A 69729-nucleotide genomic window follows, 5' to 3' on the forward strand; every position below is an offset into this window, starting at 1 on the left:
CTACTGAAGCCCGCGTGCCTACAGCCCATGCTCTGCAACAAGAGAAGCCACCGCAATGAGAAGCCCACGCACCGCAACGAAGAGTAGCCCCCGCTCGCCGCAACCAGAGAAAGCCGGTGGGCAGCAATGAAGACCCAACGCGGCCAAAAAAAAAAAAAAAAAACTAGTTAGGGACTTCCCTGGTGGTCCAATGGTTAAGACTCCAGGCTTCCACTTCAGGGGGCACAAGTTCATTCCCTGGTTGGGAAACTAAGATCCCCCAAGCTGCAGGGCACAGCCAAAAAACAAAACAAAAAAAAACAAAAACAGAAACTGGAGCTATGTGTTATAGGAGTAGAGTCAGGACTATCCTCCAGCCCCCAAAATCTTCCCCTCTAATTTAAATATATATATGTCACCTACTTCCGAAAAGGACTTGAGGTATCTTAGCCAGAGAGAGAGAGAGAGAGGAGATTATACCTAAAAACCCTGGTGATGGAAGCACCATAACAGAGAGAGGGCTGAGCTTTAAGACCAAGAGGAAAGTGCTCTGGGTTCCCTTGGTCTAATTGCCTAATAACACCACTAAAAATTTCAGCAGGAGAGAATCCTGTCACTGTGTCTATGATGCACATTAGTGGTATTGGTGCACCTGAAGAGACTGTGATTACTTCTTTTTTTTAAGTTACTGTGATAGGCTCATAATGCCTCCCCTACCACACACAAATTATCAGGTCCTAATCTCTGGAAGCTGTAAATATTACCTTATCTGGGAAAAAGGGTCTTGGCAGATATGATTGAGTTACCGATTTTGAGATGAGATTATCCTGGATTACCTGGATGCCCTAAATGCAAGCACAGGTATTCTTACAAGAAGAAGGCCCAGGAGGTCCCCCCCCAACCCCCGGCACCACGGGGCATGCGGGATCTTAATTCCCCGACCAGGGATCGAACCCGTGTCCCCTGCAGTGGAAGCAAGGAGTCTTAACCACTGGACTGCCAGGGAAGTCCGGAAAGAAGTTTAATGGTATTGACCTTGGAGACTAGAGTGACGCGGCCACAAGCCTAGGGATGCCAGCAGCCACCAGAAGCTAGCTGGTAGGGACGGTTTCTCTCTTAGAGTCTCTGGAGGGCACAAGGCCCTGCTGACATGTTGATTTCAGCCCAGTGCTACTAATTTGGACTTCCAGCCTCCGGAACTGTGAGAGAATAACTTTCTGTTGTTTTAAGCCACCCAGTTTTTTGGTGATCTGTCACAGCAGCCACAGGAAACTGATACAGTTACTCTTCAATTGTATTAAAGTAACATACTTAAAGCCTAGCTTTCCTTAAGGCTTTAACTTTACAACGTTTATTGTTCTATCTATAAATCTAGTAAAATAAGAGTTATTATCTTTACCTTTTCTTTGATAAACTCTGGTTGGCTACACTGGACTCCTTTAAATAATCATACCCATCTGCAACTTAAATTCCTTCAAACTTTAAAGAATTGTATTTGTGTATTTAATATGTTTAATTTTCTTAAATACCACAGATTCCTAGCCTAAATGTAAACTTCTCAACATACTTCCTAAGTCTTTTTTTTTTTTAAAGGTATTCTATTATGTGGGTCCCTATCCTTTTTTAAAAAAAATAAATTTCTTTACTTATTGATTTTTGGCTGCTTTGGGTCTTCATTGCTGCACACAGGCTTTCTCTAGTTGTGGCAAGCGGGAGCTACCCTTCGCTGCAGTGCACAGGTTTCCCATTGCAGTGGCTTCTCTCTTGTTGCTGAGCATGGGCTCTAGGTACACGGGCTTCAGTAGTTGCGGCTCGCGGGCTTAGTTGCTCCGCGGCATGTGGGATCTTCCCGGACCAGGGCTCGAACCTGTGTCCCCTGCATTGACAGGCAGATTCTTAACCATTGTACCACCAGGGAAGTCCCCCTGTTAAGTCTTACAAATACATTGAAACTATTCTACAACTGTTTACAAACTTTAAAAAAAAATTACACATTTTAGCTAAAAATCGTGACCCTAAAGTCAATTTTTGAAAGTGCTGTATTTTGTAATTATTTTAGATTAACAAAACAAGGTGCGATGTGGATAAATCTTGAAAACATTAAGCTAAATGAAAGAAGCCAGACATGTGAGCCATATATTTGTATTGTTCCATTTGTATAAAATGTCTTGAATAGGGAAATCCAGAGCCAGAAAAATTAGTGGTCACCAGGGCATTGATGAAGGGGAGAATGGGGAGTGACAGCTAATAAGTATAGGGTTTCTTTTTGGGGGTGATTAATTAAAGTGTTCTGGAATTAGATAGTGTGGTGATGGTTGCACCATCCTGTGAATATTCTAAAACCACTGAGTTATACACTCAAGGGGTGACTTTTATGTTGTATGAATTATATCTCTTTTTTTTGGGCTGCACTGCACGGCTTGTGGGATGTTAGTTCACTGAGCAGGGATTGAACCCTGGCCCTCAGCAGTGAAAGCGTGGAGCCCTAACCACTGGACCGCCAGAGAATTCCCTATATCTCAATATTAAAAAACCATTTACATTAAAAAAGCAGTAGAGGGCTTCCCTGGTGGTGCAGTGGTTAAGAATCTGCCTGCCAATGCAGGGGCCACGGGTTCGAGCCCTGGTCCGGGAAGATCCCACATGCCACAGAGCAACTAAGCCCGTGTGCCACAACTACTTAGCCTGCGCTCTAGAGCCCACGTGCCACAGCTACTGAGCCCATGTGCCATAGCTACTGAAGCCCGCACCTAGAGCCCGTGCTCCACAGCAAGAGAAGCCACCGCAATGAGAAGCCCGCGCACCGCAACAAAGAGTAGCCCCTGCTCGCCCCAACTAGAGAAAGCCCGCGCACAGCAACGAAGACCCAACGCAAAAAAAATACTTTGAAAATTAATAAATTTTTATTTATTTTTTAAAATTAATTAATTTATGTATTTATTTTTGGTTGCGTTGGGTCTTCGTTGCTTCACGCGGGCTTTCTCTAGTTGGGGCGAGCGGGGGCTACTCTTCGTTGCGGTGCTGGGGCTTCTCATTGCGGTGGCTTCTCTTGTTGTGGAGCACGGGCTCTAGGCGTGTGGGCTTCAGTAGTTGTGGCATGTGGGCTCAGTAGCTGTGGCTCGCGGGCTCTACAGCACAGGCTAAGTAGCTGTGGCGCATGGGCGCAGTTGCTCCGTGGCATGTGGGATCTTCCCAGACCAAGGCTTGAACCCGTGGCCCCTGCATTGGCAGGAGGATTCTTAACCTCTGCGTCACTAGGGAAGTCCTAAATTTTGATTTTTATCTAAGTAACATAGGTACACAACTTAAAAAGTCAAATAGTACTACTATGCTTATAATGAAAAAGAGCAATTTCTGTCCCATCTCTTCCCAAATCCACTTTCTAGAGGTAACAGATTTCAACTCCTTTGGCCATTTCTCCTAGAATTTACCTCCATATTTTTAGACAACATGACTGTATTGCTTTTTTAAAAAAAATTTTATGGCTGCATTGGGTCTTCGTTGCTGCACGTGAGCTCTCTCTAGTTGCGGTGAGCGGGGGCTACTCTTCGTTGCGGTGCACGGGCTTCTCGTCGCGGTGGCTTCTCTTGTTGAAGAGCATGATGGGCTCTTGGTGTGCTGGCTCAGTAGTTGTGGCATGTGGGCTCAGTAGCTGTGGTGCACAGGCTTAGTTGCTCCACGGCATGTGGGATCTTCCCAGACCAGGGCTCGAACCCGTGTCACCTGCATTGGCAGGCTGATTCTTTCTTTCTTTCTTTCTTTATTTATTTATTTATTTATTTATTTATTTATTTATTTATTTATTTATTTATTTATTTATTTATTTATTTATTTATTTATTTATTTATTTATTTATTTATGGCTGTGTTGGGTCTTAGTTTCTGTGCGAGGGCTTTCTCTAGTTGTGGCAAGCGGGGGCCACTCTTCATCGCGGTGCGCGGGCCTCTCACTATCGTGGCCTCTCTTGTTGCGGAGCACAGGCTCCAGATGCGCAGGCTCAGTAATTGTGGCTCACGGGCCTAGTTGCTCCGCGGCATGTGGGATCTTCCCAGACCAGGGCTCGAACCCATGTCCCCTGCATTGGCAGGCGGATTCTCAACCACTGCGCCACCAGGGAAGCCCGGCAGGCTGATTCTTAACCCTGCGCCACCAGGGAAGTCCCCCTGGTCTTTTTTTTTTTTTTTTTTAATAAATTTATTTATTTATTCATTTATGTTTGGCTGTGTTGGGTCTTCGTTTCTGTGCGAGGGCTTTCTCTAGTTGTGGCAGGTGGGGGCCACTCTTCATCGCGGTGCATGGCCTCTCGCTATCGCGGCCTCTCTTGTTGCGGAGCACAGGCTCCAGACGCGCAGGCTCAGTAGTTGTGGCTCACGGGCCCAGTTGCTCCGCGTCATGTGGGATCCTCCCAGACCAGGGCTCGAACCCGTGTCCCCTGAATTGGCAGGCAGATTCTCAACCACTGCGCCACCAGGGAAGCCCCAGGTCTTTTTTTTTAATATAAATAATTTTTAAAATTTATTTTTATACAGTTTTTAAAGGTTATACTCTGTTGACTGAAAAAATAAAATAAAAACGCGCAACTTGAAAGTTGAGAGTTATGTTTTTCCTTTTTTTGGCCGCACCACGAGGCTTGTGGGATCTTAGTTCCCCGACCAAGGGATCAAAACCACGCCCTCAGCAATGAAAGCATGGAGTCTTAACCACTGGATCGCCAGGAATTCCTGAGAGTTATATTTTATTCGGCAGACATTCTTAGGACTTCAAGCCCATGAGATAGCATCTCAAATAACTCTGAGAGACAGCTCCAAAGAGAAAGGGGGAAGAGCCAGGATACATAGGAGTTTTTGCAACAGAACCAATGTAGTCAGAACCTCAAAAGATTACTTGATAATAAAAGAAAACCAGATATCTCAAGTTAAGGAATTTACCACTTTTCTATATATGGGAAGATGCAAGTGTCTGGGCTCACTGAAACGGGGGTAATGTGATGGCTGATGGCTGTGAAATCCTTTGTTTACTGATATGGCAGGCAATAATTTAGTTCTCAACTCCATTTAAAGTTATTACAAAATATTGGCTATATTCCCTGTGTTATACACTACATCCTTGTAGCCTGTCTTACGCCCAATAGTTTGTACCTCCCACTTCCCCAGCCCTGTACTGCCCCTCCCCCCTCCCCACTGGTAACCACTAGCTTGTTCTCTGTATCTGTGAGTCTGCTTCTTTTTTGTTATATTCACTAGTTTGTTGTATTTTTTAGATTCCACATATAAGCATACAGTATTCATCTTTCTCTGACTTATTTCTTAGTATAATGCCCTCCAAGTCCATCCATGTTGCTGCAAATGGCAGAATTTTGTTCTTTTTTATGGCTGAGTAGTATCCCATTGTACATATATATCATATCTTCTTTATCCATTCATCTGTTGAGGGACATGTAGGTTGCTTCCATATCTTGGCAATAGTAAATAATGTTGCTGTGAACATTGGGGTGCATGTATCTTTTCCAAGTAGTGTTTTTGTTTTTTTCCAATATATACCCAGGAGTGGAATTGCTAGGTCATGAGGTAGTTCTACTTTTAATTTTTTGAGAAACCTCCATACTGTTCTTTACAGTGGCTGCACCAATTTACATTCCCACCACCCGTCTGGACCTCCAGGGAATTCCCTGTGTTCTTTCTGATGATATCCATTCTGACAGGTGTGAGGTGATAAGGTGATTTGCATTTCCCTGATGATTAGCAAAGCAATTTATCGCTAATCACCAGGGAAATGTATTGCTTTTTCTTACTTGCAGTTTTGATACTGTCTGTTGAATTCTATGTTAGGATGAATTCTGCTGCAAGTAGCAACAGTCCTAATGGGGGTCAAAGCAATTAAGACATTTAATTATCTCATAAGATAAGCAGTCTAGAGGTTTGAGGATTCAGAGCCGGTCCAGTGGCTCGGTGGTGTCAGGACACTGTGTCACCCTGACCAGTATGTTTCTCTTAGCACCCCCCTCCCATTTTGGTTGCAGGGTGACTGCTACCACAGCCCCAAGCCTCCGCTTTTCACACCCTTACATAGGACAGGGTGGAGAGCAGGAAGGAAGGGGATCGAAAGGGGAAAAGTTCGGAACAAGATACTATGAGTCCATGCTGTGAAAATATCTTCATTTGTGTTGTTAAAAAAACAATTTAGGGCTTCCCTGGTGGCGCAGTGGTTGAGAAGCTGCCTGCCAATGCAGGGGACACGGGTTCGAGCCCTGGTCTGGGAAGATCCCACATGCCACGGAGCAACTGGGCCCGTGAGCCACAATTACTGAGCCTGCGCGTCTGGAGCCTGTGCTCTGCAACAAGAGAGGCCGCGATAGTGAGAGGCCCGCGCACCGCGATGAAGAGTGGCCCCCGCTTGCCACAACTAGAGAAAGCCGTCGCACAGAAACGAAGACCCAACACAGCCATAAATAAAAATAAATTAAAAAAAAAAAAGGGACTTCCCTGGTGGCACAGTGGTTAAGAATCCGCCTGCCAATGCAGGGGACACGGGTTCGAGCCCTGGTCCGGGAAGATCCCACACGCTACGGAGCAGCTAAGCCTGTGCGTCACAACTACTGAGCCTGCGCTCTAGAGCCCGCGAGCCACAACTACTGAGCCCGCGTGCCACAACTACTGAAGCCCACACGCCTAGAGCCCGTGCTCTGCAACAAGAGAAGCCACTGCAATGAGAAGCTCACGCACCGCGACGAAGGGTAGCTCCCGCTCGCCACAACTAGAGAGAAAGCCCGTGCATAGCAACGAAGACACAACACAGCCTAAATAAATAAATAAATAAATAAATAAAAACAATACTGCCATTAAAAAAAAAAAAATCCCCTTCTAATGAATTAAATTAGGGGAATTTCAAAAATTTACAACTCTATTTGTTTCCCGTATCTGCTGTAACAAATTACCAAAAACTGGGTGGCTTAAAAGAGATCATTATTCTCTTACAGTTCTGGAAGCCAGAAGTTGAAAATTAGTACTACTGGGCTGAAATCAAGGTGTCAGCAGGGCCACAGTTTCTCTGGAGGCTCTAGGGAAAAATCCTTGCCATTCCTTGCCTCTTCCAGCTTCTGATGACTGCTGGCATTCCTTGGCTTGCGGCCAATCGCTCCGATTTTCAAGGCCAGCATCTTTAAAACTCTCCCCGCTCTGTCTTCCCATCACCTTCTCCTTCTGTGTATTTGTGCCAAGTCTCCCTCTGTCTCCCTCTTATGAGGATACAGGTACTTGCATTTAGGGCCTAATCAAGTAATCGAGGATAATCTCCCCATCTCAAGATCCTTAAATTCATCACATCTGCAAAGACCCTTTTTCTAAATATGGTAATACTTACAGGTTCTAGGGATTAGGAACTGATATCTTTGGCCCACTACAGTCACCAACTAAACCAAGAAATTTTTGGTTTGTTAATATAATTAACTGAGATGTCCTTGTAGGTGAAAAATGTGTTTATAATCAGAACCTAATTTGTTTTATCTATTTATTATTTTATTTATAAACAACGAAGTATTTTTTTTAAATGTTTCTTTTTTTTTTAATTAGAGACTGCATTATTATTATTATTTTTTTAATTTTTATTTATTTATTTATTTATTTATGGCTGTGTTGGGTCTTCGTTTCTGTGCGAGGGCTTTCTCTAGTTGCGGCAAGTGGGGGCCACTCTTCATCGCGGTGCGCGGGCCTCTCACTATTGTGGCCTATCTTGTTGCGGAGCACAGGCTCCAGACGCGCAGGCTCAGTAATTGTGGCTCACGGGCCCAGCTGCTCCGCGGCATGTGGGATCTTCCCAGACCAGGGCTCGAACCCGTGTCCCCTGCATTGGCAGGCAGATTCTCAACCGCTGCGCCACCAGGGAAGCCCCAATGAAGTATTTTTGATGCAGCCTTAATGGATACTCTGAGTCTCTGACCTTTAAAGGGTTTGGGTCAGCCTGGACTGGCCTGGCTCATCCTGAGGAATCCTCGGCAGCTCTGAGACTATTTGTTGATGGATATTTCTGAGCTTGATCTTCCTGCTAATCCTCATTCCTCACACTTGGCTCTGAAAAATATAGGGCTATTTTAAAAAATCACATGTATCCCCAACGTTGAAGTTTTGCTTTTCCAAAGGATGTCTCTTCAGGATCTAAAGGCCATTTCAAGAAGAGGGCTAAACCTGCACTAGCTAAGATGGCAGCCACTGGCCACATGTGGCTACATACTGAACACTTGAAATGTGGCCCGTCCAAATTGAGATATGCTGTAAGTGTACAATACACAATGTATTTCAAAGACTTAGTTGAAGGAAAAGAATGTAAAATATCTTATCAAGAATTTTTATATTGATAACATGAAGAAAGAATATTTTTTTAGAAATATTGGGTTAAATAAGATATATTGTTAAAGTTAATTTTACCTGTTTCTTTTTATATTTTAAAGTGGATACCAGAAAAACTAAAAGCACATATGGGTTTCACATTATATTTCTATTGCAGTGTTCTGACTCTAAACCCAGGATTTTTTGGAACAAACATGGAACTGCCACCACGAATCCTTTTAAAAGACTATGTGCCCTGGGTGTCCAGAGGCCTGCTGATACCCTGCTCTGAGAACAGTGCCAGCAGTTTGGATTTGTGAATATATCAGAGTGGTATCAAAATGGTGCCCCTCTTTTCCTCCTTATAGTGTACTTTTTTAAATTATAAAAGAATTAGATGCTCATTGTTGAAAGTCTAATGATACAGAAAAGCATAAAAAAATTAACCCCCATCTCATCCCATTGAGGTAACCGATATTATTTTTCTTTGCTGAAAAAATGTATGTGTATTATATTGAGGGTTTTTTCACCTACAGCTTAGAAAGATGTAATGTTATATAATTACATTTTTTCCCTCTTAAATTATGGTCATCCTTCCATGCCAATAGATTCTGACCTATTTTTATTTTTAGAGGTTTTTTTTTTTTTTTTTTTTTTGGCCTTGGGGCATGTGGGATCTTAGTTCCCTGACCAGGGATGGAACCTGTGCCCCCTGCAGTGGAAGTGCAGAGTCTTAACCACTGGACTGCCAGGGAAGTCCCCTGACCTATTTTTAATAGCAACATAATATTCCATCATAAGTCAATATTTCCTTATTTATGGACATTCAGGTTGCTTCCACTGCTTGCTACTACAAACAATGCTACAATAAATAAATTTATACCAATATCCTTATTGATGAGTTTTCTGTAGGCTAGATTTCCAAAGCAGGATTACTATGTTAAAGGCTCACTAAATTTATTTATTTATTTATTATTTTTTGGCTGCGTTGGGTCTTCATTGCTGCGTGCGGGCTTTCTCTAGTTATGGCAAGAGGGGCCTACTCTTTGTTGTGGTGCAGGGGCTTCTCATTGTGCTGGCTTCTCTTGCTGTGGCTCACGGGCTTAGTTGCTCCATGGCATGTGGGATCTTCTCAGACCAGGGATCAAACCCATCTCCCCTGCATTGGCAGGTGGATTCTTAACCACTGCGCCACCAGGGAAATCACAGCTCACTACATTTAAAGTTTTGATATTGGCAGAATACTTACCAAGAAGGATGTAGAGTTCACACTACATATGTAGTTCATAGATACAATCTGTGAGTGTAATTTCCTCACACCCTTACCACCAACAGATATAAATCTTTTGATTTTTTTTGCACATCTGAGGAGGGAAAACGTTCTCATTTTCTCAGGAAATTGCATTTCCCTGACTAGCAATGAAGTTTCTTGTTTATTGGCTATTTGTACTTCTTTTCCTATAAAATTACCAGTTAGCATCCTTGGCATATTTATCTCATCTTTTTTTCCTATCAATTTGTAGGAGTTCTTTGTACAGTATAGATATTAACTCTTTAGACTCACAAATTTGTATCTTCAGCCCAGACCTCTGCCCTGAACTCCAGACACATATCTAATTGCCCATTGGTATCTCCACTTGATGACTTAGAGGAATCTCAAACTTATTGTGTCCAGGGAACTCCCTGGCAGTTCAGTGGTTAGGACTCCATGCTTTCACTTCTGTGGCCCTGGGTTTGATCCCTGGTCGGGGAGCTAAGATCCAACAAGTGGCGATGCATGGCCAAAAACAAAAACAAAAAACCAAAAAACCAAAAAAACAACTTATTATGTCCTGGTCATCCACAATGTTCCCTATCTCAATAAATGGCAACTCCATGTTTCCATTTACCTGGCGTCATCTTTGACTTTTCTCACAACTCACATCTGATCGTACATTCTGTTGGCTCTACCTTCAAACTACTATATCCAAATCTGAGCACTTCCCCTGAATTCTACTGCAGCCACCCTGATCCATGTCACCATCGTCTCTTTCCTGGATTTTTTTTTGGCCGTGCTGCATAAGTGTTCTTTTTTTTTTTAACATCCTTATTGAAGTATAATTGCCTTACAATGGTGTGTTAGCTTCTGCTTTATAACAAAGTGAATCAGTTATACATATACAATATGTTCCCATATCTCTTCCCTCTTGCATCTCCCTCCCTCCCTGCATAAGGGTTCTTAGTTTCCCAACTAGAGATTGAACCCAACCCCGCTGCAGGGGAAGTGCAGAGTCCTAACCACTGGACCTCCAGGGAAGTCCCTCTCTCCTGGATTTTTGCCATAGTGATAATTGTTCTGAGCAAATGACTGTTTTCTCTTTGTTTTTACCCATTTCAATAGCAGCCAGAATGATACTTATAAAACTATGAAAGATAAGTCATATCAGATGAACCCCTCTGCTCTCTAGACTTCCGGCCTCACTAAGAGTGAAAGCCAAAATTACTTCAATGGCCCACAAGGTGCTACACCTCCTCCCCATCCTTATGCTCTATTATTCACTCTGTTTCCCCCTCCAGCCATACTAGCTTGTGATTCCTTGGACAGACATGCTCCCGCCCCAGGACTTCCTGACATGTACTTTCACGCTGGAATGATTCCCCCCAGAGGATGGCTTGTCTGCTCCCTCAGTTACTTCAAGTCTTTATCACTACCTAGCAGGCTACATGTTTTACTTGTTATTATCTGTCTCTCCCCACCATGATATAAGCTCCAAGGTCGGGATTTTTGTAACTTTTTGTTCACTGCTTTATCCTTGGTCCTGCCCCACAGGGTAGGTTCTCAAAATTTGTAGAATGAACTTGTAAGCAAACATTTCCCTGAACTTGTCACATGTTCTTGTTTTTGACGTCTTCTGCCATGCGAAATCTTTTTATTTACATACGTACAACCATCAGTTTTGAAGTTTTTCCTCTTTTATTTAAAGGCTCAATTTTTACCCTCTCAAGGACCGTTCTTTTGACTTAATTTCCTATTTTATTAAACTTTCTACTGTGGAAAATTTCAAACATACACCAGAGATATATATCTCATTCCTCGTTTGCAAAGTCCATAAAAGGGAGAGGCGGGCTCTTGATTTTTCAGCGTCTCCAGCGTCTGCCAGGACCTCAGCAACCTCAGGGAATGTGTTTCCAAAGAATAAATTAATGGCACGAGGGTTTCTCCAGGGCAGATGCCTCTCAGGGTCCCCTCAGACCACAGGCGGCAATCCTGGAAGTCGTTTGCTGAAGGAAGGCGTCTGTCCTGTTTTCTCCCGCCAGGCCGGGCCTTCCCGTGGACACTCGCCGCCACCTCTAGGCGCGGGTTTGGCCTAGGTTGCCAGAATGGGAGGGGCTCTGACTTCCGACTGAACAAAGTTTTTTCTTGGGGCCCGCCGATCCCGGCCCCACCCAGGCCAGAGGCCGCCTCAGTGACTAGGCCTCTCAGCAGCCACTGCACTCCTCGCACGCGGATCCCCCTCTCCAGCCCTTCTTCCCCCTCCCCCGGGCAGCGGCGGTTGGTCGCGCGCAGTCGTCCCTCTCCCACCCCCTCCGCTAACGAGCGGGCTCCAGGCCCTCTGGGATTGGCTGCGCCTGAGTGCATTTTCTCTCAGCCTCTCTGATTGGCTGCAGGGCACGCGGGATCTGGGCTCCGATTGGCTAGGTCAGAGCGCCTGCGCGGCGGGGTTCTCGGTCGCCAGCCATTCCTGGGGAGGACTGCCGGCGGGTCAGACGTTTCGCCTGTCGCTGGAGGAGAGGTCCAGGCTCTCCGGGAAGGCGGCTGCGGCGGAAAAATGAAGATATTCGTGGGAAACGTCGATGGGGCGGATACGACGCCGGAGGAGCTGGCAGCTCTCTTTGCGCCCTACGGTACGGTCATGAGCTGCGCCGTCATGAAACAGTTCGCCTTCGTGCACATGCGCGAGAACGCGGGCGCGCTGCGCGCCATCGAGGCCCTGCATGGCCACGAGCTGCGGCCGGGGCGCGCGCTCGTGGTGGAGATGTCGCGCCCACGGCCTCTTAACACTTGGAAGATATTCGTGGGCAATGTATCGGCTGCGTGCACGAGCCAGGAATTGCGCAGCCTCTTCGAGCGCCGCGGACGCGTCATCGAGTGTGACGTGGTGAAAGGTAATGTGGAGGCGGGCGCGCGGGCGCGGGCGCGCTCGGGGCACTCTGCTTGTTAGCCACGCCCCTTTCCCGGGGGTCGGTCACTGCGCGGTTGGCGGTGGGGGCGGGGGGAAGTCCGCGGGAGTGAGGCCGGAGGTGTTGGGGGCGCGTTGGGTAGAGCCACCCTCCTCCCGTGCGGTCCAGGCACCATTAACCAAGTGGGAGGAAGCGGCTCTGGGTGGGTGCGGCGGCTACTGTGAGCCGAGCTACGGGGCCGGGGACGCGCCTGAGAGACTTGGGAGGGTACCGGGGGCGCGCCTTTCACTGGGCTCCTGGGCCTGGCACCGAGCGGAAATTGGGAAGTGACGGGCACAAGCCGGATCATGGAGCGGGGAAGATTTCGCCACTTCCCCACTTCCTCTCCAGAAGTCTGTCAGAGCAAGGGAAAAGGGAAAAGGTGGGGGCTGAACCCCACCCCCCCCCCAAGGCCACCGTCGTGTTCCCTCTCGATGAATGCTCCCGAGCGGAAGGTAACGGGGCCCTTGGAAGTTTCTTGGGCTGGGATCTTTTAGTATTGTGTGGCGTGGGTCTGCTGATGGGTATAGTTACTCGTGGGTACAGGAGGGGCCCCTTCCTAACCACTTTGGCCTTTCAGTATTGTTAGGCGTGGCAATTCTGTGCTTTCCAACTCCCTCAAACTTTTTTTTCCCCTTTGGGATCGATTTTACATCTATAAACTAGAAACCCCGACTTTTCGCATGTGGACGAAGGCTTGTTTTATGAAACGGCCTCTTCTGAGCAACTAACTGGTCAAGGCGGTGCCCTAGGGCAGTATCCTTTTAGAAACTTGGTGATTTTGCAAGGGGGCACACTCTGAGCGGGACGTGGGGACTTAATAGTCATCTTTGCTTGAGTAGTCTAATTGTCAGGGTAGATCCCTACTTTGCCTTCGAGAAGAATATATCACCATAATTTAGGCCTGACCTCCTTTTTGGGACTTAGTTGACTTTTTCCATAGTCTGGGTTCTTATCCCTAAGCTTTTTCTTTTTTGTTGGCAAGATTTGGAGGTATAGCCCTTGTGTATGTGGCCAGTTTCTGTTCCACTTGGGAACAGATCAGAGTTAACTTTGCCTTGCTGTCTTCAGGGACACAACCTGGGAGTGAGTATCTGATCCCTTGCTCCTGGTGTTGGATTCATAGCTGCTCATACCCTGTGTGAGAAGTTTTGAGGATAGTAAATAAATTTGGGAGCAGGTGCTTATTCATTTCCACCAAGATACATCGTTTGGATCATTCCTTATCCTTTCCGTAACTGGGGGAAGTGTGAGGGTTGCAGTCTCCACCACTAGGAGTAATTCCTTCTTCTGCGTTAATACTGCATTTTGTTTTCCTCAACTCAGGCTATGCAAATTCATGACTATCTGGAATTAGGCTTTCCTGCTGGGTGCTCTGATGAGGCAGGCTGTATGGTGCATGAATTTTTGCTTTTATTTAGAGTGAAAGAGTGGGAAGGGCATCAGATTGGGGCCTGGCCAGGAAATGTATATGACTCATTATGAGAGTTCTGTGTTTGATTGACCTATTACATTTTTTGGTGTGGTTCTTAGACAGGGTGGCTACTAGATTGGGAGTCTAGAAACTTGCATCTGAGGGGACAGTCTCTATGGAACTCATTGGTCGAGAAGCCTCCTTTGGGTTGGTAGAGAAAGCTAAAAATTTGCCTGAATTTGCTTGGGACTGACACCAAGTGACAGTGGGGGGGTGGGGTGAAGTGTGTAACTGCATGTGGTTTTTAGAACTCCTGGCTGTTTTCTTGTGAAAGTTAGAGTGAAAGTTTTGCGCATTTTGTCCCTTTGCGAACATTTGATTGGCAGAGATGCACTGACTTCCTTAGGGAGTGGTGGTTAGTTGTTGTTTGTAGTTATGCTGATATGTAAGAGAGTGCCTGATAATACTTTGATGTAAGGGACTGTGGTAAAGATTTGAGGATCATATTCTCCACTGATGCCTTTCTATTTGGAGTGAAGGAAAATGAAGTTTTTAAGTTGGGAATGTAGTAGAAGAGACTGGCTCTGGTTCTATAAATAGCTTACTTATTTCTTGGTCTGGGAATGGGCACTTGACTGAGTCATCTTGTGTTGGTTGTCAGGTCTTTGAAAAGCACAGAAGCTTGGCACTGCACAGGACAGCCAGTTCCGTTTTATTTCACAGGGGGAATAACGTAGTTGCTTGGTTCCAGGAGCTTAGATATGATTTGTAGAGTAAAAATTTCCATAGCAACAGCAGATTGTAACCACTCTCCACAGCTACATTCTGTTGGGTGTTCAAGGATGAAGTCTGAGAGTTGCTGACAGCTTTAGGAACCATTTAGATTTCATGAGAAGTCTGAAAGGCAGAATAGGAAACTGTTTCCTTTCCTTTGTTGTGGGTGGCCATTCTTTCCTCCTACATACAGCTCTGTAGTTTCAAATTAGAATTTTTTACTCTTCTGAGAAAAGGAAAACTCATTTTTCTGGATTCTCTTAACTTTGGTACTGGAGGAATTGTGATGTCACCAGACCATTAGGATAGCTCTGTAAATCATTGCCTGCTAGTCTCTTTAAATGCGATGGATTTCCTTCGGGGGTCACTGTTTCCTTGAACTACCTCTCTAGGCAGGTGGGTCCCTGGAGTTTGCTAGATCTTTGGTTTTTCTTTATTGTCCTAGGAGTAGTTAGGTTCCCGGGCATCTTCGGTAGGGCTAGGTCTGGGTTTAGCTGCTCACTGTGATAAGGGTTAGTTAGCCCTCATGTGATGGAGTCAGCTGGACAACTTATTCGCACTTCCCTCCAGTATCAGGCTTAGAAACTCTCTGATATAAATTGGATATAATTGTATCTGATGGTTTTCTTTTTATCAGCTATATAGCTTATCTGTGTGGTCAATTGAATTGTACACATGAAATCTCAATTTTCAAGTTTCACAAGTTGGTCTCTTAATAAAACCCAGCCAAGTAGGGCGTAGGGAGTAGATAACGTGACGTCCTATTGCTCTTGTAAACCCACTGAAAGTTTTTGTTGGGTGTTTTTTCCTAGCTTATTCCAGTCCTAGGAATTTGTGGATAAGTTAACCAGGAATGTAGTATGGTTCCTTAATATTCCCTCATAGTGCCTGAAAGTTTTTTTTTTAATTCCCTTTAATCTGCCTACACTCTTGTTTTCTGCTGGCCATTGCATTCTTCTGGTGGTAGGGTCAGCTCAGCCTTTGCTTTTAACGAGATCTGGGACCACCAGCATTGATTTTTAGCTCACTGTACCCAAACTGGAGGTGAGAGATGAGAGGACAGTTCTGGTGCCCTGTGGCTAGGCCGAAAGGAACACTTTTCGCTTTTTGCAATTGGTAGATGAAGAATCAGGTTCTGGCCATAGGGGTGTGAAGACAGAGTTATGATACTTCATTTTGTTCCTTTATCGTCTCTGACTAGTTCCAAATTTGCATTTACAGATGATACTGTATCTCTTGTGTTTTATTAGAGATGAAAGATCATATCTGTAGGGAACAAAGCCTGTGGTTATTCCTAGGCTTGAATGATTATCATGATTTTTATCATTATATAGCTATTTATACTTTACAAGGCATTTTAAAAAAATTTTTATTTATTTATTTATTTATGGCTGTGTTGGGTGTTCGTTTCTGTGCGAGGGCTTTCTCTAGTTGTGGCAAGCGGGGGCCACTCTTCATCGCGGTGTGCGGGCCTCTCACTATCGCGGCCTTTCTACAAGGCATTTTTATCTCATTTGAATCTTCTAACTCTGAGGTGGGTAGGACAGACTGTCAGATGGAGAAATAAATTGTAAGTTCCGTAAAAACTTACAGCAAGTCAGTGAACTGGATCTTCAGCTGAGACATTTTAGCGCCTAGCCCCAGGATTCCTTTTGCTATACCGCACTTCTGACTTCTACCTGTTGATTATTTTTATTCTTATTTGTATGAGAGTCACATTGGTGGCATTGCCGTACATCCAGGAAAATGGCTTGCTTTATAGGAACAGCTAGAGAGGGCATCCCAATATGAAAGTTTCTAGAAATTAGGACACTTGTTTAGAGGCCATTTAAAAGGATTTCTTATCAAGAATGGAACCTTAGTAATTTCATCTAGGTAATTCATTTCCTAAAGTGATGTGAGAGAGATGGGGTCCTGGTGCTTGGACTTTAAAAGTAGCCACAGGTTCAGATGGGGTTAAGTGCATGGCCTTACTTAACACCAGCATGACCTTTTTCATTGTTCTTCAGATTCTGCTTGCATCATTGTGGTTTGTGAATTTGGATGTGAACAAGAATTTCTTCCTATTACTTCCTTTCCTAAAGTTTTCTTGTTCTGTATGGTAGATGAGTAGGACTTTGAGATCAACATCCTGTCTTAGAGGCTTTCCTACCACAGCTCATTTAGGACTGAATGAGGACCTGAGGGGTAACCTGCTTAGCAGAGCCTGCTAGCTGTGGTAATTGCAGCTTCTTGCTATGAAGCTGAGAAACCAAATCTTTTCTGTGAACAGAAGCCCAAGGGGTAAGGAATACTTCTGCCTCTTGATGAGTAACCTCTGATGTAATGTAGCCTGGGGGTGGGGGGCGTGTGTGTGTGCCTTGAGCCTGAACTCAGCCAGGAGGCTCAGTTTCCATTCCCACATCTTATTGGCTTACGTGGGGTCCAGCTTCTCCCCTTCTCAGCTTAAATGTCTAGTCTTAATACACAATCCTGCCTTACACGTTGACTTCTCGGGGTAGACTGGTGTAGTGAAGAGGCATGGAGAGCTGGGATTCTGTTCCTGGGTCTGACACATGGTTTTGCAGCAAGCCATATAAATTCTCTGAGTGTGTTTGCCCACCTGTAAAATGGGATAATGATCCTTTGCTCTGCCTGCCTCCTGGGATTGTTGTGAGGCCCAAATGAGGTCCTGTGCATGGAAGTGCTTTGAAAACTGGGAAGTACTGTGGGAAAAGGGGAGATCATACTGGAGGAATTTCATGGACTGTGCATCGCAGTGTAGCTCTCCTGCCTTAATTGGACCCTGGGCTGAGACACGGGTCATTCCAAGATATAAGTGGTCATTTCCAGTGTTTGAGAGTTAAGCCTCAAAGGTGAACAGTAGTGTTTGGTGATCTTGGGATAGACAATACTGAGTAATTGAGTGATCCAGGAATGCTTTCTGCTTTTTGTCTGCTCGTTTATACTTACAGGAGATGTGAAGATTTTTATCCTGTGTTGCTGTTCATCTTTGCTCTTTCTTCTCTCACCAGGAAGTTGGGTGAGGTGGCAGGGGGAACGGGGAGAATGGGAAGAAAGCCATAGACAAAGCTGCCTGCTTGTGACAGTCAGAAGCTTTGTTATATGGGAGCCACATTTTATGACCTACTCCTGGAGAGGAGGGTTTGGAGGCCTGGAGGTAGCTGGCAACAGCTGGGTGCTGTTGGTGTGTCCAGTTTGGGACCCATCAGGTAGCATGCCCTGCCCCCCTAATTGCTAACCCTCTGTCTGCTGCTTTATCAGACTACGCGTTTGTTCACATGGAGAAGGAAGCAGATGCCAAAGCCGCCATCGCGCAGCTCAACGGCAAAGAAGTGAAGGGCAAGCGCATCAACGTGGAACTCTCAACCAAGGGTCAGAAGAAGGGGCCTGGCCTGGCTATCCAGTCTGGGGACAAGACCAAGAAACCAGGGGCTGGGGATACGGCATTCCCCGGAACTGGTGGCTTCTCTGCCACCTTCGACTACCAGCAGGCTTTTGGCAACAGCACTGGTGGCTTTGATGGGCAAGCCCGTCAGCCTACACCACCCTTCTTTGGTCGCGACCGCAGCCCCCTGCGCCGTTCACCTCCCCGAGCCTCGTATGTGGCTCCTCTGACGGCCCAGCCAGCCACCTACCGGGCCCAGCCCTCAGTGTCACTGGGCGCTGCCTACAGGGCCCAGCCTTCTGCCTCTTTGGGTGTCGGTTATCGGACTCAGCCCATGACAGCCCAGGCAGCCTCTTACCGCGCTCAGCCCTCTGTTTCCCTTGGGGCCCCATACAGGGGCCAGCTGGCTAGTCCTAGCTCCCAGTCTGCCGCAGCTTCCTCGCTTGGTCCATATGGTGGAGCCCAGCCCTCGGCCTCGGCCCTCTCCTCCTATGGGGGTCAGCCAGCTGCGGCTTCTTCGCTCAACTCCTATGGGGCTCAGGGCTCCTCCCTTGCCTCCTATGGTAACCAGCCATCCTCTTATGGGGCACAGGCTGCCTCTTCCTATGGGGTTCGTGCGGCTGCCTCCTCCTACAACACCCAGGGAGCAGCTTCCTCCCTAGGCTCCTATGGGGCCCAGGCAGCCTCCTATGGGGCCCAGTCTGCAGCCTCTTCACTAGCTTATGGGGCCCAGGCAGCTTCTTACAGTGCCCAGCCTTCGGCCTCTTATAATGCCCAGTCTGCCCCATACGCTGCACAACAGGCTGCTTCCTATTCTTCCCAACCTGCTGCCTATGTGGCGCAACCAGCTACAGCTGCTGCTTATGCTAGCCAGCCAGCTGCGTATGCTGCGCAAGCCGCTACCCCAATGGCTGGCTCCTATGGGGCCCAGCCAGTTGTTCAGACCCAGCTGAATAGTTACGGGGCTCAAGCATCAATGGGCCTTTCAGGCTCGTATGGGGCTCAGTCAGCTGCTGCGGCCACTGGCTCCTATGGTGCTGCAGCTGCTTACGGGGCCCAACCTTCTGCCACCCTGGCAGCTCCTTACCGCACTCAGTCGTCAGCCTCATTGGCTGCTTCCTATGCTGCACAGCAGCATCCTCAGGCTGCTGCCTCCTACCGTGGCCAGCCGGGCAATGCCTACGATGGGGCAGGTCAGCCGTCTGCAGCCTACCTGTCCATGTCCCAGGGGGCCGTTGCCAACGCCAACAGCACCCCGCCGCCCTATGAGCGTACGCGCCTCTCCCCACCCCGGGCCAGCTACGACGATCCGTACAAAAAGGCTGTCGCCATGTCGAAAAGGTACTGTATGCCCCCCCGCCTCTGCCCCCAGCTGGGGCTCAGGGCAAGGGGCTGAGGTTGGCATGGGAGGGAAACTGGAGCCATCGGCCCCTCCCTTGGTCTTCTCTACTCCTGTGGGATGTCCAGAAGCTGAGGGGGGTGATGTCTGTGAACTTTCCTGGTCACCAGGGTTCAAGTGGAGCATAGTGCTCAGACTGGGGTGGTACCAGCTAGTCAGGCTGGGAAAAGTGTCACCTGTCAAGGCTGGCCCAAGTGCTATTGGAGCTGCTGCCTGCAAGATTGTGGCCCATAGTCTTTCCCACTGTCTGAAGGATCCTTAAGCCTGTTACGTGGTTGTCCTGGCCTTTGGTGGGGGTGGGTTTGAAAGAGTAGTCCCTTTGGCAGTCACTGGCTGAAGGCAGGGTGTATGTGGTGCGTCCACTCTTTGGGAAGTTGGGGACCTTGCTTTCGTCCGCCGTTCTGTTGGTAAACAACCAAGGTCTTTCTCTGCAGGGCCCAAGGGTGGGGTAGTTTGTTTGTGGTTTGGGAATGCGGACCAGAATCCACCTTGGCCAGTTCAGAAGGGGAGGTCTTCAGTGGTGGGCTTGGTTTCCCACTGAGTTGGACCAGGCTTGATTTCTTGCCCTGGATAGGGTGTTGAGCCTTCTGACAAAATCTTGTTTGTTGGAGACCAATCTGATTACACCCTCCCTATCCCCATTGGCATCTCCCCCGTGCCCACCTGGAGCCCTCCCCTCAATTGTCTCATTCACCAACTGTCTTCTTCTCTCGACTAGGTATGGTTCCGACCGGCGTTTAGCCGAGCTCTCTGATTACCGCCGTTTATCAGAGTCGCAGCTTTCGTTCCGCCGCTCGCCGACAAAGTCCTCGCTGGATTACCGTCGCCTGCCCGATGCCCATTCCGATTACGCACGCTATTCGGGCTCCTATAATGATTACCTGCGGGCAGCTCAGATGCACTCTGGCTACCAGCGCCGCATGTAGGGCCATCCTGGGACAGGGCTCCACAGGGAGGGAAGGAGAGGAGAGGTGGGGTAGGGTGCAGACGCAGGTTATAACCACTGGCCCATACCTCTCCTGTTTGCGGTTTTTCATCCCCTCTACCATGTGGGCCTTCCCCAGGAGACGATCCTTTTGAGTGTTCGGCAGTAACCTACTTTATTCCTTCGCCTCAGCAGCAAATCTTGCTACTGGCTCTAGATCTGCGGTTCCCCTCTCCCCTGCCTCCCGTCTCCCCAGGATGGGAATTTCTTTTATGTTTTTATTTTTTTCCTGGCTCCCTTTTATTTTTGTGCGCGATATTTAAGGTCGTCTGGATGGGGAAGCAACCTGCAGCTGAGGTCGGCGGCGCCTTTTTCTTTTTAGATGTGAGGGAGGCCAGGAAAGGGTTAGCTTGACCATTTCCTATGCGCCAAGCTGTGCCAGTTGTCCAGGGGGCCCTGACTTTGTCCCTCTATAGACTGTGTTGAGACTGAGTTCCTGTTGGGACAGTTGGTTGGTATATGTCCAGATCCCTACTGACCCCTGATGTTCTAGCTGATGCTGTGCGGCACGGTCCACTTCCCCATCTCCCCAAGTAGGTGGTGTTAGAAAACCTTAATTTTTTTTCCCTTTTGTATGGACTACAAATAAAACTTGGGGCGATTTGCAGTTTGGAAACCTGGTTGTCATTGTCTTGATTGCACTCAGTTTCAGAGAAGCCAATTTGACATCCAGGAGGACATGACAACTAAAGGGAGGGTGGCCAGAGAACCCAGGGCAGATGAGGAAAGGGGTTTGAATGTAGGAATTAGAATGATTTCCCTGCTGCCAGAGGGATTTAACCCATCGTCGTTCTGCTAGTCTGCCATCTTTAGGACTGGAGAGTCCGGCCCAGGTTGCTTCAGCTTGAGTTAATCACACCAAAATGCAGTAAATTTACTGCCCATTTTCCTCGCCTGTGCTTGGCTATTTTCCTTGACTTGTCTCCAGTTCAGGAAAAACCTGGGCTCCAGCAGGGTGGTTCTGGGGTTTGGCTTCTCAGGTGAGAAGTGGGGAATGGGTGGCTTTGGTGCTTATGAGGCTAGTAGGTCTTCCAGGCAGTGGGCTCCAGTGAGTACTGGGGCTGGGACCTGGGAAGGAGCCAGTAGTTGGGGTGTGGGGGTCATGTCACTGTCCGGTAATGCCCTGTGGTTGGGACAGTTGGAAGCCGGTATGGGGGATTCTGGCTGTAGACCTGGTATTTCGCATGTCGAACAACAGCACAGAGCGTCCTTCCTGCGTCCTGCCAACCCCTGTCATCATAGTCACCTGAGACTCAAATTCCCTTTCTTGTTGGGTTTATATTTGAAGGTGTTATGATAGACTCCGGGAAGGGGGTGAGGTGCAAGCATAACCAAATAGGGATGCTGCGATACGCTGAGGAATTGATTGTTTATACTTTCATTCTGGGACTAGGGGTTCAGAGGACCTGAGCACAAAATAAGACAATTCCAGCCATGGACAAGACGGAGGCTTGGGCTCTATGATGGGTGAATGAAAGACTGGTTGGGTAGGGTGGTGACAGGAAACTGACTGACATTCCTTTGGGAAAGGGGGCTTTAGAAATTTGATTTGGGAGTCTGTTGGGGCAAGGTGATTTTGGGGGGGGGGTGTCAGTCAAATGGAGTTCAGGTGGGTTCTCTTCTGCTTCCTTCACTGGTTTCTTGTGAACTTCCCTGTGACAGAGTAGTTTGCCCCAGGTGTTCTCTTCCCTCTGCCCAGTGGGCAAAAGTATATGATCTTTGTTTAACTGTGAGCTCCTATTTGTGGATGCAAACTGGGGGTAATCTCAGGGATACTGAGGCCATAGCCGCCTCCTTGCTTTTCTTTCTGCTCACTTCTTTGCCTTCAGGTGTTTTGCTGCTCCTTTTCATTTGTTTGCAGGACTGGGAGGAGGGGAAATTTGATAGGTTTTTTGTCACTTTTCTGCAGTGAGGGTGGGGTAATCTCAGGGCCAAGCTAACAGGCTTAGCTCTGGTTATTTCCCCGGAAAATCAAGGGTTGGTTAATTGTAGTGCTGTGATTGTGGCCTGTGTATTTGTAATTACTTCTTTCTTTGTCAGTGGCTTTCTGTCATCTTTCTCTCCAGTGAGGGTTCTGCCACTGTCCCAATCCCATGGTTCCTGTGAAAAATAGCCTAATGTGCTCTCGGGGCCAGTGCTGATATTTCTTTATTGCAGCCCAAGTTCTTCAGAGTGACCTGGCCTAGATGATCACTCTGCTTATTATCTTTAGGTCCTGATGCTCTTGTGGCCTCTGCTGCCAGGCTTCTCATTTAAGCTAGAAGGAGCTAAAGCTAAATCCTTTGTCATTTTCCTCTTTCTTGCAGATTGTTTTAAAATTCCCTCCCTCTTTAAATTATGCCACCTGTTAATCCTATAGCCCACTCTTCATACTTTGCTTTTTGTGGATTTCTGATTTCCAGGGTCCTACAACTTGGAGACGGTTGGGTTGAATGAATGGGAGGATAGACATTTAATGTGTGTTTTGGGAGAGGTGGGTGGGAATATGCGCTCCCAGTGTCCTTCAGATCTTTGCTCTTCTGATCTATCGCCTCTATAACTTGACCTTCATTGGAGAAGCTTTAGATGGTTTATTCCTGGAACAAGACTATGTAAAGGCTTCTCCCCTCTTCAGCCTCTTCTCTTCTGCGGTTTGGACCTTGTTTCAGATTCTGTCTGGGGTAGGCCTGGGGCCCCATCCCTTGTACTGGAGGTAACGGGACTATCACTGAGTGGTCAGCCTCCATGGGTAGGCTGCCTTTCTAGTCATGCCCATCAGTTAAGCTCTGCCAGAGTCTGTGCACAGACTGTTGGTTCTGCAGTCGTTTTATCCTATCAAGCCAAGTCAGTTGACTATAATGTGGGATGACTAAGGTCATAATGAAAATTAATTTCCTAGATTAATGGACTAGTATGTAATGTAATAGGAGTTTGGGTAATAAAGAAGATAAGATGGATATGATAGGTGGAAAATTCTTATTCACCTAAATTCTATAGGAACCTTTAAAAAGATCATAAAGGGTAGAATCTAGTTTTCCAGGAAGAACAAGTTATTAATAAATGATTTCAAGTCTAGCTGTAAATCATTAGAAATATTGCGTGTCTGTAGTGCTGGAAATACAGTGTTCAGGTAGCTGAGCCCTTGGGCTGACCTTGGGAAATCGATAGTCCAGGGGGAGGGGGCAGGACCTACCTCGATGAACTAGTTACAGTTAATGAGCAATGCTAGGGAAGTGACAGGTAAGGAAGGAGAGGATGGGGCAGCCCCACTAGAGAAAACTGTGGAGATGGGATTTGTTTGATTTGAAAACTGACTTGGCACAGAGAACTACTGAGGGTGCTGGCTCTAAAATCAGGCTTCCCGAGTTTGAATCCCGGTTCTGCCGCTTATCTGGGTGATCTTGGACATGTCAGGAATTCTACCTAAGTTTTTTCATCTATAAGGTAGGGAAAATAGTTAACATCTATTGAACACATGCTAAACATTGTTAAAAGTGCTTTTCATATATTTCATTTTACCTTTATTGCAACTCAAATGTATTAGGTACTTTTAAACCTATTTTGGAAATTGAGGCTGTAGGTTAAGTAACTTCTGAAGATCACATGGCTAGAAAGTCGTGGATCAAGGAATTGAACCAGCCATTTTGAACCATCCAGGACTGTTGGAGCAAATAACATGTAGCAAGTGTAGAGCCTCATATATAGTCACTGCTCATTAAATGCTAGCCATCTCAGAAATAAGGAGTTAGAACATTCTGGGGAGATTGGGATTGCGTAGGGGAGCACACAGCTGAGCAAAGGACTTTGGGTGTAGGTGTGAGTACAGCAAGTATGAGTAACAGTGAAGGAGGGGGATTTCTGTAATGAGTGGTACCTAGGTGTGATGTAGGCCACTGGACCATACCAGTTTTGGCCACCTCCAGTGTCAGACAACACTTGTGTCCTGGGGGTCAGATTCTCCTAGGTATGGAGAAGAAAGGTATGGAGTAGGGGACCTGCACAGACATTAAGGGGAGGCTTAAGAGTGTGTAGCTGGAAGTGGGATTGGAGGCTTAGGAAGCTTGCTGACTGGCCTAGTGGCTCCCTCTGAACATCCCTGGAGATTACTGGTTTTTAATTTGAGCCCTTATTATACCAGTAACTCATTTCTGGATTAGGAGCCAGAGTTATTAGGTATATAAGTTGTATACATTCCTAAGAGTGTGAAACAAATAGATTGCTTATTCACATTTGAGTGGTCTACACAGACAACAGTGTTTCCCCCTGAATTTGGATTTGTTTCTCATTTCCCTTTCAAGAGTCCAGGCTCCAGCCTCTTTCATCTCTTCAAGATGTGGAGCCAGAACATATTTATGCTTGGGTCTGAGAGAAAGGCTAGATGACTTTGGACAAGTTGCTTTATCTTTTAATTTAGAGGCTTGTTAACCTGATCAGAAGAATCACCAGAGTGGCCATTTGCAGTGTTCCAGACAAGGTGCTTTTAAAACATCCGATTCTCTGTAGTTGGCGTGGTAAGGTAGAGGATTTGGACCAGATATCCTTAATTTAAAAACGCTTAATTTTTAAGTATTTTGGTAAAATACAGTTGGGAAAATGAACATCAGTATGGAGACACTGGAGCTACAAATCTCCCTACCTAAAGCTTCATTTTGCAGCATTTGTCAAACGTAATCCTGGTGATCAGAAGCTGTAGCATAAGTTACCCCTGGCTTTTGGGCTTTTTATGTTTGAGGGAGACTGGAAAGTATACTAGGTGATAAGAGCAAAAGGGCTTGTTTTTAGTACTAAGTGTCCATGTTCTTTTTTTTTTTTTTTTAGTGTCCACGTTCTTAAGCTGACACTGCAAATCCAAAGTCATTTCTCTCCTCTTGGTTATGAAGAATTTAATTCATGCGTTATCTATTTGTTAAGTTAGTCAACAAATATTTGAGTGCTTACCATGTGCCAGGGGCAATTTTAACACAGGATAATAGTAGACAACAAGAAAAGGTCCTTGCCCCTGTAGAACAAGTATTTGCTGGGGGCAATGGGTGGGAGGGAGTCAGAAAATGAATGAACAAATAGGATTTCAAGTGGTGGTAAGTATTTGGAAAAACAACATGGAGTCATGGGATAGAGTTCCAAGGTGTAGCGTTGGAGTGGGGGGCTGTGTTTAGATGGGGTGGCCAGCGAAGGACCTGGAGAAAGAACATTTCAGTCTGAATGAGCTTGGGACAAAGGGGCCAGTGTGCTGGAGCATAGTTGGGGTGGGGTGTGTTAGGGATGGGGGTAGGAGAATTGTTACAGAGATTGGGAGATTCTGGCAACAACCAGATTGGGTAGTGTGAATTGAAACTTTTCCAGTTGCCATGGGTTTTAATTTAAAAAGCAGGGGAATGATTTAATGTGGTTTACTCAGTTGGATGAGCTTGCAAAATGAAACAAATATAACTGGACCTAGAGGGCTTTCAGAAGGTAAATCAAGAATATAATTAGATCAGGGGGTGGGTGTGGGTGGTGGTCTGCAAACTGGCCTGAACTGTTATCCCGAGAAGATTTCTATTCCCAGTTTTTCCCCTTTGGACTTGGAGAGATTCCTAGTTTCATAGAGTAAGCTGATCTCATATGCTTTGGTATTTTGGAAGAAAGTTTTATCTCCAAGGCTATTAGGACAGAAATTTTGGAAGATCAAACAAAGGAGCTGAAAGGATTTCTATACCAGATGTGTTTCTCTGCGCACATGGAGTTGTGACCACCTCCCGATGATGCAGGGCCCCTCCAGAGGGCACACTTGGAGCTAACATGCAGTTGGTTTTCTTCATCACTGATCCTTTGGCCTTTATTCAGAGCCGCAGTGTCAGCATCAGGATCCACAATGAAAACGGACCAAGATTAGTGACCACTACATTTGTAAATGTGACATTCTGACATTTTTAGATTCCTACCTTTTCCCACCCTAGAATAAATTCTTGACCAATTACCCACCGTTTGATTTCTGAGTCACGTCAGGTTTTAAAATCTATTTCCATAACTTTGACTTCACCTTTCTCTTTATGATCCCCACCCCTTTTGGGGGGGGCTGCTTTGAACGGTAGTATGTTCTGCTTTTGTCATCTTCACTCCTGATGATCCCTTTCCTCACTGCTTTTATCATGTTTTAAGTTCTTCCATCCCCCTTTTTAAATTCCTTCTTCAAAAGCTGCCTTGCAGAAGGGTTGTTCAATGAATTATGGGATTATGTGAAGAAGCCAAAGGATGATAAAAAAATGTGATGAGGGAAGCCGGACCCTCTGGAGAATGCTGTTTTGATTGTATTTTGCTTATAGCTGGTTGTGACTTAGGCTCTTCCCTCTAAGGTCGGTTCTAGGAGTTTAAACTTACAGCTCTGGCTGATGGCGCCCAATAAAATAAAACAAAAAACTTTGCTGCTCTAGTTTTTTATCAGGGCGGGGTGGGGGTGTATGCGCAATCTCCACGGTCACACAGAGAAGCCTTTTCTTCATCTTGGACCCCGGGAGGCTGGTTCCTCGAAGGAACTTGTCTCTTCGGCGCCTCCTGAGTAATGCAGCCCTCAACCGAGCCGACGTCGGGGCCTTTATACCCTAATTGAAGCTGAGCCCATTAACCGTTTTCAGAGTTCCTTTCACCACCTATGAAAGTAGTTTCAATGGGGGGGTAGCTCCGGGACTCCCAGGGCGGCAGTGCGGATTCTTGGCCAAAGGAGGAGGTTGGTTTCTTCAGGTGGGAAGCTTTGCTGTTTTTCTTACCTGGCTTCTGGGTCTGCGTAAGCTACCGCCCGCAGCACCCTGGCTGCGAGGGGGATGGCGTTTGGGAGATTAGAGGGAGAAGTGTGGAGTAGAAGGCAAAATGGAGCGCACGTGGAGTGGCGAAATGTGGAAGCTTAACAAAGTTGGCGCCATGAAGCTAAACACCACCACGCCGGATCCCTACCTCGCTCCGCCTAATGGCGGGCGGAACCCCGCCAGCGAAGCCCACGTTGGTAGTTCCTCCCTCACGCCGACCTTCCATCCAATCAGTGACCTCAGTTTGTCGAGAGAGGTGCTCATTGGCTTTCGTATAAACTCTTTGGGGTTACTGACGTTTCCACCTCTTCCAGGCCTCAGGTAATTGGCGTTCGTGGTAACCAATCAGGAAGAGGATCTACGGGAACGCCTGCCTTTTATTTTATTGAACGGCCAATCCGGTGGTAGGTTCACCTCCCCCCTCTACCCAGAGTCACTGCTGCAGCCGCCGCCATTTTAGCGTTTTGTCAGAAGCGTCCGCGCCGCGAGGAAGAGCCCCTGCTGCTTTTCGTGCGGGTGAGAGACTCCGAGCCCCTTCACTGTCTTTTTTTTCTGCCCTGTTAAATCTCACGACTTGGGCTTTAGGGGTATTCTAGGGTGGTCCTGGCCTCCGCACCCGTCACTGAGAGCCGACCTCGGTGCTCGGCGTTGCGCGGTAAGCCTCAAGCAGCCCTTCCCCCACGACCTCCCCCGAGAATACCTTGCTTTCTCCCCACCTTGCCCTCTACCCGACTTTGCTCGGCTTAACTGCGTCGAGGCTTTCACCGAGATAACCGCGCTTCCCTTAGACTTAGGAATTACAACCCCGTTTCGAGAATTTTTCAAGCCCCAAGACACTCGTCTGGCCGATGAGGCTCAAGGCCCCTTCTCCGACCATGCATTTCTCCAGTTCTCCAGGAGCTCGTAGGACGGCACCCCGAGAGAGGCGTTCCCCGCTCCAGCACTTCTGTACTCTCCGAACGCCTCGCTATCCAGCTTAAGTCACGGGTTCACTGCTTCCAAAGGAAACCCTAAAACGTAGCTATTATAAGGTCTTTTTTTCAGGAAATGGCTAATTCTTCGGTTACGAGAAGAAGAGCCAATTCATAATTTCAGTCAGTTCGGTCAGCCAAGTAGTTAGACCTTTGTTTTCTGTCTTTTTTTGTTTTTGGCGACGGAGCCGCCGCGTGGCTTGCGGAATCTTAGTTCCCCGACCAGGGATTGAACCCGGGCCCTCAGCAGTGAAAGCGTGGAGTCCTAACCGGACCTCCAGGAAATTTGCCGTCTATTTAGTAGTTAGAAAACCCAGTACCCCCAGGGCTGCATTTATGCCCCGCTTTCATTTGCGTTCCCGTTTAAAACTATTCAGCTCTTACCAAATCCTTTGTCTGTGTCTGCTAAGGATCTGTATCACAGATGCTTTCTCCTTTCTGTAGGTTCTGTAGCTGGAATTGTAGCGGGCCTCCTTATTCCCACTTCCCTTTGATTATTATCTGGGGGTGTGCGTGTGGGGCGTCTGAGAGGGGGGAAAATGGAAATATTTGCCAGACCCAAAGGAGATGGCAGCATTGATTTTTTTTTTTTTTTTAACTGACGTGGGCCTGAGGTCTTTTGTTAGAAATTTCATTTTTTCTCTCCCAGACTGTGTCCGAGATGGTGAAGCTGTTCATTGGAAACCTGCCCCGGGAGGCCACAGAGCAGGAGATCCGCTCACTCTTCGAGCAGTATGGGAAGGTGCTGGAGTGTGACATCATTAAGAACTACGGCTTTGTGCACATAGAGGACAAGACGGCGGCCGAGGATGCCATACGCAACCTGCACCACTACAAGCTGCACGGGGTGAACATCAACGTGGAAGCCAGCAAGAATAAGAGCAAAACATCCACAAAGTTGCATGTAGGCAATATCAGTCCTACTTGTACCAACAAGGAGCTTCGGGCCAAGTTTGAGGAGTATGGTCCGGTCATTGAATGTGACATCGTGAAAGATTATGCCTTTGTGCACATGGAGCGGGCAGAGGATGCAGTGGAGGCCATCAGGGGCCTTGACAACACAGAGTTTCAAGGTGAACCACCCTCTTTGGGAAGAGGGCTGAACACAAGGTTTTGTGTAGAAAATAGGCTGGATAGGAGGGGTCTGGGATAGAGATAGAGATACAGCTGTTGGATGGCTGATGGTGAGGATTGTGTGTGGGTGACGGGCTTAAATGGAGAATGCATGGGATTTAGAGGCGTTACCTTAGGCAAATCAAGTTTGGGAGAAAAACCACTTGGTTTTAGTTTGGAACCCCTAGGCTTTTTTGCCTATTAGTGCAGAAATCCTTTTCTCTGAAGATTTTTTCAGTTGTTTTGTCTTTTTTGGGGCGGGGGTAGTACAGCACCTAACAGTGTTTCACTCTGAAATTTATTGCCTCAGCACCCCATGTGTTATTTTGTATGTGGAAGGACCTGGCAAAAGCTGGCTTAAGCCACATGTTTAGGAGCAAAATATCTGTGAAGCTCCCCCACCTCATCCCAATTCATGGCTTCTCAGTAAATATAATTTGTTGTTAAACAGGTCTTTAGAGAACTAGTGTTTTTAAATTGCTATAGCTCTTACTGCTTTTCTGTTATGCTTGCACCAAGAGGTTCGGTTTGGAGGACGAGGACACTCTAGAACTGAAGGCTAATTTCAGGAGTTTCTGAGGAGAAGGTACTGGGATTTGGGGGGCGATAACGGCAAAGCCGTTTCACTGGTTTGAGGAGTGAGCTCAAACATCCTTGGTGAATAGAGCGCTTAGATGGGTGTTAACCTTGGAGCCTTGACCAGATTAATAGTGTGCCTGGAAGGCAGCATGAGTGATGCTGTGGATAGACATTTTATTTTCTTGGTTTAAGATCTAAGCTCCTGTGGCAAGGGTGGCAGTTGTGGAGGGGGTGGTAACCATGGTGAGTTGCTAACTCTTATTCTTCGTCCACCCACTTTGGGTTCCCAGTGTCAAAGCCAGAAAAGAGCCTTTCCCCTTCAGTGTAACTACTTCTAAATTATGGAGTATTCCCACAACTCCTTGTTAACATTTTTAATCTATATTCCAACTTTTTTCAGCCGGAACAAGGTAGTGGCTGCTGCTTCTCCTGAGCACTCCTCTTGTTAAGAGTCATTTCAGCTCCCTTTGATGTTTACTTAAATTGGACCTTCTTAGACCTGGAAGTCTGATCATCATTTCCCCCAAGTTAATGGTGCCCTGTGTCGTGGGTATTGCTGTGCGTTATTAAAGAAAAATGTCACAGGTCTCTCAGGTCTGGTTTTCCTTTTTTAATTGGTAAGCTGAGAATTATTTTGTGTCAACAACTTAATTGGGAGCAAAGGCTGCTCTGGTGGAGGGTTTATGATATCTAATTTTTGGATACTCTTCTACACTTTAACCAAGTCATAGAAGAGGTGGTGGTGTCTCCTTGTAACAGTCAACACGTGTAAGGGAAGGATATTGTGAACTGATACAGGACACATCATACTTAGAACATAACTCTTGGTATCTGAACTCTAGGCTCTTTGATGTTTGGTTATTTTTGCTCTGTTTTCCTTACTATTAGTCATTCTCCTTAGCACTGTCTAGTACAGTTTTATGTGTATATAGAGTAGCAGTATTTATTATGGTGGTCTTTTTCCCTTTCAGTTTCTCAGTGTTGGGGATATTCTTTTTATTGTTCACCCATTTAAGGAACATCCATTTTAGATATTTTGAAAGACTTAGCTTCTTTTTCTGACTTTGGAATTTTTTCTGGCAAATCTTTAGGTCAGGACATTTATTAATGACTTTTATGTCTTGAAGGGACATGGTTGGTTCCTTGGTTGCCCTTACTTTCTCTGGTTTTGTTAGGTGCCAGAGTGGCCACTTGGACAAATGCGAGGGACACGGGTTAGCACTTAAAGCACTTAAGTACTTAATTGCACATCTTAGCTTTTAACTGGCAACCTACACTTATCAGATAAAATGTTTAAACCGGGACTTTTTTTTTGATGTTTTGGGCCTTCCCTCTTCCCTTTTTTAGTCTTCTAGAACCTAACTTTAATTTTGTAGGTGAAATTTTATATTTACCATTTTCTATAATGTTAGTTGAGTAGATGACCTATCTGTTAACTCCCCTGGTTCTAAGTATTCACTTCTTCGCCATCTGCATGCTTGGGTGCATGATAGCCATTTGTATTGGAAAGGTTTTGCAGGAGTTTTGCTTACTATTAAAATGGTAGATCATGTTGGGTGGAAACTTTTTCATTTCCAGAATACAAATTGTAATTTTCAGCAAAAACTAGTATGAAGTGCATGTTCTTAGGATCTTAGATCTCTAAAGGAGGAAAAGTACTTTAATCTTGCGAACATGAACAGTCTGATACACTAACATTATTGGTCATTCTCCACTTTTTTCATCCCCCCTTTTCTTCCACATTTTTCATAATACTCCTGAAAATTCAGGCATCTTGTGAACTGCCTGCCCTGTTTTGTTTGACCGCCTGTTATAAGGGGTCACTAAATATTGTAAAGAATCCCTGTTAGGATGAATATCAGAACTAACAATTTAAAGGACCCAGTTTAGGGGGAAGGCAGTCCTTCAACTCGTATTTCACCCCTCTTCCCCCATTCATGAGTGTTTTTCCCAAAAGTCTTGAAACTTGCCTACCGCACTCAGCCACGGATCAAGTCTGGATTACTATCAATGGTAACTTTAGAGTCCTACTTTATTCTGTTTGATTTTGGGGTGGTGTGGGTGACTTGCCTTTGCATTCTCCTGCGTACTGAATTCAGGAGTCTTAATAGTGAAGATTGGAGGTGTCAGAATGTTGTGGAGCACTATTATTGTGGTTTCTTTTGACATTGGGCCACTGTTCAGAGTAGTTTTTGTCCACAGTTACTTGGCAAAGGATGAAATGCCTATTTTTGAGCGAGTGTAGTTTCTTTCTTAAGCGTTAAACTGGTGTTAGAGGTGAAACATTTCTTCATTTAATTGATCTTTGCTTGAAATCAGGTCATTATACTGAATTTATACTGGACCTTTAAAAAAAAAAAAATCTTTAAAATGGCGATGAATCCTGCATTAGAGTTGTCTAGGTAAAGCCATTGCTATGACCAGTGTCTGGGGTAGGGGCTGGGGCTATGACTAAGAGTGATAGCAACCCTTCTTGCGTCTGTTTCTTCAAGGCAAACGAATGCACGTGCAGTTGTCCACCAGCCGGCTTAGGACTGCGCCCGGGATGGGAGACCAGAGCGGCTGCTATCGGTGCGGGAAAGAGGGGCACTGGTCCAAAGAGTGTCCGGTAGATCGTTCGGGCCGAGTGGCAGACTTTACCGAGCAGTATAATGAGCAATATGGAGCAGTGCGTACACCTTACGCCATGAGCTATGGGGATTCATTGTATTACAACAACGCGTACGGAGCGCTCGATGCCTACTACAAGCGCTGCCGTGCTGCCCGGTCCTATGAGGCAGTGGCTGCTGCAGCTGCCTCTGCGTATAATTACGCAGAGCAGACCCTGTCCCAGCTGCCACAAGTCCAGAACACAGCCATGGCCAGTCACCTCACCTCCACCTCTCTCGATCCCTACGATAGACACCTGTTGCCGACTTCAGGAGCTGCTGCTGCTACAGCTGCTGCTGCTGCAGCAGCCGCTGCTGCTGTTACTGCAGCTTCCACTTCATATTACGGGCGCGATCGGAGCCCCCTGCGTCGCGGCCCAGTCCCCACTGTTGGAGAGGGCTACGGTTACGGGCATGAGAGTGAGTTGTCCCAAGCTTCGGCGGCCGCGCGGAATTCCCTGTACGACATGGCCCGGTATGAGCGGGAGCAGTATGCGGATCGGGCGCGGTATTCAGCCTTTTAAAGCTTGAGGTGAGAGCGGTGGGGTGTCCCTTGGTCTGGTTTTGCCATCACTCCTGCAGCCTAAAGGCTCTAGTTAGGCTGCCCTGCTTGCTTGCTTTTGCAGGGTTAGGGTAAGGTTGCTAATGGTTCAGAGGATAGGGAGAAGTCCTAACTACTTTATAAACATCCTTATTCCTCATGGCTGTTTTTCCAGGGCTCCTAGTCCTGGGAGTCAATCTGATTCCATTTGTGCCTGGAAAAGCAAACAGTGGTGTGATGAATCTTGGGTCACACCTGTGTGCTGTAATTGACCCAAACCTGGAAACCAGACATTCAGACCCAGGTGTGCTGTTTCTCAGAGCCTTCGTTGAAATTCCTAGGTGTGTGACATTACTAAGGTCTGCAAGGTTCCTGTTCTTCATGCTGTGTGAAAGGTCTGATGGTAAGTTGGGGCAGAGAGGAGTAGAAAAAGATATCTTTCAACTTATAAAGTTGATTTCAACAAGGAGTCTGGGGCATAGGCTCAAATTCAACTTCTCTGCTCAGTTCACATTCATTCCCTGAGCTGAATAGAATGCCTACCCCATTGCTTTATCTTTGAATCTGTCCTGTAAGAGCCCGTTTACTTTGTTCAGTTTTGTTTTTAAACTGTCCCCACAGTATTAGATTTGACATTCTCTCCACTTCTTTAAGGTATATAATAACGTAAATATGTATGCACCCTGTTAATTCTACTCTTCTTCAGTAATGTTGAAATCCAAGGTTGGGAGCTTTGCCTTAAGCACATCACTCCCTTCATCTTCCCACCAGCTATGAGCATGTAACACTCTTGAACCACCAGCTCTACCTTGAGTCCTCTGGCTTTTTCCTATACATTTTGAGCCTCATGATCCATTTGGCTCTACTTGAGTGTATTCTCTTCTGATGCTTGCCAGCTTTGGGCTCGAGGTGTTTGAGATTGCTGTTGTATTAAAGGGTGTCTCACAACACCCTTTGTCTTGAGTAGCTCCCATTGTGTCCCAGACATTACCATTGGTCTGTAATCCTGTAGTAACAGGGTGGGTGATACTGTCATCTTTTCCGTTAGGGCAGAAGGTATGTGACTTGCCCAGGGTTATTGGATAGGAAATCACTGATAGGGCTGGAGAAGAAACTTGAGTGACCTGATGTGTAGCTTACACATGCCCTCCAGTACGTTCTTTTATTTTATTTTCTTCCCTAGGCAGAGTTGGACGCCCTCAGGTCTTACAGCTTGTTCAGTTAACGCCACTTTTTCCTAGACCTTAAACGGTTTTTAACTTGGAACTCCAAGATTCAAACATACTTTTTACTCCGGAGAGCTAAGAGCTAATTGGAACCTTTCCCTTTTTCCTGCCCTCCAATGACAGTTTGTAAATGTGGAATTGCCTTCTCTGAGGAATGCTAATGTGCTAACATCAAGAGAAATGCAATGTCTGTCTACTCTCGTGAAAGAAAATTTGCTATTTAGAGAAAGGCCAGTCTGGGATTGCTTGACCCTTCCCAGTTACTGTCTGGCCTTCAAGCTCTTTTCACTTTAGAGATTATTATGATACTATGGATGGATACAAGTAAACTTAAAAGGAGTGTCAAGTTACCGTACTTTGTAAAGATGTTCTTTGAAGTGTAAGTGGGAAAGCCCTTGTGAGTTTTGCTGTAAAGCCCCTGTATTGTGCTCTCTTTCAGGTGGGATGTGTGTGGGCTGAAATTCCGAGCTGCGGTTGTGCATGAGAATACACCCTTCGTGGTACCCCATCTCCGGGACGTTCTCAGCTCTGTGCGTTCAGTCCCCCAGGAACCATGGACCTTAATTTACCTTGTTAAGTTCAGACCACCTCTTCTTTCCTCTCTCCTGCCCATTTCCCTGTTCTTTCTGTCCTTCAATACTTCTGTAGCTTCCCATCATGTTCTGTTCTCCCAGCAGGCCTCATTGCGTGCAGAAACTGGTGGGGGTTGTGCTGTATCCCCACCTCCTGCTTCCAGTGGGTGTTGTGAGAGTGTCACTGCTCCTGAGTCTTTTTGACCCAAAGGCTTATGGCAGGTAGACACATAAGAGTTGGATCACTTTTTTCTTTCCGGTGAAATAAATGGTTTTTCAACTTAGGGAATGTGTGCTTTGAGAGAGTTCTTACTTGGGCTTGTGTCTGGGTTCTTTATTTGTCCCTGGAAGAGAAGGGGAGGGTGTAAGGTTTGACATTCAGTTCTGGGTGAACATCACTGCAGTTATTTTCTTTATTGTAGATAGGATTTATAGGTGCCAAAGGTAAAAGAGGGCTTATATAGAAGAACCCAGGCAAGCAGGCTTATTCCGTTAAAGACTTTGCCTCTGATACACCTTTGTTATAAAACCATCAACTTACTGGGAGTTTTGAGATGTGGGACTTTTCCCTGCTTGAGAAACAATTGTCACCCACCCCTCACTACTACCATTCCAACCACCCAGTCAATCAGTACATCTAGTTTGACTTACTTTCCAAGGAAGAGGTCTAGAATAAGGAAGGGTTTGAGGGAACAGGAGGTCAGCTTTCACTTCATGCCATATGGAAAATTAAGTTGTGGCTCCAACAGCATTCTGCTATTTTCCTAGGCCAGTAAGCAACATTTTTTGATACCTTTCACCATCTATTTGTACAGTTCTGCCAAAATCCAAAGAATTCCTCTGTGGCCCCACTAGTACCTCATTTCCTTTAGAATGATAGGCATAGAAGAAGGACCCAGAAGTGAGCTTTAGATTATTTAACAACAAGGATGGGGGTGAGTACAAGGAAGAGCCACTGCGTCTTAGTTCCATGCTTTTATCAAAACAGACTGTCTTGCAGATGTTTTTTGTCTGTACCTTCTTGCTCCAGTTTTAACATATATATAGTGGGGTTGTGTCTGGTTAGGGCATTTCCCAGCATCATTCAACAAATACTCAGCACTTACTGTATGCCAGGCATTATGCTTTTAGGAAAGGTGGGTTGTGGTAATGGGAGATAAGAAGGAGCTGGTTTTTAGTTGGGTAGTCTCAGATTTTCCTACTTAATGTTTCTGTCTAATTCATAGGTGGCTGAGATGGGGATAACTATGAGTACAACTTGTAATTTATTGGATATTTGCTCTCTGAAACCCTGTGAGAGGTGTTTTATGTGTTAATCTCCCAGCCACCATTTTACTGAATATGGAAGTTGTGTTTCGTGAGAGGTCAATTGGTAAAGACAACAGTTCTGGGAAAACTGTTGGTGGAGTTGGGATTAGGGGCGGGAAGAGTTATTAGCTCCTACAGATAAAAAGTGATCAACAAAGAAGATTATGACTAATATCTAGGCTAGGTCCTTGGATTTGTCTTTATCTCCCCTGGCTGGCTTGGTTTTCTGCCACTGCCACTTCTTAGAGGGTTTTCCTGCTTTGGTTCCTTTTTTCCGCCAAAGATGGACCCATTACTGATCAGCACTGATGAACATACCCCTTGGTCCAATGGGTGGGGTTGGCAAGTTTCAAAAGATGGGGACTAGCAGTGTTCATTGATTCAACAAATAAAAATTTTGAGTGATATTCTGCAAGGTACTGTTTTAGGTCTAGATCTGGAGCTTATATTCTAAGAGAGGGAAACTACATAATGTCAAGTAGAGCATTTAGATGGGAATGGTCAATGAAGGTGGTGACATGTCACAGTGGATTAAATATGAGGGTAATATATTTTTGCATTATAAAGCATTCTTTCTCCCTCTGAGAGCATGATCTCCCTGTAACAGACAACATGAGTTTTTCATGACTGCCAGAATCTGGGCTGGTTTAATGCTGTATTTCTACTGTAGTGTTTTTTTGTTTTTGTTTTTTTTAATTACTGTTGAAAGGAAAAACACTGTTAAGAACAGTGGAAAAATAGTTCTAAAACTTTAGAAAGGTGTTTTGAAATGATTGAATTCGCTGATATTTAAACATTACATTTTTTGAAATTATTTTTGTGTGAGTTTCCAATCGAATGTTATCTCTTGAGTTGAGGCCACATAGTCTGCCCTGTGTCACTGACAAAGTTATACTGCTAACACTTAGCCTCAGGAGTTGTACGGTAGCTTTTTAAGAGTGATGCTTTAATACACTAGCTTTCTGTAGCCTTCCACTTTTGTTTTTGGCTGCACTGCATGTCTTGTGGGATCTTAGTTCTGCACCGGGGGATTGAACCCGGGCCCTCAGCAGTGAAAGCACTGAGTCCTAACCACCGGATGGCCAGGGAATTCCCATGTAGCCTTCCACTTCTCATTCCGTTGAGTAAACTGTGCTTAGCATCCACCTGAGAGCTTGCTTTGCACATCGTGAAGTACTCACTGGTTACCTACTACATGTTAAGTACCATGTGGAGAATAAAGATGATTAGGTGCCTGTCCTTACTTTGCCTACACAGGCAGCTTTCTGCGTAGGCAATTTGGGTGTGCAAATAACTGGTATATATGTTAGGTGGAGATAGGAATGGTTACACCATTCTGTTGTGATGGCGTCTAGCCCAGCCCGATTCTGGATGAGTCAGAGGACTTAGGAGGGCAGTTTTCAGGATGATACTGATTTGGTGTTAGATTAACTTTCACTTAAAAGTCATCCAGACGCCCTCAAAATTGGGGTTGACTTGGAATGCTGAATTAAACCAGGCTTCTTATCCCAGAGCTACATCAGCAATAAGCTAGACGCTAGGGGGATAGAGTAGCGAGAGGTAGACTGTTTGCATTGTGGTATTAAATGATGGTGCAAGTTACCAGTAAAGTTCGCTTAGTACTGGAATTCTCCATGTGGTCTCATGCTGAGGCAAATGGAATTCCCAGAAATGATGGCAATGGGAAGTCCCAGGACTACTTTTCTACTTTGGCTTGGAGAACAGTACTCTAGGTTGCAGCAAGGGGAAGTTGAGTTCTAGAATGACTCAAAGACTGATTTTAAAACTTACCATATTTGAATATCTTGAGGAAATTTTGGTTCATTTGAAGAGTTAGCTCAATTGCTGATAAGAAAATAGAAAATAAATGAAAAAATGTAAATGCTAATTCCAGAGTAAACAAAAACTCATAAAATACAATTAGGGGCTCTACGGAGTCATAATCATGGCAGCATGATTTATATATTTAATAAAATAATTGTCATCTAACTAAATTGGGAGAATAGGGAAGTGTGGGTGGGTAAGTAATGGGGTGTGTAAGAGCAAAACTCAAAATTTCATAATAGAAATCGAAAGGGACTTTCCTGGCTTCCAGCGCGGGGGTCCTGGGTTCGATCCATGGTCAGGGAACTAGATCCTGCACGACACAACTAAAAAAAAAAAAAATCCTGCACGCCACAACGAAGATCCCGTACACGGCAATGAAGATCCCACGTGCCTCAACTGAGACCTGGCGCAGCCAAATAAATATTACCCCCAAAAATTAATAATTTCTTAAAGTGGTGAATGGAGAACAATGAGCATCTTATTCAGACACAAAGGTAAGGAACGCTGAAAAGAGCTAAGATCTGTTGCTTTTGGGGAGGATGGGGCAAGAGACTTTTTGAAAGCCTTGTTAAATTTGCTTTGCTAAATCATGTTCGTGGATAATTTTGATAAAAATAAGTTTTATGCTAATGGCTTTTTTCTGACCTAAGCCTGAGATGATGGCTTAACTTGGGAAACCTTCCAACTTCTCACCAAATGCAAATTTTCTGACATGAGTAGGGCCTAGTATTATTCACTGGCAGGTAAATAACACCCCTGAGATACAGGATAGGGGTGGTGCTAGCAGTTTGTCAAGGAGATAAGACACCAAAGAAGGAAGGGGCTTAGCTAATGATAGTAAATCTTAAAGTTGAATTGAGTATGTTACTACTGCTCATGTTTTCTCTAAATTGTCAAGGCCAATAGGGAAACTGAGTACTACGCTCTTAGTCCACTGGGGCTGGTTCTTTTAAGGGCTAAGCCTGCTGGTTCAGTAGAGTACCTCTATTTAACATGCTGAATTGTTTGTACTCAGTTAAGCTACGAGATGAGACCTCATTTTCACTATGTAAGGAATATTGAAACCAGATTGAGTTTGGAGCTTCCTTAGTACCTGGGGTCCCCAACCCCCAGGCTGCGGACCGGTACTGATCTGCGTTATGAACTGGTCCGCACAGCAGGAGGTGAGTGGCAGGCGAGGGAGTGAGCGAAGTTTCATCTGCTGCTCCCCATCACTCGCATTACCACCTGAATCCCCTGCCCCCGTTCATGGAAAAATTGTCTTCCACGAAACCACTCCCTGGTGCCATAAAGGTTGGAGACCGATGGTATAGACCATCCAACCTGATCTGTTCCATCTAGGCTATTGCAAGGGAAGGCGGATAGTTTCTACCCACTAGCTTGAGCTGGACTAGGACATTCTGATTTTATTTATAGACTTGAAATGGTTTGAAGAGCAGACTTTCGTAGTAAATGATGAAAAGTTTTTCCTGGAGAGCCAGAGAAGCAGCCTGGGAGCTAAGATGCCCAAAAAGGTTTCCTGTAGAACTTCAGCATGGCACATCTTGTAAAATTCAGGATGCCCAGCAAAGATAGGGAACCAGATTTTGAATATTTACCTCAATTTAAAAAATTACGGAATGAAATTAATGAGGTTATAGGATATATATATATTCCTTAATTTCCCCCACATTTTTTAATATCAGAAATTTGAATGTATCTTAATATCCATAGTTTAATTGGCAGTGTTTTGATTTTAGTGGTACATAAAATAATGATGCATCTTAAAATCAATGATGACCTTAAAATCAGTGGCATTTGGATTAGATGAAATATGGTTACTTTGCATGAGTGCAAGTGTATCTCTAAGTTATATTCCTAGAGATGGAATGGCATTTTACATTTTGTTACATGTCAGATTGTTCTCAGAACTTATTCCAGTTTTTCAAATGTTTCTTTAAACCCTCATCAATGTATTTGTTGATCTTTCCCAACCCGATGGGTTAAATGGTATCTTATTATAGTTATACTTAGCGTCTATTTTTACAATGAATGAGGTTGATCATCTCTATATTTTTAAGAGCCATTTGTATTTCATTTTTGTCTCTTCATATCCTTAGTCCTTACCTTTTTTAAAAAATTGGGTCTTCATGTTAACTAACTTGTGGAAGCAATGTATATGTTTAGGAAATTAGCTCTTTGTGGTAGGAGTTGCTAGTGTTTTTTCCAGTTTGTCATTTTATTCATGATGTTTTTGCCATGCAAGAAAATAAAATGTATGGTAGTTGAATTTCCAGCCTTTATTCTTAGGACTTCAGGATTTGCATCATATTTGGGATTTCTGCACTTGAAGAACACAAGAAAATTCTTACTTTTTTCCTGATACTTTAATGGTTTCATTTTTTAACTAAAAATTTAATCTATTTGGAATTTATTTGATATAAAGTATGAGGTAGATACCTGACTTTGCTTTCTAGGTGGCCACTCAGCTGGGGACCAAATTGAAGAAATCTCAATTTAATTGCAGTAGAACTAAAGGAATGAAAATAATGTTAGAACATCATATTTCCTCTTCTGATTATAAGAAGCAGAAATTTTAGCACTTTTCATGAAAGACTGGAATGAACAGGATACAGATGTGTCCTACCTGCTCGAACAAAACCTGCTTATCCAGGGGGAACCACTGCCTTAGACCCATTAAATCACAGTCTGTAGGGGTTGGCGTTGGGGGAAAAGTCAACCCTGGTTGTAAATCTGTGCCTAGAGTGCTTTGAATAATGTATTTAGGCTTTATAGAGTATAAATCAGATTTGTTGTGGTTTGGCATGCCTGGTCCTCCAGGGATTCAATCTGTAGGAGTCAACCTACAGAACATACCAAACCAACCAGTAGTGCTCCCCAATCCAATTGTGACAATGCCCAGGACTTCTCTAATAAGATTGAACCTACAGGGACCCAATCTGCCTCTATTTGTCAAGATGGATGAGAATGACATTTCTCTCCTCACCTATTCCTTCTCTGTCTTACACTGTTTCCACCTCTGGTGGACAGCATGCAGAACAGTTGGGGGTAGATACATAAATTTTAATCCCTTAACTTTTGAAAATTTTTTCTTTGTCAAGTTATCCCCCCTTGGCAATCCAAAACAAAGCTTATTTGAGGGTTGCTTTTTTTTTTTTTAATATTTATTTATTTGGCTGTGCCAGGTCTTAGTTGTGGCACGTGGGATCTTCGTTGTCGCACGTGGGATCTTCGTTGCAGCATGCAGGATCTTTTAGTTGTGGCAGGTGGGCTCTTAGTTGTGGCATGGATGTGGGATCTAGTTCCCTATCGAACCCGGCCCCCTGCATTGGGAGTGTGGAGGCTTAATCGCTGGACCACCAGGGGAGTCCTTATTTGATGTTTTTAAAACCACCTCATATTTGGTGAAGGAGCTCTTGTACTTGATTGGCAATAAATCTGTTCCAGTTTCATATAGGTGCATTGCCATATTTGGCCTGTTCTTATGTTTGCTATTTTGGAGTTTACTTATATCCCATGGCCTTTTTCTTGAATTAGGCTTTAAGACTATTGGTAGCCTTTTACAATATGTAAGTTATCTGGCTGGAAGACATACTTTAGACTTATCAAATTATGGGCCATTATGTTGGCCTAAGTGGAGATCTTATCCCCCAGATTTCCTACTGGGTGGAAGACTTTACCCAACTGGTTTTCTGCAATGGTTGTGTAGGTCAAGCTACAGCTTATTAGCAGATATCTTACTTTCTTGGTGCCCAAAGCCATGGGTTTTTTGTTTTTATTTTCCCCTCTTGGTGTCCTGTTCGCCTACATTCTTGTGCTGCAACAAGAACAGCCTTTTTAATTTTTTTTAACAACCCCCCCCCACAATTTCACTAAAGTATTTGACTGACTTGGAGTATATAGACCAGCATTCTTACTGTTTGGTCCAATTCTTCATCAGAGATTAATTTCTTATATAGTTAATATACCTTTGGATTTAGAAAGAGTCATGTTAGAACCATACTGATTTGCTTTACCAAAGTAAAGAATGAAATAATAAACAGTACCTGGGCATCCTCCAAAGTCAGTCATAAATTAACTTAGTCATTAAACAATTTCTTTAAACAAATTTCCTTTAGGTTTTGGTGTTGAATGTCTCTCTTTTTTTTTTTTTTTTTTTTTTTTTTTTAAATTAATTAATTTATTTATGGCTGTGTTGGGTCTTCGTTTCTGTGCGAGGGCTTTCTCTAGTTGTGGCAGGTGGGGGCCACTCTTCATCGCGGTGCGCGGGCCTCTCACTATCGTGGCCTCTCTTGTTGCGGAGCACAGGCTCCAGACGCGCAGGCTCAGTAGTTGTGGCTCACGGGCCCAGTTGCTCCGTGGCATGTGGGATCTTCCCAGACCAGGGCTTGAACCCGTGTCCCCTGCATTGGCAGGCAGATTCTTAACCACTGCGCCACCAGGGAAGCCCCCTTTTTTTTTTTTTTTAATAAATTTATTTATTTTATTTTTGGCTGTGTTGGGTCTTCTTTGCTGCGCACGGGCTTTCTCTAGTTGTGGCGAGCGGGGGCTTCTCTTCGTTGCAGTGCGTGGGCTTCTCATTGCGGTGGCTTCTCTTGCTGCGGAGCACGGGCTCTAGGCACGTGGGCTTCAGTAGTTGTGGCCCGTGGGCTCTAGAGCGCAGGCTCAGTAGTTGTGGCGCATGGGCTTAGTTGCTCTGCGGCATGTGGGATCTTCCTGGTCCAGGGCTCGAACCTGTGTCCCCTTCATTGACAGGCGGATTCTCAACCACTGCACCACCAGGGAAGCCCTTGAATGTCTCTTAAGATAGCAGATGGGTAAGAAATCTGGTTGGCAGTGTTTTCCCCCTTCAACAAGGGGGAATGGGTAAATCACCTCAGTGGTGCACCATTCTTAAACACCAGTTGATGTAGAAGTGTGTTTTGTTTTTTTGGTTTGGAGACAGTCCTTCAAAAATGCCATCCTCTTAGTCTTTTGAAATTTATTTCTTATCTTCAACTCAGCCATCTTCTGTCATTCCAGATTGCTTTCTTTAATACTCCAATCCTTTTGATCCCATTGGAACTTCCAATTCATTGATTTTACTTTTCATTGTCCCTCACCCTCTCTAATATTATCACCTCCTTATCCAACTTGAAAACCATAACCAATCACTGTCATTCCTTTGCTACACCATCATTTTTCTTGCAAGCCCAAAGCCTACCCAGTCCCCAGCTTTATCATACTTGGCAAAACCACAACCCAGATTAAATGCAGTTCATCTATTCATTTGTCTGACTGATGAGGCTGAAGGTTGCTGGAGAAAAACAATCTCAGTGACTGCTCTCACTTTAAATAAATTATTACAAACGTTATATCTGGTGTAGACCCATAATTCTGCTAGGCAGAATTAGAGAATAGGTCCTTGGTCCATTTGCCCTCCCATTCACTTCCTCTCCTCTCGTGCTTATTTACCTAATGAATAACGTGCTTCCCACCTTGCAGAAGAAACTGAAGCAATCAGAAGAGAATTAGCATTCTCAGCACACCTATTCACCTTCCAGCATCCCAATTAACTGTGCATTTATCTAAGGCTAGTTGCTCTACTTATGCATTAGGGCCCTTCTTGTTCCTGTAGTTCTTTTCCTCTCATGTCATCCATTTTTCCTTCTTATTAAATCAATCTTGTTAGCATTACAGACATTCTGTCATTCCCATTTTACAAATGTCTTGACTCTGTTTCCCCTGCCGGTTATTACCACTTTATTTCTTCACTTCCTTTTGTACAAAACTCAAAAGTGTTTTATATGGTTTCTTTCTCTAATGATTGCTTTCCATTTTTTCTTAAACCCTCTTTAATCAGGCTTTTACCCCTGCCATTCCACAGGAATGTTGCTAGTGATTTCATGCTAAATCGTGAAATGATCTTTTCTTAAACGTAAAAAAGGTCAGGGCTTATTTCTTGTTCATGCCACATGTCTATTATGGTTGACATGCTGGTGGTTTCTCCTCTTTGTTAGTCTCATCACCCAAACTAATGGAAGCTCCACCATCTGAAACTTCCACTCCAACCCAAGACAGACAGTGAACATAGTAAATAAGTAAACTGTGTGTTAGGAAATAAGAGCTTTGTATTAAAAAGGGTAGAGTTGCGTAAGGAGGACTGGGAGAGCTAGAGCAATGTATGTGGGTGTAGATTACTGAGAAATTGAGATTTAAATAGACTTGAATGAGGTGGAAGTTGGCCATTACAGCCCTCTAGTATTCCAAGTAGAGAGAACAGCTTGAGCAAGGGCCTGGAGATGGGATTGTAGCTGTCCGGTTCTCAAAGTAAGGAGGCCAGAGGCAAGAGTGGAGTGATGGGGGAGGGTGGGGTAGGTAGAAGAGGTCAGGTAGTTAAATGATCATCTGGGGTACTTTTGGTCTTTACTCTGAATGAAATAGTCTTGCATTGTTTTTAAGCAGAGGAGTATCATGATGTGATGCACTCTGGCTGAAAATGATGGTTATACCCACATTCAGTCCGTTAGGAAATCTTATGGGCTCTACTTCTTAGAATCCCCCTGTTAATACTCTAATCAGAGCCACCAGCATTTCTCACCTGGATTTCCTAAATTCTTTACTAATTAATGTCCCTGCTTCTACACTGTCTACACCAGAGTGATCCTTTTAAAACGGAAATCAGATAACATCACAAAACACTCAAACACCCCCTCCTCCCAGGGGCTTTTCATTTCATGCAGAGTAAGAGTCCATGCCAAGGTCTGTAAAGCCCTACATGATCTGCCCCCTCCTCCTCTTAGCTGACTTTGTCCTACTCTCCTTTGCTCACTTGGCTTCAGCCACACTGTACGCCGGACTTTTTATACATCTTAGTCAATGCCAGGGCCCTTCCTCCCTTAGTATTTGCACCAGCTAGTCCTCTAGATGTTCCTTAAAGGCCTGGTTTGTTTGTTTTAAAAACAGATTTGGGTTTTCAAGGTGGAAAGGAAGCTGATAAGTTTTCAGGACTGTTAACAATTAGGCTAGGGCCCCTCTATTATCACCAATTTCCTTGGCTTTACCCACCATCTAGATTCCAGTCCCAAACTTTCTCCTCTATGCTCAAGCAAGCTGTGTGTCTACCTACGAGGCCATAGAAGCTTGATACTGAATCTATACCCATGGTTTCCTCCAATCTGGATAACCCCCAATCTCTCCAAATAGTTATATGGAGTTTCTCTTTGGGGACAGTGGTCCTTGGTAAATGCTACCGCTTGTCAAGAGGAAGGGATCAGATGAGGAGAGGAAAACTTGATTATATAAGAAGTGACAGTGGGGGAGGACCTCTTACTGTTGCTGTTACCGACATTTGTTGGGTGTTTTCATGTGCTAGAAACTGGACCTCTGCAGTTTTCACATGAAATCACCCCACCCCTTCCTTTCAATTCCCTAGGGCCTACAGTCCTAGAAAAATTGAACCAGAGAATTGAACCTTTTAATTCCCCATACACACTACCTAAGGCAGATGGTAAGGCTGGAGTTCCCAGCGTTCTCCCTAGGCCCTCTTCTCTCTACACTCTCTCTCTGTCTAGGTCAGTGGTTCTCAACCACTGGTGATTTCCCCTCTTCACTCCTCACCCTTTGCCTAGGACAGTTGACAATGTCTGAAGTCCTTTTTAATTGTCAAAGTTGGGAGGATGCTACTGGCATCTACTGGGTGAAGGCCAGGGATGCTGCTAAACGGCCTGTGATGCGCAGGACAGCCCCCTCGCGCACCGAGAACTACCCCGCCCCAAAGAGGAGCAGCGCCGAGGTGGAAACCCTGCTCCAAGTGATTTCATTAGCCGCCTTGGCTTTGTGTACCATCTAAAGTTGTGCTGTCCCGTATAAGAGCCACAGGCACATATGGTGCTGTGAGTATATAATACCCATGGGATTTCAAAAGCTTCGTATGAAAAAGAATGTAAAAATACTCATTTTTTAATGATCATATGTTGAAATAATATTTTGGATATATTAGGTGAAATACAATACATTATTAAAAATAATACAATTTCACCTGTTTCTTTCCACTTTAAAAAACGTGGCTATTAGTCGTTTTCAATGATTACGCATGTGGCTTTTGCAGCTCACTTTATATTTCTGTTGTATAATGCTGATCTAGATGCTGAAGACTCAAATTTACATCTCTTCTCCCAAATCTCTTTTTGCTCAAAGTTCAGGAATCCAAAGACCTGCTTGAGCATTCTCCTTGGTTGTCTTAACAGAATATCTCAAACTTGATGCGTGTGAAATGGAACTCCTGAGTCTCCCCACTCCAAAATAATTTCTCCTCCAACCTTCCCTATTTCTTTAAATGGTGTTACCGTCCACGTAGCCGCTCCAGCCAGATTCCTGGTAGTCATCCTTGATTCTTCCCTCATTTCTTATCCCCCTTGTCTGTCCCTTAGCATATTTTATATCAAATGTTGCCACTTCTGTCCATGTCTTTGCCATACCACAGTGGAGACCATACAGTCCCACCAGGACTATTGCAGTGGCATTCTGGCCTCTCTTTTCCTCCTTCCTTTTTTTCCTCTGGTCATCCTTCAATTTAATCTCCATTCAGTAGCTGAGATGGTGTTGTTAGATATAAATTAGATTGTCACTCCATAACTCCAGCTTCCTATTGTGTTTAAGACGCCAGTCCTTAGGCCTTGAAATATCTGGCCTCTACCCTGTACTCCAGTGTCATCAGCAGGCTCCCCACCTGCCTTTCTCTAACCACACTGGCCCTCCTTTCAGAACCTGTTCACCAAAAACTTTCTTGCCTCAGGGCCTTCTTTCTACCTGGAAGGACTTTCCCCTTGACCACTTTAAGACTAATTTCTTACCTTCAGGTCATAGCTTCAGGATCAAGCATCGGAGTGCCCTCCTTGACAGCCTCTAAGAGATGCCCCCTTATTCTTCCCTACCATTTTGCCCAGTTTTTGTATTTTGTGGTACTTATCTCAATTTCTTTGCTTACTCATTTAGTGAATATTTTCCTCACAGCATTGTAGTTAGGGGGATAGGAAACTGCCCCAGTGCCTGGCAACAGTGCCTGACATGTAACAGGCATTTAATAATAAATATGTATATATGTAAGCTATCATTTGAATGATGTGCTCCTCCTGGGAACATACTACCCTCTGCCTTTGCCCTCATCCATTCATTGCCCTAGCAGTTACCAGTCATTCAGGAAACTGAGTGCCAGCATAGGACCAGACCCAGGGGTGGGACCAGAGGATTCCTGGATGGCCCCTGTTAGGGTTGGTGTTGTGCCCCATCCCATAAGTCAGCAGTCAAGAAAGACAGAGGTGGCAGAACTGATAACCTAGGAGGGCCCTTCAGCTTTGAGATTTGGTGATCCCTAAGGGCAGAGTTTGAGTGGGTTTGTGTCTAGGTCCCACAGCTGGGAAAGAAAGGAGGGGGAGCTGGAATCTTTGAAGACTGAAGAGGGAGTGATGACAGCTCTCCTCCCTCTAGCTCCCTACATGGATAGGGTGGAACCCTCTCTTTTGCTTGCACACATCACAGTTCATCTGTGATAATGATGGCCAGTTGAGTGCTTTGCATTTACTCCGAACAACTCTAAGAGGAAGTTTACAACTCTAAGAGGAAGTTTACGATGAGGAAACAGGTTCTGAAAGGTTAAATTGCATGTCTAAGACCACAGAAAGGGCTTGGATTTAAGTTCTGGCTTAATTTAAGTCCAGCTCCAGAGCCTGAATTTCATCCATTAGTCTAGTGAGTGTCCTGAGACATGTGGCAGTGCGAGCTCCACTCCCAGTCGCACTCGGGGTTCTGACTTCCCTGCAGGGTCCGGACCTCCGAGCTTCCTCCAGCCAGACCTGCGCCGGCCCATCTTGAGCTTGACTCACCTTGTCCGGTTCAGTGCAGTGTGGTTCCGGGTGGGGGGGTGGGGTGGGCGTGTGGCAGCAGTGGCATGGTCTCTGGAGTGTTGGCCACTTACTCAGCTTAGGTGGTCTTGGCCCAAATACCTCTTTGTGTCCCTATGGAGAGGTGAGGTATGATTCACAAACACAGCCACTGAAGCATACTGGCCATGCCCCAACGTGGAGGGAATATAATGGTACTTAGGGTGGGGAGGGCCTTTTCCCTAACCACTCATTTTCCTAATTCTCATAATAACTGTCCTGCCTCTGAGATACCAGAGCCAAGGGTGGGCCAGGGACACTATCACTGGAATTCTAGTTCACCTTGCCAAATGCAGAGGCTTACCCCGCCCCTGAGTAGGGTAGATAGAGTCTAGCCTTAGGACTGCTGGGTGCCTTTGCCAGCTGTTCGTCTCCATTTCAGTAGCTTCTTTCTTTGGCTTTCTGCTGTGGTGAATAGGCAGTAGGAATCGGGGGTCTTTTTTCCTCACCACTGTTTGTGTGTGGGGAGGGTGGCCAAATTATTTAACCTTTCTAAACCTCAGTTGCTTTAATTACCAGGGGAGACAAAGGATGCTACCTCTTTGGGTTCTTGTGGATTAGAGATAATGGGTGTCATTAAATCCGTAGGGCTGTTGTGCGGTTTAAATTTGGCCTGGATCCTCAGAGAGCCTGCAAACCTAAGACACTGCTGACTGAAATCATCTTTCCAGACCTTTCCCTCTTCCTTTGTGGGTTCCTGGGACTGAACTGTCATTTCTTGCACTTCGGTTCTCCTTGGCAATAGAGCATAGCCCTGATCTTAAGAAAGCCTTGAGGTGGATTCCTCTGACAAAGCTGACAGCTCTTCCTAGGAATGTATTTTTATTTCCTCCTTCCTCCTCCCAGATATGCCAGAGACACTTCAACTCTTAGGCCCAGATTTGTGAGCCAAATTTTGACAAGCTATGAAGCCAATTTAGGCATGTTGCTTCCCTTTCCTGGGCTACCTTGCAGCCAGCAAACCCTTTCCTGCCCTTTGGACAAGCTCTGTGCAGTGCATTGAGTGCCCTGAGGGCCTCTTATCTCTCTGTGCCACACTGTCTAACTTCTTCGTGTGGCCGGAGATTGGAGGTAAGGGGAGATTGGAGTCCGCCACAGGCCTAAGAGGCAGGGTTCGGGCTGCAGTGGTCTCAGCGTTTGCCAGTTTGGAGCTGTGGCTCCGTAGCTGTTTGTCTCCCCCACCGCCCTAAGGAAGGTGTTGAGTAACAGCCAGGAGTTCAGAGACACCACCTGGGGGAATCTGGATGCTTTTCTCCCAGCTGCAGTGTTTGAATCAGTCTGCGGTTTCTTTTGCCTTGTACCTGAAGTACCTCAGAGTGCTGCTGCTGTGGCTGGGCCTTGCTTGAGTGGTGCCCAGAACCCCACCTCAAATAGCTGAGGGCTCAGGAAGAAATTCATGGAGATGGAAGGCCTCGGGTATTATTCTAGCTTTTTCTTTTCTCCAAACTGGGCCAGGGATGTCCTCTCGACCTTCATCCCTCGCAAACATTTCACCCTCTTTGTGGATAAGTATTCTCATTTCAAAGGAGAGAAATATTAAAAAAAGTTTTAATCTTAAGGCACCAAGAATAAGCTGTAGAGTTTTGGTAGGATTGCATAAATAATTGTCCTCTGAACTCTCACAATGCTTTTACATTTTTTCTTTTTTTATATATAAATTTATTTTATTTTTGGCTGTGTTGGGTCTTTGTTGCTGCACGCGGGCTTTCTCTAGTTGCGGCGAGCGGGGGCTACTCTTCGTTGTGGTGCGCGGGCTTCTCATTGCGGTGGCTTCTCTTGTTGCGGAGCACAGGCTCTAGGCGCATGGGCTTCAGTAGTTGTGGCCCGTGGGCTCTAGAGCGCAGGCTCAGTAGTTGCGGCGCACGGGCTTAGTTGCTTCGCGGCATGTGGGCTCTTCCTGGTCCAGGGCTCGAACCCGTGTCCCCTGCATTGACAGGCGGATTCTTAACCACTGCACCACCAGGGAAGCCTTACATTTCTTATAGCAGTTACTGCTTTGGTCATACTTTCTCATCTCTTAAGATCTCTGAGATCTATCTCATCTCCCTCGCCCTTCAGCATTCAGTGGTGCCTAGTGTAAAACCCTTAGGTAGGGCCTGGCCCGCAACAGGTGCTTAGCGATGTTAGAGTGGGAGAGGCACAACCCATCCCTGTAAAGGCTTCATCAGTCAGCCTCAGGATTTAAACCTGCCCCCTTGAATCACATTTCCTTATGCATGGTTCTTTTCCTGTCTTTGAGGTATTTGTTCTTCCTTTAAAACAAAACATCAACTCTATCAGCTTCATGATTAGGGGAGAGACCTCTGTTATATATCAGGCAAATCTCACTATTCACTTCTTTTAAACTTTTAAAAAGTTTAAAAAATTTAAATTAAAAAAATTGAATTCTTTAAATTCAATAGTGCTTTACAATTTTCAGAAGTTTCACACGATTTCATATAATCATATAATAACACTTCCCCCGCCCCCCCCCCCGCCCCTGTACTGCCCCTCTCTCTTCCCTCTCCCCACTGGTAACAAGTTGGTTTCTCTGTATCGCTGTCTGCTTCTCTTTTGTTTTATTCACTAGTTGTATTTTTTAGATTCCACATATAAGTGGTATCATACAGTATTTGTCTTTGTCTTATTTCACTTAGCATAACACCCTCCAAGTCCATCCATGTTGCTGCAAACGGCAAAATTTCATTTTTAATGGCTGAGTGGTATTCTATTACATATATTTATATACCACATCTTCTTTATCCATTCATCTGTTGATGGACATTTAGGTTGTTTCCACACCTTGGCAATTGTAAATAATGCTGCTATGAACATTGGAGTGTAATGCTATTCACTTTTGTTCTGTCCAATCACAATGATCTTTCAGGAAAAATGAATCTGATCCTGTTACCTTCAAACTTAAAACCCTTTAATAGCTTCCATTTAAGTCTTATTTATTTATTTATTTATTTATGGCTGCATTGGGTCTTAATTGCCGCTTGCGGGCTTTCTCTAGTTGCAGCAAGTGGGGTCTACTGTTCATTGCTGTGCGCGGGCTTCTCACCGTGGCGGCCTCTCTTGTCAAGGAGCACGGGCTCTAGGCACGTGGGCTTCAGTAGTTGTGGCACACAGGCTCAGCTGTGGCTCGCGGGCTCTAGAGCGCAGGCTGAGTAGTTGTGGCGCACGGGCTTAGTTGCTTCGCGGCATGTGGGATCTTCCTGGACCAGGGCTGGAACCCGTGTCCCCTGCACTGGCAGTGGATTCTTAACCACTGCGCCACCAGGGAAGTCCCCCAGTTAGTCTTTTTTTTTTTTTTAATGAAATACTCTTTTCTTTTTTAAAATTTATTTTTGGCTGTGTTGGGTCCTCGTTTCTGTGCGAGGGCTTTCTCTAGTTGTGGCAAGCGGGGGCCGCTCTTCATCATGGTGTGGGGGCCACTCTTCATCGCGGTGCACGGGCCTCTCACTGTCGCGGCCTCTCCTGTTGCGGAGCACAGGCTCCAGACACGCAGGCTCAGTAGCTGTGGCTCACGGGCCCAGTTGTTCCGCGGCATGTGGGATCTTCCCAGACCAGGACTCGAACCCGTGTCCCCTGCATTGGCAGGCAGATCCTCAACCACTGCGCCACCAGGGAAGCCCCCCAGTTAGTCTTAAAGATGAAATTCCTTAACACAGCCCACAAGGCTCTCGTCAACTGTGCTGGAACTTACCTCTTCAGATTTCTGCCACACAGATTTCTCCTGCCACAGAGCTCCCTTTCTGGTTCCTAATGGGCACCACACTCTTCCTTGATCAGGATCCTTCACATATGCTGTTTCAACCTGGAATAGCAACTGCCCCCCTCCACCTGTCCCCCAAAGTCAGTCACTATTTACGTTTTCAAGGCACCCTGTACTTGTCCCTCTGTTGTGCTTATGAGAGACGTGGTCAAAGTTTGCTTCTCAACTAGGAATCACATGTCTCATTCATCACCCAAATCTTGGCCCAGAAGGAATTCAAATCACTGATGAATGAATTCCAGAGCTTTTAGTGTGAGAGGCCTCGTGGGACTCTAAAATGGTCTATAATGAAGAACTTGGTCTTGGTGAATAAAAGGAATTTTGTACCCACAACATGCAATTTCTAAACTGAGGTTTAGAAATAAACCTATTTGTTCCTATTCAACAGTCCTCTTACGCTGGCTGAAAACTAACCCCTTTCCCAGTGTCATCTGTTTTGGGTAGAGTGAAAGGATTTTCTAAGGGAGAAATATTTTATATGATTCTTCAAGGCTTTTCTCCTCCTAAGAAACTTACTTTACCATTTATTATTTTCTAAATTAATTTATTTTTTTGGCCACACCACACAGCATTCAAGATCTTAGTTCCCCGACCAGGGATCAAGCCCGTGCCCCCCTGCAGTGGAAGTGCAGAATCTTAACCGCTGTACCACCGGAAGTCCCTACTTTACCATTTAAACTGTGCTGTGCAATACAGTAACCACTAGCCACATGTGGCTAATTAAAATAAAAACTTCAGTTTCTCAGCTTCACTAGGTACATTTCAAGTACTTAACAGGCACATGTGGCTAGTAGCTACAAATTGGACAGGACAGATATAGAACACTTCCAACACTGCCAAAAGTTTTACTGGACAATGCTGATGTAAATAAAACTGTTTTGCAGAATCCAATTTTTTTTCTAGCTTGTCCTGCCAGTGATATGGAAATCAAGATATGTTAAATTTCTATGTTAACTTAGCACAGAGGAGGACCAGCGATTTTGGTGAGGCTAACAAAAGCTGTACATATTTTATTTCTTTGCTCTGTCCGATGCCTTGCAGATCAATCACAAGGAAATCTCAGTATCTTTGCCTTCTTTTTTGTAAAACAAGGACAATCCCGCCTCCTTGGGGAATATTGGAGCTAACATAGGTATTGGATGTACATCATCACTAGTTGGAGTGTGTGCATAGAGAGATTAACCTCTCTAGATTGTTGTATCCTACCCCCAAAAATCAAGGAAAAGTTTTGCTTCACCTATGTCAAAACTATTTTAAGTATAAAATATGTGGGGAAAGTACTGTATAATTGTTAGATAAAGGTTCACAGAATTTATATCACCATGTGATACAGGATATAATAAAGCTTAAGTGGGGTTGAGTCCATCATTAAACTTGTTTTATGAGGATCTAAGCAATAAGAAAATATGTCCATAAATCCTTAAAAAAAATTTCTAGAGGACACATTTTATTGCAGAATATTATCACTGCCAGTTATGAATACCCTACTTGCTTTTCTGCTCAAAATACTGACACGTTTCCCCATATCATCATAACTATTGTATTCACTTTAGCCAAAGTCTAATTCTAGTTTAAATTGTGAATTTAAATGGAGATATACTATGAAGTCAAATTGAGACTCTTGACAGGTCCTTTGTTCTGGCTCAGCCTTTTCCTGATCCAGGGTTCTCTCTGTGGGGCTTACTTCTATCACTACTAACCTGGGTTTGCTGGCCTATAAAAGGGAAAAAGCAGCTCTGGTTATTTAGAGAGAAGCAGCTGACTACCAGGTATAGCATATTTATCAATGTCTCAAGATGTTGGCTAACTTATCTCCACTTATTGCTGCAGCCATATTACTTATCTGACTAAATCCTTCCTTGTACATCTAAATTTCAGATATCTATTCTGTCACTGAAGTTTGTGGTTTGAGCACAACTGAGAAAGAACCAGAAGATATTGGTGGTAAATAACAGTCACACAAATACAAAAAGATACTTAAGTGTTAGAAACGTTTATTTGTCAAAATATTAAAAAAAAAAAAAAAAAGGGAGAGAAGTGGAGTAAAACAAGGCTAAATTTCAGCCAATGCTGTACCATGATCACAGGTCAGACATAAAAAAACAAAACAAAACAAAACAACAACCAAAACCCCAATGGTCCTAGCAATTTCAGAAGATTAGCTTCAACGTTAGAGTCCAGAGCTAACAGAGAAGAGTAAAAGGCTGCTTGCCACTACATGGTCATTTTAAAGGGAAAGGAGATGTTGCAGGTAGAGAGGGAGAAGGGTTCAACTCCTAAGGAAAGCAAGATAAGAGGGATTCCACTGTACAGGAAAAAGGGGATGCCAGTATAATCCTTACCTAGGGCTGCTCAGAGGCTGAGAACATAAGGAATAGAGTGAAAGGCTACAGAGACTAGTATCAGGAGGAAAGAAAAGTCAACTTAGAAGAATTAAATTAAGAAAGAAAACATAGTTGGTCACAAACTCCTTTGTTTACTGAAACATGAAGCAATGGAAACATCCCGGCAAAGGGGACCGCGCGGAGCAAGTTCTCATATATGACCGCAGCCCGAGGGTTCAGTCCGCAATTATCCTACCTGAAAGAGAGCACAACACAAGAGGCTTACACAATGCCTGGAGAGCAGCTTGGCTCCGAGTACAAGGGCCCTGGTCCCGTCCTGTATTCCAGGGGGGAAAAAAAAGAACAGAACAAAACAAAACCAAGTCAGACCGGATCAAACTTACAACTCATATAATTACCTAGGAGTCTACTATGGCTATATATAGGAGTTTACTTTTAGCTATATATAGAACAAGAAGCAGTCTATCTGGAAGACTGCTGTGCTGGTGATAAACATATCTTTCTCACTTTCTTACCAATCTTTTAGGCAAGACTACTTCTGTGATACAAGGTTACTGTCGCTGCAACAAAGGGCATACAGATATTATCAAGAACCATAATTTATCCAGAAAAATCAGAAGATGCCAAGGTCTCAAATATGGCCAACTGCACTCTTCTAAATTTGTCTCATTTTTAATCTTTCATAGTGAACAAATTTTCAGAAATGACAATCACAAAGGGTTTCAAGGAGTGGTTCATTCATCCTCCAACATATCTGCATATCATACTGTCACAGATTTAGAGCCATAATTCCAGTAGTTCCTTTAATTGACCAAATCTCCCTTACCAAATCAAAAGAAGAAATCCTAAATTCTCTAATTCTTCCACTGATGATGGGAACTCCAGACACCAATGGCTGGGGGAAAAAAAAAGTTAACTCACACCAAGTTCCTCTACTTATTACAGACAAAGGGCCAAATCTTGGTCTTGATCTGTGCCAATCGACTTCAAAAGTTGTGACGTTCTTGAATCAGTTCTGCTAGGGTGAGACCCGAATTTGGATCCCCAGCAGTTCTGGAGTATTTCATCCTGGCAGCCTCATTAACATCAGGCTCCTGGGACTGCAACCAACTCAAGGTTATTCAGTCCATTTGAGGTTCACACCTGGAAGGTAAGTTTCTTTAAAAGTCATCACTAAAAAGAGGTTAGTTGAACAACCACTGCTCGCAGTCAAAAATCACTTAAAAATACCTTAGCAATACCCTTTAAAGACCACAATATACACTACTTTAATATTTAACTTTGGAACATATTTGAGAGAAATATAAGTTATCCAATAGAAGATACCACCTTACTTTAGAGGCATATCCTACTTCATGGCAGATCCAGCAGCAATAAAAGTAAAAATAATGGCAAACTACACTAGTTGTAAGATTATCCTCTTCATGCACATGAACACACACTACACAGCGGTCTCAGGGGATCTGTCTTGTCATGGTCATATAGGACATAACTTATCACAGGTTCACATCATATTTGCTTCCCACTACGTAAAAGGGCAAATTCCTGTCACTTGGTTTTCTTCTACACATATACCAAAGGGGTACTCAGGAACCCTGAAAACTCAGTGGTAACTCAGTTTAACTTTGCTACGAGGCCTCCAGTTCTACTGATGCTCAATTTCAAGGTACAAGGAAAACCATGAGAATAGAAAGTTATGATGCAATTTCCACTAAGATGAAGAGCTTTATCAATCTCTAGATACTCCTAATTATTCTTGACATTCGAACATCTTTGCTATACATTTTATGAAGCAGGAAAAATTGCAGGGTTACCACCAATGGGACTTACACACATCAGAAAATTACCTGTTTTATCTAGCTCCTTAAATGTTCCTCTCAAAACAAAAAAAACAAAATTTGCTGGAAGAAATGGGAAGTGTCAGGCTCTAAATGATAGCATAAGCCATGCAGAAATACGGCTTAAGTGCCCACACAGAACACGATGCTCTGGATTACTAACAAGGAAGGGACACCATGGGACAGTGGCATCAAAACGTTCTGCTTTCAGGCAAGTATCCTGGAACTAAACACCTAGAATTTAGAGGATTTTATGTGGCTTATAGATATATTAGAAGAGTTTCCTCTGATAAAGGCTCATGACCGAAGTAGTAGTTTTATTAGCAAACTGGAAGCCTGAAGTTATAGCTTAAATTCTCACTGGTGACATTCATTATTAACTCCTGAACCTGTACTCTTCAGCATACACTACAGTGACTTTTGTGGTGCAAAGAGAAAATGGTTTTGGACTCAGGCACGCCTGAGTTTGAATTCTGGCTCTACCTCTCAGTTACCAAATGACTTTAGGCAAAGTACTTAACCCCTCTGAGCCTTAGTTCCCTTCTCCATAAAAGAAAATATCTTAAAGGCTAGCTGTATGATTAAATGATATAATGTACAAAGAGGGCACTCAACAAGTGTTAGTTCTCTTAACTATGTCTCTGTAACCCAGATCTGCTTACACTTGATTAAAGAACAATATTCTTACTAACAAACTGAGTTGCTGTTGTTCTCTCAGAAGGAACAAATGGTTGGTTCGAGTTGCAAACTAAAACCTCAACAGGCCAAATGAACCCCTGGCCTAAGTTAGAGAAATACTTAAGACTAACATGCAATTTATACCTTTTGGATACTGTCCTGACAGCAAACAGGTGGCTTTAGCCTCCTCTATGGGGCACAGGTCTCCCTCCTGGGGAACTAAATGGAATCTCTTAACCACACCCACCCCACTCTCACCTCCAGTTTTTAAAAGGCTGAGTACCGTGCTCGGTCCACATACTGCTCCCGCTCATACCGGGCCATGTCATACAGAGAATTCCGTGCAGCGGCTGAAGCCTGAGACAGCTCACTCTCTGGCCCATAACCGTAGCCCTCTCCAACTGTGGGGAGCACAGCGGCAGCACGACGCAGGGGGCTCCTGTCCCTTCCATAATAGGAGGAAGTGGTGGCAGCGGCAGCAGCCATAGCAGCTGAGGTGGCAGCAGCGCCTGAGTTTGGCAACAGGTGTCTGTCGTAGGGATCAACAGAAGTGGAGTTGAGGTGACTGGTCACAGCTGTGCTCTGGACTTGAGGCAGATGGGACATGGTCTGCTCTGCGTAGTTGTACGCGGAAGCTGCTGCTGCTGCTGCCACTGCCTCATAAGAACGGACTCGGTAACGCTTATAGTAGTCGAGCGCTCCATACGCGTCGTTGTAATACATGGATTCCCCGTAGCCCATGGTGTAAGGTGTGCGCACTGCTCCATACTGTTCGTTATACTGCTCGGTAAAGTCCGCCACGCGACCCGTACGATCTACCGGACACTCTTTGGACCAGTGCCCCTCTTTCCCACACCGATAGCAGCCACTCTGGTCTCCCATCCCAGGGGCAGTCCGAAGCCGGCTGGTGGACAACTGCACGTGCATTCGTTTGCCTTGAGGAAATAGACGTAAGAAGATTTATTATAACTCATTGACATTCTTTATCCTCCCCAAAATGAAAGTGAACTAGTTGGCAAAAGACACACAAACATACGCACACTCCTGCAACCCTATTTCAGCAATCCCCTCCAAAAGAAGCTGAAGTTTTAACAGATGAGAGCTAGAAAATTTGAGTCCTCAGAAACCAGTCAGTACTTTCTACTTACACCAGTAGATCAGGATTCCCTCCTACTTCCGTCTCCACAACTTTCTTCTCCAACACAGAAATTGAGAAAGTTTCCACTTTTCACTACTATTATTAATTCTAACCATTCAAAACCTGACCGTTTTTCTGAATCAAATATCCAACAAAACCTCACTTATGACAGAGGAAAGCATCCTACCTCTCACTGATTTACTCAGGGCCACATAAGGCCTGAGCATTTACTGTAGCTTAAAAACCACAGCAATATGCTGTCCATCTTGTTTCCTCCAGCCATTTTTCCAGGTGTCACCAGAAGGCTATGCTGGGTACACAAATCATACCTGGTTCATCATCTGCTTCAACTCTAGTACCTCTAAGAGTTAGTTATAAGACCCTCCACATTTCAACCCCACTCCCACTTTTTTCAGCAAGGGTGAACCCATGCCTACTGTGGAAAAGAAAACTACTTGATCTAGGCCTGTCAACAGTTCGAATTAGGTCTTGAAGCAGTACTGGTTTCTCAGGGACAGTGTGCTTCCATGTAATGCAATGATGGGCATTTCATCCTGCTATGTAGTTTACAATTCTTTATAGGGGATTATCTACTTGTTAGAAAAACGCAGCATTCGCCTAAAGGCTTCTGGGCACCCATACAAACAAGCCACATCCATACTTCCAGAAAATGACCAGAACGAGGAACAGCTAAGAGAAGAAACAATCTTTGCCCTGGCCGTGTGTACCATCAAGCCAAGGGACCCTTACTAATGAAAGCATCCAAGGTCTTTAAAAGCAGTTTGAGAAAAGGCATATTCTTGGCAGCATTTAGTGCCAAACTGCCTAAGACTCTGGAGATCAAGTCAATGCTTTACAAATTGTAGCCGAAAGGCAGCCAGTACAGACGTAGAGAACATCACTCTAAAGGGCGGCTCAGAACAAATCCCCCCTCCGCGATCAGTAAGTTGCTCTCTCTTTAACAGACCTTGTTCTGGATGCAGCTATGCGATAGGAGGCCTCGTGCTCCACCATCCTGTTGGAAACAGCCCGATTCAGGACGGCAGCCAGAACAGCGCCATGCACTGACCCTGAGAGGGGAGCGGGTTAGTGCAGTAATATCACTTTAGTCAAACTCAGTTCTGCCCAATGTCCAACATTCCTACCACCCCAGTTTCTAGCAGTTGCCGCCTCAAACTTAAAACCCCTTCTTTAGCAGAAACAAAGGTGCTCAGGTTTTTACTTCCAGCTGCTAGTAGAGAGGCAGCATCCACCATCAACGCTGATACCGTCAACAGATACTAAATGGCAATAATTCTCTGAAAGCAGCAGTTAGCCATCCCAGTATTTTCAGAGATTTAGATATTCCCATTCTTAGAAGTTATTATGGGCCAAATGCTAACTGTGCTGAGAACAGAAACACACTGATTTTGCCCCAATTTATATCCCAAATGTAGAATTCCCTATAATTTAGACTGGAGGATTACAAGTTAACTTGGCTTTCAAACATGCATGGTGACATTAATCTGTGTGAAAGACACAAACTGCTCCAATTCTGAAGTCGGTGTAACAATGCCAATCTAAAAAGCAGCCAATCCAGAAACCTAGAAGTACATTTTTAAGGAAAATATTTAACTTGCTCCTTTACAGATTATGGGTCCATTTTTTTTGAGAAATAAAACCCAGTTTTTTTTGCCCCCACCTTGATGTTTCTATTAATACATCCAGTCTTCACCACTGCTTTATTTAGAGCGGAACTCAGAACTTTATAAACATCTGTGGCAAAATCTACCCCTGTAGTAGCTGTGAAAAGGATTCAGGTAAAAAAATTTTTTACCCAGAACTAAAAGATCTGCAACAGAAGTGACAGGTTTTTTTTTCACATAATCTTTCCAGAGGCTTTAACTAGGCTTTTAATTTAAATCCCCTAAAGCAGCGGTTCCCAACCTTTTTGGCACCAGGGACCTTTTTTGTGGAAGACAATTTTTCCAAAGACCAGGGTGATGGTGGTGGTGGTGGGGGTTGGATGATTCAAGCGCATTGCATTTATTGTGCACTTTATTTCTGTTATTATTACATCAGCTCCACCTCCTATCATCAGGCATTAGATCCCGGGGGTTGGGGACCCCTGCCCTAAAGTTCTTATAATTGAAATATACTGTGCTTCTCTATTACCTTAAGGAACCAGGGCAAATAAAATTGAAAGAAGATTAAATTCTACCACTCTACTACACTTGGAGAGGCCAAAAGCTTAAAGATTTTCTGAGATCTCCAAAAAATTACTGAGATGTGTTGCCAACATTTCCCAGAAAACCAGCCCCCGCAAAAGTGTTTTGTTTTGAAAGAAAGAGGCGGGCAACTTGGGGTCCTCATTGCTGAGCTCCTATCAAGTGCCAGGATCCAGAGAAGATTAGGGATATAGCTGATATACAACTGTACTCCAATTTAATGCTTGTTTACATATTGGGGAAAAATGAAACGTCTGAACTCTTACATATCATTCCCAATTCAGCTGCCTGAGTAGTTACTTGGGAATAGCTTCTTTAGGGTCTTCCAATGCAAACTGTTTGCTAACTCAATAGTGGTTCAGTTCACTGCTGCCTGTGGAGAGGAAACATCCTGAAAGACCCAGGTAAACTCAGATTCCGCTGCTTTCTTTCAGAAGTCATACAATGAGGAAGCCTATGGCAGCCATTAACACAAAGGTTCAAAAGATGCCCAAAGTGGCACTCTTAAGAGGCCCCCTGCATTAGATGACTGAAAAGGCTTTATGGAAAAATGTGACAAATTGGTATCTAGATTGTATTTTCTGTAAAACTGCAACTTATTATCCGATGCTAAACTTTCTCTTGTCATCTGGGAAAAAAACAGAGCTGGTTATAAAAATGTCTGTACGTACGTACGCCGTTGAGTGATTTTTCCAGGGGCCCAGGCTAATAACATGAAAACCAAATAAAGGATCCTTTTCTTCCAATAAAGACATTAAAAAAAAAATCTCATGGATCACTGCGTTACTCAGATATCTGCTTCCTGAAGTAATTAAACTCACTATATTAAAACAAACATTCCTTTCATCAAGTCCACTCCCCCCAATTAACTGATTTCCATATACTTATTTTGGCCCCTACCCTTTTATTCAATTGCATATTAAAAAGGCAAGAACATGCAGTATTATACTAGAATACCTCTGCACTTTGTACCTGACTTTAACTGCACTTTTTACATTTTGCTTGTTGTCAAGAGAGAACCCCCATTTCCCCAACACCGTCCATTCATGATCCCCTCTCTCATCAAATGAAAATAATTAAGAATATTTTTAAAGCTGTCTGAAGTGCAACAGCTAATAATGAAAGCCGACTATTACATTTTAAATAAGTTTCTAACCGTAACAGAAACACTCATTGTTGCAAACACCACTCACCTTTCATCATACAGTGCTTTTACTGTCAAAACACTTTCACATCTTATTACCTCATTCTAGCCTCACTACCATCCTGTGAAGGAGGTATGGCAGGGATCATTAATTCTATTTTATAAGTGGGGAGAATGAAGCATTGAGAGGTTAAAACACTTGTCCAAAGTCATATGACAAGTTAACGGTAGAAAGTATCTACAACTTTTGCCCTGTGCTTTAAAGAGTAGCTAAAGGCCAAGACAACACTGGCTGAGGCCAAAGATATCTGACGCACCATTTGTAATCTACTATTTGCACACTTTCTTACCCTTTTCTGGTCAATTTTTCCTCTTCCTCATTTCTTTTCTGTTTTCTAGGTTTAGTAGAGGACACTTAAGTACTTCTTAACAACCCTTTTAGTGGCACTCAGAAAAAATGGTCTTAATTTATGAACCTGAAAAGCGGCTATAAACGTGCGGTCCAAGATAGTGTCAACAAAAAACCTGTAGAACAGCGCTGTACAAGAGAACTTTCTGTGACGATGGAAACGTTCCATAACTGCACGAATACACTCTCCACTAGCCTCATACGACTTCTGAGTGCTTGAAATGTGTGCAGCACAACTGAGAAACTGAATTTTTAAATTTATTTAATTTCAATTTAATAGCCACATGTGGCTAGTGGCTACCATATTAGCACAGTCCTAGAGAGTCTTCAGTCAACCTCTTGTGGTATTAATGACAACATATGTACGTTTATTAATGACATAAATAATTCGATACAACACCCTTACTGGAATCTCCTCAGAAGCAGGAACATCATTCCCATTCAACCTAATATTTTTAGAAATTTCCTTTTTTCCACTTAGGGTTAAATAATAGTAGGTGGAGCAGAACAGTCCATGGCATGGCTTTTGGCTCTGCTTGTATAGTTCAGACCGAACAAACCTGAGTACTCAAAAGATACTCCCCAAATCCAGATTCACCACCCGGATTTATAATATAGGGATTCTTCGAGATGTCTTCGTTGTCCTTTCCCACCACAGCCCATCACCCAAGGCAGTAAAGAGTATAAACCCTAAGCATTTAAACTCTCAAATATAAGGCTTCCTTGTCATAACAGAAGAAGCAGGTAACCCACAGACCTTTATCCTCCCTTCTCCCATGAGATACTCATTTGCCCAGGCAGATTAAACTTCCAACAGCACCCAAATGAATGATGGCCTGCAGGATAAAGTAACCCACCGTTTGTGATTCTACAAAGTTGCTGAGAAACATCTCGGCAAATCTGAAAAGGAGAAGTGTTTGCTTCTCCAAGAGTAAGCTGTGCTTAAGCGTGGTAAACATACAATCTTTCTATTACTTCCGGCTAAAACGGAATGGAAGAAACCACCCTGCCAGCCCCATGGTCCTGTGTTCTTGCCTCTGTCTAGAGCTAGACCCCACTCAGTTTTGCCACCCAGGCCCCAGAGCAGTTCACCTTGAAACTCTGTGTTGTCAAGGCCCCTGATGGCCTCCACTGCATCCTCTGCCCGCTCCATGTGCACAAAGGCATAATCTTTTACGATGTCACATTCGATGACTGGACCATACTCCTCAAACTTGGCCCGAAGCTCTTGGTTGGTACAAGTAGGACTGATGTTGCCTACATGCAATTTGGTTGAAGCTTTGCTCTTATTCTTGCTGGCTTCCACGTTGATGTTCACCCCGTGCAGCTTGTAGTGGTGCAGGTTGCGTATGGCATCCTCGGCCGCCGTCTTGTCCTCTATGTGCACAAAGCCGTAGTTCTTAATGATGTCACACTCCAGCACCTTCCCATACTGCTCGAAGAGCGAGCGGATCTCCTGCTCTGTGGCCTCCCGGGGCAGGTTTCCAATGAACAGCTTCACCATCCTGACAAGAGCCTGGAAAAGAAGAAAGGAGATTTCCAAAACTTAGGGGTGGAGGGAAAAATTTCAGTGCACTGCATTTTGGATTAATCCTCCAAAGTTCCTGGCACCATCAAGATCCTCACAGAGACGTTCATTATGTTTTCAATAACGGGAGAAAAGGTTTACTCTTAAGGAGTAGTGTGAGTTGTGTGTGACACGCGAACAGGTCGGGTGTCAGCAGGCAGTGCACAGCCCATCATCTCCGTTAAATGAGGCGCATTTTTAGTAACAGGGTTAGCTGAAAATACTCTCTTTGGGGGGCAGGTAAGAGAAGAGTCCAAGCAGGGGTCAAGAGGCATATATCTTACTGTCCCTGGTAACAAGGTTTTGGAGGGAAATCTGTGTACCTCTCTTCCGTGCGGCATCACCTTTCAAGATACTCTAAGAATTAAAAGGCCCCCTTTGCCCCAACCTGGGACACCCGCGCCCCAGCGGCCCAACTCCAGTTCCTTCGCCCCAACAAAGACTCGACCCGACCTCTGCCCCGCCCCCTCCGGAAACCCGGCCCCGCCTCCTCCCGGTGTCTTCCCCGGACCTCCCGCAGCAAGAGGAGAAACCCTAACCCTGGGCCAACCCCGTCCGCCGAAGGCCCGGCCCGGCCCTCTCCTAGGCTCCCCACACACCCACAAGAACCCCTCGCACCTCCGGGTGGCGGCGGCGGCGGCTCCCGCGTCAGAGAGAACCCTGCAAAATGGCGACGGCCGCTCGAGCCTCAGCGCGACCGGGCCCTTTCTCGCGCGCCAGCTCACGCACGCGCGAGTGCGCGCTGCCCCCCCCCACCCTCGCGGGAGCCGGACGACCAATCCCGCGGCCGCATACAAATGGCTGCCCCGGGCTCTGCTCGCAGTCGCCCCGATACGGGGGCGGGGCCGACTGGTGACGGCGCTGCGGAGCGGAGGTCAGCCCGCCCTCTGGCCTGACTAGCCAATCACCACCTTGGAAGGTGGGCGGTCGTCGCTCAAGCGTCAGAAGGGCCCTGGACGCAAGCACTGACTTGGTGAAATCAGAAACCCGGGAGAATCACTAAGCATCACAATGGGTCGTGCTATTGGGCCCTGTGGGGGAGCGGGGGTGGGGGTGGAAGGCGGCTGCTGATGACAAAGGGTTATCTAACTGGGTCCCTTAAAAGGGGGTTTTCTTTGCGCCTGCCAACCTCTATGGCAGTTTGGGACAACACTTTAGCAATAGAGGCGCGCCACATTTTAAGCTAACCTAGTCTTTTTCTGGTAGAGCTTTTATACATAATTTAAAATTTTAAAATTGCAAACACGTTATGCATTGGTGAGGAAAAGGAGAACCAAAGATGGCAGAGCCGAGATAGCTCTAAGAGGCATTCTATCCTAGCTGCACTTAATCAGTCAAGTTTTGTCACATATACATGAAGGCTGGTTTTCTCTCCCTAGCTAGAGAATTAAGCTCTAATTGTGTGTCCTTCACAGTTCCTGATCCGTGGTGAGCACACCAAAGGAGGCCCAGAGAGGTTTCTTGTTTTGGGGGTGGGCCAGGTCTCCATGTCCACACCAAGCGGCTGGAGGACTGGGCAACTTGAGTCCCTGAGCACTTTACGGCTTTCAAAATTCAGCTGTGGTCCAAGGGCACCTCCTGGTGGCAAAAAGGAAGATATTGAGGTGGATTACTCTGTCACCTTTGAACAAAGAATAGAAGTTTATGGAGATTGATGGACTGAGCTTATCTCCAAGTAGAGCATGCCAGGGTGGTTGTCAATCACCATTCCTCCTTGGTATGCTTTCTGATACTGTCAGGCACAAATTCTGCAGGCTGACCTCTTCCTCTCCAACTACTTTGTTATGTTTCTTTCACTGAATTCTTTGTTTCCCAGCAATTTCAGAAGAGGCACTGTCCTTCCAATTCTGATAACACTCATGCTTGTCTCCCACCTACTTCTATTTACCTCTCCCCTTTCCTTCTCCTCTTGGTCGTTTCCACTTTCTCTCTACACTCAGACTTTTAAAACATGTATAGGGACCTCCTTGCCCATTTCTGAAATAGCTTTCACTCATCTTCACTGTTACGGTTTTTTAACTTGGGTTTCTTCCCTGTGTTCCAGGACAGACTTCCACAAACAGAGTCTGAACCTGCTGTCGCCCACCTTCGTGCACTGTGTTTCGGGTTCTGTCCTCCTCTCCAATGCCCCAAGTTTTCTGAGGTCACGAAAACGAATGTCCTTTTAACAGTTTTCATCCTTCTAAAATTTTCATTCATTCACCATCCTTTTCTCCTGTGTTTTTATGCTGTTCCTCCTCATAGCTGTGACTATACCAGTACATCTCCTTCCCCCCCATCTATTTCCCTGTTCTTATCTATTCCCTGTTACTTCCCTTCCCCTTCCCTCATAGGCAACCAGTAAATGAGTTTAGTGTGTATTATTTTGTTTGTTCGTGTTCTTGCAAGACATGTCTTTATTTTAAATTGAAGTGTAGTTGATTTACAATGTTGTGTTAGTTTCTGGTGTACGGCAAGGTGATTCAGTTTTATATATACGTATATTCTTTTTCATATTCTTTTCCATTATAGGTTATTGCAGGATATTGAATATAGTTCCCTGTGCTATACAGTAGAACCTTGTTGTTTATTTTATATACAGTAGTTTGCATCTGCTAATCCCAAACTCCTAATTTATCCCTCCCCCACCTTCCCCTTTGGTAACCGTAAGTTTTCTACAAAACATGTCTTTTTAGTGCACATTTACTTTTTCCCTTTAAAAAAACTTTTATTGTGGAAAATTTCAAAAAGGCACAAATAGAGAATATTATGCACTCCTATGGACCCCTTACTCAGCATTGACAGTTATCAGCATTTTGCTGATCTTATTTTGTGTAGCCCCTCTATTTGTGTGTGGGTGGGTGGGCTGGAGTTTTTTTAAGGCAAATCCCAGACATAATGTCATTTCGCCTGTAAGGTTTTCACTAACTGCCTCTAAAACATCAGCTCTTTGCTATGCTAATTTCATCTAATATTTATATTTAAAATTTTCCTAGATTGTCCCAAGTATCCCCTTTTACATTTGGTTTCTCCTAATATGGATATAGACAAAGCCCGCCCATTGTTCATTTGGGTAAATTAATTTTGCAAATGTTTATGTAAATTGTGTTGTATAGCTCACTGTTTCTTACTCTTTTCACTAAGCACTAAGTTACTCTGTGGTGTCTAACTATTGAGTAATACTCCACAGTGTGCAACCACCATATTTTGCCTATCCATCTCCCAGCATAGGACACTCAGGTTGCCTCCCAACTCCTTAGTGTTGTTATAAACAAGATTGCAGTGGACATCCTTATGTTAATTCTGTGTGCCCTAATGGTTTGGTGTGAGAATTTGAGGGGAGATAAGCCCAGGGGTGGAATTGCTGGGTTGCTGGGTCGTAGGGTATACTTGGAACTAACTTGTCCAAGTTAGTTGGAACTAACTAGTCCAAGTAGTGCCAGGTTGTCCTCTGGAAACCAGTCTACCCTCCCACCTGAGGGGCCCTGCATCTCAGTGTCTCTGCCAATGTTTGCCATTATCCAGTTGTCTAATTTTGGGCAGTATAATAGCTATAAAGTGGTATATCATTGTTGCTTTAATTTGCATTTCTCTGATCACTAATGCTTCTAAGCATCTCTTATTTCTCTTAAGCGTGGGAGGTTGACTCTTCTGTAACTTCCCTATTCGTATCTTTTCCCCGTGTTTCTTGTCAGGTTACAGTCTCCTTTTTGTTTGCAGGATTTTCTTGTATGTTCTAGATATTAATCTCTTATTGGTTTCAAATATCTTCTCTCATTTCACCAAATTATTAACTTTGTCCACGGAGTCCTTCCTTCACTGAACAGAAATCCTTAATTTTTTTATGTGATCGATTTAATCAATTTTTGTCTTAAAGTTTGTGCTTTTGAAGTTTTTTATAAAATGTCCTTTTCCATCCCCCTGAGTCACAAATATGTTCTCCTGCATTTTCTTCTATTAACATTAATGTTTTTACCTTTCACATTTAGGCCTGTAGTCCGTTTAGAGCAGTGCTGTCCAAATAGAAATATAATGTGAGCGACATATACAAAATTTTCTGGTAAACACATTTAAGAAATAAAAGGAAACAGTTGAAATTAACTTTAATATTTTCAAAATCCAATATAGCTAAACTATTTCAACATATAATCAGTATAAAAATTATTGAGATGTTTTAAATTCTTTTTTTTCCTCTTCAGTCTTCAAACTCCAGAAAACATTTTACACTTACAGCACATCTCAATTTGGACTAGCCACGTATCAAGTGGCTAGTAGCCGCGTATGGCCTGTGGCTACCATACCAGATAGCACAGATCTAGAGTTCGCCCTTGAGGGCGGGGTTAGGTAAGAATGCAAACATTTTTCTCTAAATAATTAATCCATTTTTATCTGTCCCTATTTCCCCATTGATTTGTGGAACCCGCATTATTGTATTTTTGTGCTCTAATCTGCCTCATATCCGTCACTCCATTCCATTCTGTCATCTTTCCTGGAACTTTCCCTTTCTTCCACTCATTCCCGAAGGTGTCTCCCAAGACTTACTTCCTGACCTTATGCTTATGCTTATCCTCTTCTATGTCCTGTCCTTAAGGATTCATGGACTCAGGTAGCTTCAGCTACCATGTGTTCATAAATGCTCAAACCATATTTTTATTACGTCTCCATTCACAATGTCTGACCGCATTCTGCAGGACTGCTTCACTTGGCTGCCCTATTTACAAGTTAAAATGATAACTTCTCCATTGGTTCCTCACCCCCATATACATTTCCTTCTAAAATCTCCAGTTATTGCTTTCTCCTCCAACCCCCAGGCTTGCCACCATGGAGTACAAATACCCAGATTCCCTGAGCACGCCGCAATGTGTGACTTTCTCTTCCTTCATACAGTGGGGATTTTACAGTTATACCTGAAGAACAAAAGAAGGTGTCTGTGTAGTGCTGATGTAGTACTCCATTTAGTCCCACGACAGATTATTCCAGTTACATTATCCACATGTTTACTTTGGCATACTGAATCTGCTCTTCTTAAGAGAAAGGGATAATTATTCTGTGTACTATCTGGTCTACCACATCTCATGTTTGGAAACGTTCTGGGCCTGCACACACCTGACCCTGTCTTTGTCACAGCTGACGATAGTCAGGGTCTGCTCAGCCAGGGCCCTTGGCCGATTATGCTAAAGATGGGGCTGCTTTCCTGGAAAGGTCTCTGAGCCCCGAAAAGAAATGGTTGTTTTTATATGGGAAGCAATGAAAGAACAAAGCTTTTCCTATAGGAGGCCACCAAGGCAAATACTATTGCCCTGAAACCTACAGTTGCCGAGCCAGAGACAAGAGGGAAAGCCACCTGCTCCTTTTTTTTATACTTCACTGGATCTAAAATACATTCTCCTGTGTTTTTGTTTACATACTTAGGATGTATCTCGTGGCTTCCCAGGGTGATGTCATTCTACTGGTCAGTGGATTGGGAACCTGTTACTTATCTGATCCCTGTCTGAACTCCCTCGATCCCCTATTGGGGTCCTCTCTATTGAGACAGAAGGTGGGGGTGAGCAATCACCACCTATATGCTCCACTCTCCGCCGTCAGGCTGAGCAGTGGCTGAGACTAGGCTGTCTTCCATTTTTGAAAACAGTTCGAGAGAATCACGAGTGAAGAAAGTTATGCACCGGGGAAGCAGTCATTCACTGCCTCAATACTGCTTGTTAATATCATGGTGAACGTCTTTGGTCTAAAAAGAGGTTTGACATTGGTCAACCCAGCAAAGAGGAGGTCATTGTCATGGGGAAATGAGGTCATGGTAGGGAGACTCACAGAATAATGTGGTTCTTGGCGGGCTTGGATGCTGGGGGCAGAGTGGGAAACCTGACACACAGGAGACCAGGGCCAGAAGGAAGAACAGGGGCATGGGCAGAGAGGCTTGTGGTCAGGAAAGCAAAGACACCCAGAGGCAGTAAGAGAAGCTGAGCTGTTTAATCACCTCCTTGGCCAGACTCAAGGCCGTGGTTGCCCCTGAACAACTCACACCCGGAAGCTGTTGAGAGTTGCTGGAGATGGAGGGGCTGCTTGAGTCAGAGGATGAGGGAGGATGGGAAGGGGGAGCTTCGGCGTCTCTGACTTGTCATCTGGCAATCTTGCCCCCAGGTCCTGCTTCAGCTCTGAGAGGTTCCTGGCTGGCCCCCAGGGGCAAGGACTGGATGGCGTGCCCTAGCTGTGGCGGGAGAGTGACCCCGAGGCAGGGGCAGCTGTTCCCCACGTGGCCTATGGAGAGGGTGCCGCGCTCTCTGCGCTGCGGTGGGGATAGAGGCGTAAGGCTAGGGGAGGAGGGCAGAAGGGGGGAGTGGAATTGGGGGTTGCCTGGGCCCCACCACCAGTCTGGAATTAAATAGCAGAAGAGAAGGGTTGCCCTTGGGGACACTGACTTGTCTCCAGAGACAGTTCCTGGTGATGGGTTGACCTTGGCAACAGACCCTAGCAGCAGGCAGTTGTCCTGACAAGAGGGTGGTCCCTGTCGACGGTCCCTGGCAGTTTCCTGGACAGAGGGAGGCAGCTGGCCTGGGAGTCTCGCCCCCAACTACTTGTTCTTCTTGAAGAAGCTGAAGCGCTTTTCTCGCTCTCTTTCTCTGCCATCCTTGCTGCGAAGTACGACAGGTCCCTCCGCCCCGACCGGTGATACCGGGGGCATGGTCATGGCCCGGGTCATGGCCCGGGTGGCAGTGGGCACCGCTGGCTCTTCAGGCTCTC

General features: G+C 44.9%; 4 protein-coding genes across 18 annotated transcripts in view; 2 read left to right on the forward strand and 2 right to left on the reverse strand.

Annotated features, from left to right (window-relative positions):
* Positions 1–12012: 12012 nt before the first annotated feature.
* On the forward strand, positions 12013–21076 carry LOC118898938 (RNA-binding protein 14). 4 transcript variants are annotated; one of them, XM_036859786.1, is made up of 3 exons: positions 12013–12446; positions 17953–19417; positions 20194–21076. In XM_036859786.1, the coding sequence occupies exons 1-3, from the start codon at positions 12110–12112 to the stop codon at positions 20399–20401; spliced, it is 2010 nt and encodes a 669-aa protein (XP_036715681.1). In that variant the 5' UTR covers positions 12013–12109; the 3' UTR covers positions 20402–21076. The 4 variants fall into 4 exon arrangements, with proteins under 4 accessions (XP_036715681.1, XP_036715683.1, XP_036715684.1 ...); XM_036859788.1 differs by having other exon boundaries at positions 12042–12446; positions 17953–18063; XM_036859787.1 differs by lacking the exon at positions 12013–12446 and adding an exon at positions 12574–12955.
* Positions 12022–35155, forward strand: LOC118898940 (RNA-binding protein 4). Of its 3 annotated transcripts, none has more exons than XM_036859795.1 (5): positions 12022–12185; positions 27536–27737; positions 28842–29265; positions 32377–33064; positions 34739–35155. In XM_036859795.1, exons 3-4 carry the CDS (start codon positions 28854–28856, stop codon positions 33054–33056), a joined length of 1092 nt encoding a protein of 363 aa, XP_036715690.1. In that variant the 5' UTR covers positions 12022–12185; positions 27536–27737; positions 28842–28853; the 3' UTR covers positions 33057–33064; positions 34739–35155. The 3 variants fall into 3 exon arrangements, with proteins under 3 accessions (XP_036715690.1, XP_036715691.1, XP_036715692.1); XM_036859796.1 differs by having other exon boundaries at positions 12050–12185; positions 27536–27876; XM_036859797.1 differs by lacking the exon at positions 32377–33064 and having other exon boundaries at positions 12050–12185; positions 34739–35152.
* An 18505-nt stretch (positions 35156–53660) lies between these two features.
* Positions 53661–63751, reverse strand: LOC118898939 (RNA-binding protein 4B). 6 transcript variants are annotated; one of them, XR_005020861.1, is made up of 5 exons: positions 63333–63426; positions 62535–62958; positions 56803–57479; positions 54950–55171; positions 53661–54344 (listed from the first exon to the last, which is right to left on the reverse strand). XR_005020861.1 is itself a non-coding variant. In XM_036859793.1 (4 exons), exons 2-3 carry the CDS (start codon positions 62944–62946, stop codon positions 56812–56814), a joined length of 1080 nt encoding a protein of 359 aa, XP_036715688.1. In that variant the 5' UTR covers positions 62947–62958; positions 63628–63751; the 3' UTR covers positions 53661–54263; positions 56803–56811. The 6 variants fall into 6 exon arrangements, 4 of the variants coding, with proteins under 4 accessions (XP_036715688.1, XP_036715686.1, XP_036715685.1 ...); XR_005020860.1 differs by having other exon boundaries at positions 54950–57479; positions 63333–63427; XM_036859793.1 differs by lacking the exons at positions 54950–55171; positions 63333–63426 and adding an exon at positions 63628–63751 and having other exon boundaries at positions 53661–54263.
* Positions 63752–68933: 5182 nt separating this feature from the next.
* Positions 68934–69729, reverse strand: part of SPTBN2 (spectrin beta, non-erythrocytic 2) — a 38415-nt gene continuing 37619 nt past the window's right edge. For all 5 annotated transcript variants that reach the window (XM_036860396.1, XM_036860397.1, XM_036860395.1 and 2 more), the window contains one exon: positions 68934–69729. This exon is cut by the window's right edge and continues 64 nt beyond it. In XM_036860396.1, the coding sequence (XP_036716291.1) occupies positions 69560–69729 (170 nt within the window). In that variant the 3' untranslated portion in view covers positions 68934–69559.

The sequence above is a fragment of the Balaenoptera musculus genome, chromosome 8 (genome assembly GCF_009873245.2).
Source record: "Balaenoptera musculus isolate JJ_BM4_2016_0621 chromosome 8, mBalMus1.pri.v3, whole genome shotgun sequence".
Taxonomy (NCBI): Eukaryota; Metazoa; Chordata; class Mammalia; order Artiodactyla; family Balaenopteridae; genus Balaenoptera; species Balaenoptera musculus.

What these genes read in the sequence shown, in the direction of transcription:
- LOC118898939 (XM_036859791.1), bottom strand. An exon ending in TGACAACACAGAGTTTCAAG is followed by an intron (nt 57,480 to 62,534) that starts GTGAACTGCTCT and finishes TATTTCCTCAAG; the next exon opens with GCAAACGAATGCACGTGCAG.
- LOC118898940 (XM_036859795.1), top strand. Translation starts at nt 28,854, where the DNA reads ATGGTGAAGCTGTTCATTGGAAACCTGCCCCGGGAGGCCACAGAGCAG. An exon ending in TGACAACACAGAGTTTCAAG is followed by an intron (nt 29,266 to 32,376) that starts GTGAACCACCCT and finishes TGTTTCTTCAAG; the next exon opens with GCAAACGAATGCACGTGCAG.
- LOC118898938 (XM_036859786.1), top strand. Translation starts at nt 12,110, where the DNA reads ATGAAGATATTCGTGGGAAACGTCGATGGGGCGGATACGACGCCGGAG. An exon ending in CGAGTGTGACGTGGTGAAAG is followed by an intron (nt 12,447 to 17,952) that starts GTAATGTGGAGG and finishes CTGCTTTATCAG; the next exon opens with ACTACGCGTTTGTTCACATG. An exon ending in GCTGTCGCCATGTCGAAAAG is followed by an intron (nt 19,418 to 20,193) that starts GTACTGTATGCC and finishes TCTCTCGACTAG; the next exon opens with GTATGGTTCCGACCGGCGTT.